This window comes from Seriola lalandi, unplaced genomic scaffold, assembly GCF_002814215.2.
Source record: "Seriola lalandi dorsalis isolate HSWRI2012SDOR001 ecotype SW California unplaced genomic scaffold, Sedor1 jcf7180002054474, whole genome shotgun sequence".
NCBI lineage: Eukaryota > Metazoa > Chordata > Actinopteri > Carangiformes > Carangidae > Seriola > Seriola lalandi.
In genome coordinates, this window is record NW_019525027.1 from 521,131 (window position 1) to 593,219 (window position 72,089).

The window sequence follows — 72,089 nt, forward strand, 5'->3', positions numbered from 1 at the left end:
TAACACAGACTAGAAACAGCGGGTGAGCTACATCAACATTGTTTGGTAACCAAAGAGGAGGTGAAAAAAATACTGTGTTTGTTGGTCTCAGTACCTGCCCAGCTAAGTTCCCTTGGTGACTAAAAAGTCCAGTCAAACCCAATAATTCCTCACACTGCAAGCAACACTGAGCCTCAGTGATTTCCTCAGGGTTAGAAGCAAACGCTGACTGCTGGGAAGAGTAGCCAGCTCAACAACATCTGGGCTGGCTGGAGAGCCATGTTCATTCCCCCACAGCTATGAATTTGAAAATGTCAGCAAAGTCAATTTAAATAGTCCCCCTCACATTGACACTACTCCATTGTCTAACCAACATCCTGTAATGATTGAGTGTTTTGGCAATTTCTTTGGAAAGATGGTTTTTATACAGTAATTATACAGTTGTAATAGATCCAGGGCACATGTCCTGTAACCAGATTACCAAGGGCATAATGTCTCTTTCACTTTTCAAAATCCTATTGTTGCCCCCATCTCTACAGTTTCAATTCAATTTACTCACTAAAAGACAACTGTTTCATCTGTCTGTCCACCTGACAAGATGGGAGAAGCTTTGAGTTGCTCAAAATGTCAAAATGCTCATCTAAGTTCACTTATTAACGTGCACATGACATTTAAGATTTACAGGCAGTGGCAAGTCATTGACTGACTTTTTTCCCCAGACTTTACGGAGAAATTATCGTTTCTCTATTATTATTTATGTATCATATAATTATAAGTGATTAATGTTTTGTAGTGCATTGTGAAGCAGCAATTTATTCAACCTTTTTTGGTATACTAACATTATTATGGAAAGCATGGTAACTAATTTAATCATAATTTACTCTTTGCTAGATTATGATATACTTTTTTTGTTGAAGAACCTCTGATTTTATAGCCATCCATTCATTGTTTTGTTTTTTTTAAGACACATATAAACCTATAAATATTGAGGGAATAATACAATATGCAACAGGCAATGTTTTTCCATCTCTAAGTCCATTGTGGCTATGAATTTACACTGAACCAAATAAGTAAGGCTCTCATACAAAAATACCTATAACTAATATACATGGTAAAACAGCTCTGCTGTTTGTCACACATGCACAGTTTCTTATTTACATCTCCAGTGCTCCATACATTTTTCTGAAGTAAGAGCAACAGTTGTTACATCAGTCATACATTGTTGTTTCGTGAGGGCTACCAGCCCGTTGCTGAGGTTTGTCAATTTCTGACACAAGCCCTCACTAACCAACGAGGAAGTAATGTCTGTAGCCATAGAGACAGACTGTCGCGGCTTGTAAACGAGATGTGTGATGTGAGCTCACTGCACCTTCTGAGGGTGCACTATTTGACAGGAGATTGATCTATTGTACTACTTAAGTATAGGCTATGAATGATCACACTGTCAACAAAATAAAAAGGCAATATGTAAAAAAAAAAAAAGAAAAGAAAAAAGAAAATTCCAAATCACTGTTCCTTCAACTCAATTGAAGTTGGGTGCTGCTTAAAAAAAAGCTCAGTATAACCACCTGGCTGGATGTTTTGACTTATTGTCTAGCAAAGAAAAAAGTTCAGATTAATCTTTACATACTAATTCACCATGGCATTGTAATGTAACAAAGAGTTGCTTTATAATCACAGTATACAGTTTATACTCAGACAGTCCTTCTGCATTGCATTGTCTATAACATGTAGGACACTTTCCATAAAGGACCCAAAATGTGAATGATGCCTGTAAGTGCTTTTTAAAAAATGTTTTATTTTATCCTTAAACACATCACATGGTTAATGGGTCTTATGTGTGCTGGCCAGCTGAAGAGATTGGAGCCTGTGTCCAGTGGGTGTTGCTTTACTGTTGTTTGTTTTAGCAATCCACTCTCAGTACAAGCATGTGGAAAAAACTGGTCATGCTACTGTTTCATTCAAAACATGTTCAAAGCATTGCAATCTCTTTTAAAAGTTGAAATACTGTATTTTAAACTTAGACGGGTGATTTAAGCGGTGGGGAAGATAGCCATCCTCGGCTTGAGGTTTATGTACAGGCAAGTTATTAATGAGCAGTCAAGCTGACGAAGCTATGGAGCTAATATAAGAGATGCTGTTTACAGTACAGTTTTGTACTGAGCTAGTTCATTAGATGGACAGAAGGTACCAGTGGTTTTATTTTCTTAGAGAACCCGAAAGAAACTGTAGCTTTTTGTTAAAGCCCTTTCTTGGTTCAGCCATTATCTTGGATCTGAAAGTTGTTACTGTTATAATTGAAGTGCTAGTTGCACTGATAACAGACCGTCCCACTGCCATCGGCAGGAGGATGGGCTTTGTCTCCAATTGATCTTCACAGTATGGAGACCTCTGACGTGACATTAGCACCCCGTGAATGCCCCTGATCGATCACTCCCCGATGATAACAATACATTTTCTTCAGCACTGTATCGTCCAGTAGATGTGGTGGGGTGAAGATTTAGTCTACATTAAAAGCTCAGTCATTTTCTTGACAATCTGCATGCTGCAGGGTAGTAGATAATTCAAAGCCAGAAAACTGTATGCTATTGATCCGAGGGAAGTCTATAAGTGTCCTTACCAATACTTGAGAGCTGTGCTGCATCCAGGATGTTCTTATTAACCAGCTTGCCTTACTTAAAACCTGCTTGATACACTTGACTAAGAGAATGGTTTCAAAGTTTATGATGGTGTTTAAATTATTTCTGTCATGTTTTAAGCATACAGTATGTGGTAGCCAAACCTGTACTATATTTATCAGCCCCTTCCATGCTCTGCGCATCCATTGAGAGGCCCTGATTACCCTGATGCATTATTCATAGTCAGTGGGTCTTGGTTGACTGTGTGAAGAAACAGGGTATAATTTAAAGGGCGGGGAACAGAGGTTTGGCCTGTCTTGGAGTGCAGCCTAAGGAGCATGTTGAAATGAAACCACCCTTTTTGTAATCTACCTGGCATTTATCAGCAGGATTGCTCTAATGGGGATGTCATTGGAGGAGGAGAGGATCCATCTCACTGGGCGTCAGAGGAGGCGCCATGATGGAGATGGAGAGCTGTGTAAAGATTAGCCATATCTCCAAATGAGACCTCTGGTCATATTAGAAAAGGGAAATTGTGTTCCTTAATCTGTTTCCTATTTATCATATTACACTAATGGCTGTATCCAGGCCATAGAGGCTGATGGCTTGTTGGCCTCACTTAGTAACTGATGCAGGATCAGTCATCATGAGAGTGTCCAGTGACTCACTGTAGGATCACAGCTGGTAGGTTGCAGGGTGATGATGATGACAAATTGATTTGTGTTGGTGGTACAAATGCAACACACCAGACTGAGTGGTTGTAAAGCAGAGTGTGAGAATTTCTGCTTGCTGGAGCCTTCTAATTGCATTGCATTAACCTCTGAAGCAGGATCCCTTCACTGGTTTTTATCAAAGCAGGTTGTTAAGACTTGATTCTGAAGGCATTTTGGAGTTTGGTTTTGCCTTTCGCTGCCATTTTGCATCAAGAAAATCTTATTTTGGTCAAAGGGGAGGATGGTGGAGATGGGAGGAATAAATTGCGACAACCCCAGATGACTGTGATAGCCCAGGAAACCTGTCAAGCAACAGAAATACGTAAATTGATGCAAACTACACTGGATCATCATCAAATGTATAGACAAAATGTTGGCAGTATTCAACTTCTGTGGCTGGAGTTCTTATGGATACAAATAAATAAAATGGATAAAAAGTCCACAGTGAAATTATATGTTAGTAGCTAAAAAAACACATCAGCCAAATTCACATAGAGTAATTGAGGCAAAACTTGCCACTTGATACAGCAAGACACATAGACACATGCAAACACATGCACTCATAAATACACACCGAATCACACTCGCAGACATACAGTATAAGCCTACGCAAACATAAGTGGACACATCCCTCAGGCAAAAGGTGATCATTGCAATGTTTGTGTTTCAATGTGTGTGCAGTGTTTCGCAGCACAGAGAGTGCCTTAAAACATCCACTGCTATGTGGGATTTAGATAATCTTTCTATGCTTTAGCACTGTATTATTAGTATATCACCTGGTACATTGACAGGCTTCTAGGGGTGTAAAAACACAGTAAGTTCATTATTCGGGCTGACAGTTTGATACACTCACCAAGCCTTTAACAATGTTTGTCTGAAAATAAACAGACAGTAGATAATTAATTATTCCTCTTTATGCAGACTGTTATCTCACTCACTATTCATAGTTTTTATGAATATACAGTATGTTTTTCCAAGATTTCAGGGCATAATGCAAATAACAGACTCCTAATGAAAAAAAAGATCCTTATCTACATAAAACTCAACTGAATCAAAATGCCTATATAAGAATTTTTTCGTGAAGAACTTGTACAACTATTCCACCTCTAATTATTTCTTCGGTTCGTAAAATGTAACTGGCACCATTCACTTTATTTACTTCGGAAACTTGTAATTAAGGAATTGGGGCCAACTAAAGTGTTTTTGTGATACGATACGATACGATACGATACGATACGAAAAAAAGAATACCACTTTTTGCCAGCTTACACTGAAATTCTTTTTTTTTTTTTCATTTTTCTTCCTAAGGCAGAAGTTGATGGAACTGCAAAATGAATTTGTCTTCTCTGTCTTCCTTTCCTCTGGTGAAGCACATAAAAATCAGAATATTCTATGGTTTGTTTTAAAGTAATCAAGACTGGTGTGTCGTTGATGCAGTCAAGGGCAATCTTGTATAAATGACAGACGACTCAGTCCCCGGCAAGGGCCAGGTGACAAGACTCTCTACACTGTTGTCTTGTGTTTGGATGGAGAGCGGGGATGACGCAGACTGACAGAGAGAATTAATAAATATCACTCAAAGCAGGAGTCTGGATGCAGTAGAAGACAGGCTCTTACTGAGAGGTGCTTCAGTACAGGTGGATGCTTTCTGCACATATAAATACACACTCACAATCCACACACTGTCTTTTGCTTTGTGCACCCACTTTTATTCTCCTTAACATGACCAGTTTATGAGTAGGGATCGTTATGGCAAAAGACAAATACTTTGATTTTGTGATGAAACAAAGATGAGACCAACCAGCACGTTTATGTATTTGGTTGTGTTGTGTGTATTTGCAGCACATGTGTTGTGAAATGGTGAAGGTGTTTTCTGAATTTGTTCGTGCTTTGTCAGTTTGCATATGTTTTATTAAGTTGCAGTGCATTGAGCTCTCATGGCCACCATACTTTGGTGCTAAAGAACCACTCACAGGACACTTATGTTGTGATGGAGAATGCATCATGTAACTCATTGTTAAAACAGAGAAAAGCCTAATTTAATTCCTTGTCATGCCACATCACATGCTTTCTCCATGTGTGGTTTTAGGAATTGGTATATGATATCTCTGAGACTCAGTGATGCACACCACTGCTGTCCTGCTTCTGACCCCCAGTCCTCATCTGTCGCAGCAGCCCACCTATCCATTCTCGTCTCTGTTGCCCCTGGCATTTTTGGAGCATAGCCAGCAGGCTCTGTGATGACTGTCCTTTATTGTGGTCATAAGAAAATCATGGTACATCAGGAAAGGATGAGACACTCTGCTCCAAAGGCTCACACCCTGGGGTCTAGTTCAGGATAACAGTGGGCAATTCCATTTACATACACTTATTGGACATTGTAAAATAGACTGCTGTGCTTTCTGAAGAATATCAAGTTCAGATGGTTCAGAATACTAGGGGTTTACAGGAGGAATAAGCATTACAGTTATTTTTTCTACATCATGATGCAAACTTGCAGCAGCACACATGCAGGTTCCCCAAACAGTCAAATTGTTTAATTAAGTGCTGAACATTTGACCCATCATTGTGTCTCACTTAAGGGTGTAGAAATGCAGTCTGGTCTTTTTTGCTCACTTCCACCCTAGTGTTAATGTGTTGGTGTAATTCTCAGATAAACACTGTAATCAAGTTCAAGAACCGAAGCACTACATGAGCATTTTAACAATGACCAATACCCGTATAAAAGCAATAGCTGAGGAATAAAAATGCCTAGATGAGAGTGTCCTTATGAAGATAAATAACAAATGTAGGTTCTTTCTTGGTCTTGGTCTTGGTCTGCCAGTCTGAACGCTCATGATGATGCACTCTTATGAAGCCTTAGAAAACATTTGCCCCTTTTCTTAATCTGTGACGGTCTCTCCTGCCTCATTTCAGCCCAACTTTTATTTTATCTCTACAACTGTTCCATGTCTGATTCCGTCTTGCTTGTTCTACATTGGTTAATTTGGTTGTTTTACTGCCTTTGCTGTGAGTTGTTTGAATTTTGCTCCAGTATCTGAAAAAGGTTGAGCAGTTAAAGGTCATTAATTTATATCCCACTCCTTATATAGCCAAGCCTGTATAGGTCAATAAAATTAATATTTCTTTTTCTAATTTTTTCCTCAACTTTACTTTTTGAGGGTCTCTCTAGTGTATTTGGGCTGCTTAATCTTTTTGTGTGCGAAACACTTGGCAAACAGTAAAACAGATGTGCAGTGCACAGCACTATGAGATAGAGACAGATTATGAAGTTATGTTACAGTCCAGAGCCTGACGATTGCTTCTCAGGTCGACCAACCTGACCAGAGAAGCAGCTCCTTAACCACCCATCACTGCTAGGCAAGACTTATGGGCTACAAAGACCTGAAGCGTAGAAAATAGCAGCTCAACAAAGTGGCTTGGCAGACTGATGGAAACTCATTGCTCATTTCACAAAAACCAACAGCTGTTTGCTAAATCATCTGTTAAGGAAACCATAGTGCCAAAATTCTGTTTAAATGCCACATGTTAATGCCTCTCATATTTAATCGCTCACTGAACAGATGCTGGTTTCTTTTAATTAAGCAACCTCTGCGTTTTGTTACTTCACAAACCTTTAACTAGAAACACTGAACATCCCATTTTCCACGTTGCTGAGCTGGTTCTAATGATCAGTTGATAATGGTCTATAACCATATAGCTAAGTCCTGAGGTGGTGAAGCCTGCAGTCAACAGGTTTAATTCCAGTTGTGCTGCCAAGCTTTTCTATTTGACTTAATGATAAATTTAATAAACCATACATTGTTATGCTGCTGCTATGATACATAAGGGAAATAAGTTTGAATGAGTTTGATGCATTACATTTTCAGAAGTGCAGGATACAAAATGAATCCAAAGTACCTAATTAGTTGCCAATAAATACTGATGATTGTCTGCTGAAAGATCATAGCCAGAAGCAGTGTGAGTTCCTCTGAGCAAAATATTTTCTTTGTAAAGCAACTTGAGGTAATAGCATCTCTCTCACATTTTGAGTTCTGGCAAGGCAGCAGTGCCAGCCCCTGTGGTCCGTGACATTGTTTGCAAGGTTTAATTAAGTCACAGCCACTCTTGATGGAGTTAGTTTAAGTCATGAGCCCCTGTTGACTTTGGAATGGCTGAGTGAAGCACATTTGTGCTGTTGCTTTGATTGTTTTTAGTCATTAAAGGATCAAGACCCAGGAGAAGTTAAGGAAAGGGTACAGCCAATTCCACTGCTTCCAGAAAAAACAACCACAAGTTTTAATGAATCCGTTCCATCACTAGAAACTGGATCCTAACCCATATTTCGAAATTTAAAGGTTCAACTACAGTAATCATTAGGGTCAGTAGATATGTTTAAATGCACATATATCCTGTCAATAATCAGGATGTTTACATGGAATATTATGTAATTGAATTTTACCATTACCCACAAAGATGATTATAGCATTATTTAAGTTTTTACTGACTGTGTCCCTGGTGTTCATGCCTGTCTTTGATGCCTCAGCTGAGAGGACATAATAGCATTTTAGCCTCGAGATCAACTTTTTTGTCACAAAATTGATTATTGTGCAAAGCGCTGATAATTTTTTCTGTGAAAACATTAAATCTTGAAGATATCCCCCTGCAAGTCAAGGGTTACATAAACAACAAAGACAACCAGTGGTGTCACTAGGTTAGTTTGCAGTCATCTTGCTTTCCCATAGCGAGCACATAACACAGCTACCCTTGAAAAGTTAGCAAAACAACAAAAGGAAAAATGGTGTAAAGTTTATCCATTATATATAACAAAAAAAATGTTTTAACCATCATTATCAATCACACAGCCAAATTGACATTGACATTATCTCTCACAGCCATCAGTAGTACATGCTAGCAGATTAGCTTGCTATAGCAGTAGTGCTAGCTTAACTACGCTCATCAGCCAAGTCTCCCGTGGCAAATTTGTTAGCAAAAAGTTGAGGATTTAAACATAGAGCAGACACAAAGCAATGTTAGCCTTCATTTGAAGTCTTGTTTGTGATCACCTGCTGACTGTGACTCCAATATTCACCCTCTTTTAGCTCTGTTTTAGTCTCCACCAACTCCTGACCAACTCCTCCTCTTTAGTGTTTGCCAGCCACTTGCTCTTTTTGTTTGTCTGCTGTTCATTGCTGTGTAGGTGGTGTACAGTCATGTATTGGAAGAGTATAAGCCTCTGGGCCTCTAGCAGGGTAGCTAGACCACTTGTGCCGCTTGTGCCGAGGGTCAGATCCTCCTGCACAGCACCTCAGCTTCACAAGAAAGCTACTACTTACCCATGCAAATCTGCCCAGATAATGGCATTAATGGCTGTACCTACAGGCACAACAGTTTCTGAACTACCATGATAACCCTGAAGACTCTAGTGTACACCATCATAGGAGTGAGGATATCTTTATTAGAAGCTTTAAAATGAACATGCTTATACAGAGGTTGGAAGGATTACATGCTACTTAATAAACAACCCTGACACAAGAAGAAGCCATCACTTTATATCCTTGAGGTAGGAGTATATAAATGTTGTGATATTGGCAGTTACTGAAAATTGTGTGACACACTCACACACAAATGTATTTAGTGAATGAAGTGATCTGGCATCCAACAGTCTGTGTGATTTCAAATAAGAAAGTACAGTTGTGAGAATGAACATCATTGTGACTCTCTCATGCGCTCTCAGTCTCTGGCTGTCTATATGCCCCAGTAAAGCTAAGGCCATTTTGGCTTCATTTGCAGCTCAAGCCTCTTAATCCCTGGAGTCTCTAGTGTAGAAAGGGACATGAGGAGCATATGGAGGGCTTCTGATCCTTATTAGTGCATGGCACAGACAGCTGGAAAAATTCAGGTAATTTTAGAAAGCTGGACTTCTTTTAAGCCTTTCTGGTTTTATCATTATTTCTCCTCACATCATGGCCCATCAGCAGAAGTGTGAAACTTCCTTTCCTTTTTTTGTAAAAAACTTCCTTCAGTGCACAATTTGTTGAGATTTTAACAAGAGGGTTAAAGGGGATATCAAATATATATTTGCCTCACATTTTCAGCAATATTTAAATTAAACCTTGACAATTTAACTCTCATTTGTTCAGAGAATTCTTCTGTGTATGTGTTCTCCTCTTCAGAAATGCCCTACTTTACGCTCACTGCTCAGTCATGTGTTAGAGCTGCCCACTAAGACCACAGTCTTCAACTGCAGGTCTCTAAATAGCTCCACTTAAGCTGTTGGGGTTAGGAAGAGGGGATTATTCATTCACTTCCAAAGCCAAGATTTTAGTGCTGGTGCAGATTTTTGACCGAGCAACCTTGCAGTCATACATTTGCTTCCATCTTTTTTTCAGTTTGGTGCACAATTTGACTTCCTCAGGCACACAATGATGTAGCTGTAAAAAATCTGAAACAAGAGACCATCCAGCTTAGTGAGGCATTCTCCCAAATCACAAATTACTCCATCGTCTGGAATAAATCCTTCCACTCTGTCTGAGTGAATGGGATGCAGCAGCCCGAATACCACATATCTCTCTATGTACTGGCAACATCACATATTTAGCTATTAACATTTGTCCAAAACTGTCAGACTGGCTCAACCTTAACATCACCTCACTGCTCAAAACAATGAACCATGATTTGCCATGCTAGATGAATGCACCTCTCCCAGTCAGAAAGAATATCTACAATAAGACCACACCACCAACAATAAACTGTAAATGTGTTTACAACTAAAGTCCCAACTAAAAACCACCTCTTACCTGATTCAAATCCCTTGATGTAAATGTCGCAGAATTATCCTGGAAACGCAAAACACCCAGAATTAAACTATCCACACTTCAAACATGCCAAATGTTTTTAAGTCTTGAAACCCCAGATATATTTCCAATACATACTTAAGTGGATGCATCCAAATGAGCCAGACGTCTTCTGGATAGACATAAAGCAAACAGACCAGTGATTAAAAACCACCTGTTTCACTTCCTTAAAAATAGCAACAACACTGAGAGTTTTGTTTAAATATCATTAAGCATCTTAAACTTATCTTCCACAGTTTCATTCTTTTATTCGGCAGTGATATGACTGCACTCAAAATAAAACAAACAGTTGATCTGGTTGGCCTATAGGTTTCAGTGTGCTGATAAAATATTGTTTGCACGTGTCATTTGGGTACATCTGAATACAAAAGTGTATAGATGTTCAGAAAGGTCATGGAATGGGGGAGAAATGATAATCACCCAAATATAGCGATAATTTAGCACAGCTTCAGACAGTTTTCCCTCAAATAGTGTTGTACTGAGTTGTAGACACACAAATGCAAAAAAAAGAGAGTTTGAGATAGAAGTTAAATCCTTGCATTCTCCCCTCCAAACACTTGGCCAATGGTTGTCCATAGTGGGCGTGGACGCTGGATTGTCTGGGAAAATTACAGTATAGTACTGTTGTCCTGGTTGGTGGGATCATCCAACAAGTACCTATGTTGGGTCTGAGCGATGCCTCACAAGTGGGACACCATATGTGGGAGGCTGTCTATCAATTATTTGGCTATCATAAATTAAGAAAATATTGATATTATTAATATTAAAAATATTGATACTAAATAATAACTTTAAAATGAATTAAAGTCCTAAAGGTATTCAGTACATATAGTATATAACTAATATACAAAGGAGGATGAATTGTAATGACTTGTCTTGTTTTCTGAACTGAATGATGGGAAACTGATGTTGCCTTTAGCACCACCATGAGGTTCATATTACTGGCGTTAAGTGAAATATCTCTACAACTGTGGGATGGATTGCCATGAAATTTGCTTCACACATTTCTGCCTCCCTCATTTCAGCACTAACGCAATGCATGATGGTATATATTACTTGGTTAGTGACCATCGGTTGTACACTACGTTTCATGATGCATTGAGTAAACTAGTGGTTTGTTCTATGAGTCCACTTTATAGGGTATAATAATTTTCACTATACATTCAGACAGTATTACAAAATGGCATATCACTATATGTCACTATATAGTGCACTATATAGGGAGTAGTAATTTCCTCTGACACATAGTAATTTACTGCTAGCAACATTAGCATTATAGCTAAGGTGGTGCTGTATAGTAAAATACCACTCAGAGTTCTGCAGTGGTAAATACTGTTCTTTCCAACACAGAGAACGCAGCTCCAGACCCTTGTTTAATGTGGATACGCCTTTAGTCTTGTTTCTATCCTGTCCTTAACATCTCCATATATATCTCCACATACTGACACACCCACTTTACATACACATGTCTGCGTAATCTCAGGGTATTATCATCTTACACGTATTGTCAACATATTGATACTGAAACCACATCATGTCTCCTGTGCTTTAGGTTGTCAGGATAGACCACATTGTCTTCTCTGTCATACAAGTCATTTAATGTGTCACTTGTGTGTATATACATAATTCACTGTATAGTGAGTGTAGCAATTCTGACACATAGTTGAATTTACAGGTCAGCAGTACTAAATAGCAATGTCCTGGGTATCATGAGTGCTGATAGAGACTCTTTAGTCTAATGCAGGGCTGAAAATGTCAGAGATTGTCTTAACAAAGTGGATTCATTACACAGTTAGAAAAAGGAAGGGAGAGCAAGGGCAAAACCCCTAATCCTGCAGCCTCATTCAGATCGCTCTTACCCTAAAACCCCTCTGCCACAGTCTCTAATCCACAGCTTTATTTTTGTTTATCTGTATTTTTTAAAAATTATCATGAACAAGATCTTGTCTCATGCATTCATAATTTCTACGCCCTCAGAACTTCCTAACGGGGGCAATGTATTTTTTTTTTTTTTTTTTTTTCCTGTGGTGTGATCATTTGCATAACTAATCTGGTATTTACATTCATCAATTGCTTCATTAATTAGGTCAGTGATCAAAGCAGGATTTCTCTATCACTCGGGAGGAGAGGAAAAAATACATTTTGGTGGCTCTCTGCTACAGCTCTGCGCAGTAACAAAAAGAAATAAAAGCAGGGAGTTTGGGTTGAGATCTAACGCATAATTTCTTATGTAGAGCCTGCTGAGAGATACTGCACTCTTATGTAACTCAGCAACATCATTATGAAGACTGTCAGAGAAGGCATAGAGCCTCCATCTTTGGCAGAACAGTCAGATCACCCACGCCATCTACTGGTGGATGTATGGATGGACTTTAACCAGCACTAATGGCCACCCAGGGGAGAGGGCCAGGGGCAGAGAAAAACTAAAAGTCCTTTCAGGGACTGGATCTGAGGCTCTTGAACACTGATGACATGTATGATCCACCATCCATCGGTACCATTAGTCATGTGAGACAAATCCAGGCTCTGGGACCCATAATGCTGTTCTCCTGCTCTCCTGCTCCTTTGTCAGTGGTGATGTGTAATTTGTCTACCTTCCGCATTCATCTGACCTTCTTCTTGACAAGGCATCGTCTAAAAGACAGGTTTGTGTGTGCTGGGCATTTGTGGTATCTTGCTGACACACACAATGTAACCATCGCGCAGTGCTGAAATCCCTGCTCCACTTCTCCAATCTCTCATCTGCCGGCAGCACTACATCATCATCTGGAAACACCAAGCACAAGACAGGAAAGGTACACAAATAGAAACTGCTGACTGAACTGTTTTATTTATGTGCAAAAAGGCAAAAATTATGAAATATGTACAAAATTGAAAAAAAGGCATGATCAATTTGATAAGCATGACTGGATTGAAAAATGAGTGTTGCCTTGCTTTAATTGCACATATTGAAGTTTTTGTGCCTCAGTGAGCAAAGTATCCTATTATTTCATGAGTTCACTCACTCTGTACAACCTGCTTAACATAAACCCTCTGCAAAGACTACAGGATACGGCATATATAAAAACATTCAGTGAATAACTTAAATGGCTACAGTAACCATGTATTAATTCATACACCTTGTGCCACACAGTCCACATATATTAAAGGTAAGTCATGGACAGATTATGAGACAATGGGCCTCTGCGCACAAACACATAAAAGGCCCCACACCCCTTCTACAAAACAGCAAGACCCACAGATTCAGAGTCTCTGTGGTCGTTTTGTGTCTCTTTGTGGTCATTCTGCATCCCTGTGTAGTCATATCTTCTTTGGTGTATCTTTGCGGTTGTTTGGCATCTGTTTGTACTAGTTTGATTGACTTCCCAAAAAGAAATGTTAACTGTCACTTCATACAGTGGCTTTGGGCCTCTACCAGTATGTTCATTCAGTAATCCATCCATGAGGTAAATACAGGTCATCAGGCGCCACTGCAGTGTTTACCTTTATCAACAAAAGGAGTAGATTGGCAGCAACCAAATAGTTATCATTTTAGTTTCCTCATTGTTTATCATCAAGGGTATTAGAGGCTTTACTGCAATGCCCTGAAATGCATAAATCATTCCGTAAATGTTTCTGGTTTGTTTTCGTTTTTTTGCAGAGCTTTGTGTACAACTATTACGTAATTCCAGTCTTGCTTATCAGACACAACAAAACTCCCAAAGGAAACCGTTTCAGATTAAAGAGAGCAGGGCATTCTCCCCTTTATGTTCTCATGCCCCTTACTGCTCACCTCACCCTTATATGGAGCCTACATACTAAAGTTATTCAGCAGACTACATATTAATCCATGTTGATGCCACAGAATCACACAGGGCTGCCACTGCTCTTCAAATACCCAGGAGCCCTCAGCTACTCCCAGAGGTCATAGCCTTAGTGACGCAGTGCGTTTCTGACCACAGACATGAATGCTGAAGATACACATGCAATAAGTAAAAACAACAGAGGCAATACAAGTAAAATGCAATCAGAATCTGTCTCTTTTGAAAAAAAAAAAAAAATTCATCTGTTGGCAGGAAATTTCTCTCAGATTTGGCTTACCTTCCTTCTCCTTCTGTATGACATCAATAGAGGCTTTGCAGAAGAGAAGGCCACATCACCAATCGAGTGCTTTTTTTAAAACTTTGCAGTGAGATGAGGGTTATAGTCACATGTATTTGAAGACAGAAACTGTGCAAGTTGGAACAAAAAAGACTGCCCTCTTTGTGAATAATTGGCAACATGTAAAATACTGTACTGTATATATATAAATACTGTAGTTAGTTCACAAAATTACTCACGAGAGGAAAAAAAAAATTTTGGAAAAAAAAATAGAATCACATGTTCTGTTCTCAGTATTGCAGCATCAGCCATGACTAATCCGAGATGAAATGAGCTGGAGGGAGGGCACGAGGGCTATACTAGCTTCAAATGGAGAGAGAAGATAGTGTTCATACACATACACACTGACACACAAATACTCACCAGCGTTTACACAGAAATCCCTCCATGAGGCTCAGAGTGTGGAAGATTAAATTCCATTAAATTACCTGCTGTTGCAGTAAAAAAAAAAAAAAAAAGTGTGCTGATTGCACTTCCAGATTTATCTATGCATATTTTGATTAAATAAATTGCAGAATAGGTACAAAGCTAGTACTTTTGATAGGACAGAAATGATGTCCTCGCTAAACCTGAGTAGTGATTGTGGAGACTGGAGAAAAAAAAATCAAACTTAAAAGCAAGAAACAGCAAATCATAGAACAGGCAACACTGTCCGTCGCCACAGATTTAGTGATGGCTCTGTCCCAACAACAGGTTACAGCCACCAATTCTCTTGTGAGCAGCTGAAGTGTAATTGCCTGCTGTTGCTCTTATCAAACTCCTGCCACTTTCATGTCGAGCGTTTGCTGCCCTACTCTAGTCCCTGGGAACCTCTTCAGAGTAAACAGAAATTACATGAACAATGCAGTCTTTTTCTTACCCTGGGAGAGGGTTTGTGAAGCACCACCATATCCTGCAGTTCAGCGCAAATGCAGTTGTCTTTGTGTTGACCGCTGACAACCTCCAGAGATGCAAAGGGAGGAGTAGGTCTCTCACTTAAAGACATCTCAACAGGAGAGAGCATCAGTAATTATTTTTCCATTCTCATTATGCAGTGTTGTTTAACCAGTGCAGTTGACAGACTGAGAGACACTGAGACTGAGGAAGGGACTGTGTTTGCTACTGATGGTGTTACGCAAGTCTTCAATATTCAGTGATATCAACGCTAATTAACAATGATCGGTTAAACCAAGTGAAGTTTCAATACATTTTTCTCTTTTGGAAATGTGGCTTTGTGCTTATTACTACCAATTTTGTTTTGTGTCCCTCTGACAAGAGCTTCTATCTCCAGATAAAGAGAGTCGGCCTTATTCTCTCTCTCCCCAGTGAATTGGTTCTGGTGTCTGGTGCCAATTTATTAAGACACTTACACAGTGACTGCACCATTCTTAATAGCAGCAAATTCTCATTGGGGCATTGTAAGGTAAAGGCTTTCAAATTTAGTGTCTGGTATCTCAAGGAGTTTCCTAGATTAGACTGTTTTTTGTGCAGAATATTATGTATGTATGTGTGTGTGCAAATGAGTGTGTATGCAGGGATTGATACATTTGTGTGTCATGTATGTATATAGAAACCATCAAAGGAACTTTTAATTATTTTATTTTTATTTTTGGTTTGGTGATGTGTGGAACCTTGAGTACTTTTATTGTGTTTGTCTGTTGTCCGTTAAGTGTGTGTCAAGATGGATGCCTCGTCTACTGAAAAACAAAACTACCTACAGGTACAAATAAAGTAACTTGAACTTGCGATGAATGAGAGGGACAGAGAGAGAGGAAAGGTTAGGCAGAAGAGCAGAGGGTTTGGGGGGCGTGCAGAGGACCAAGAGAGTAAATAAGAGCGCGGATGACAGCGATGCACCTCACTGTAATAAGTAAACACATCACAACCCCATGTGATTTATTGCAGGGCCAGGATGACATTTTCAGCTGTGGGACAAGGAGCCAGAGCCCTGTTTTTTTTTGGTTTTTTTTTTTTACTTTTTTATTTATTTATATATTTTACGCAGAGGACAAATCCTGCATCCTTATTCTTGCATTTCCCCAGTGAAGAAAGGGCAGTCTGCTTATCTCACAAGAAGAGGAGAATCCAGCCGCTTGGGCTGAAAGGGGTGAGAGATACGGTATTGGAAAATAGGGGTGGGAGGTTGCAGTTTGATAAAGACCCATGAAGTGCACCATGGCAGGAATAATAAGTTGCTCCTGTCATTGATTCCTTTGTATGTATATTTATTATTTGGTTAAGGATTCCCGCCTCCTGCAAAGGGCACGCTGAAGATGCACAAAGAATCCTGATCTTGTACCAAACACTGGCAATCGGTCTTGCTTACTGGAAATTTTCAAACTGAGGTTTCAGTATCTGCGAAACTGAGATGATGGATCATCAAATCCACTGTTAAACCATATCTAGTTGTTCATGTGTGATTTATGTTTTGAAAAATCTCTAAAATGCAAATAAACACCAATTAATTTACACTGATGTGAATTATAGGAGCTCTTAGTGTCTTAGCGACAGAGTTGCTGTTATAAAAAAGAAGAAATGTATTGAAACTGCTTTTTGATTCAGACCTGGACTCAAAATAGTTAACAAGAGAAGAAATGTCTGGCAAAGCAGATCCCAAGTCAGCACTTCAGGTCTATTATACTTGCCAAGGGAAGCTCATACACAATAAAACTTAAAGGTGTTGAGAAGTGCTAAAGTAGTCAACCATCTCCATGCTGAGGTGTTTACATACAGTAGTATACTGTAAACTACATTTAGTAGCGATCACATAAAAACAGAGGCTTCAGTGACACTAAAAAGCCTCAGCGTGCGCTGTCACCCTCACCTCCAGAGGAGCCGCATCAGGCAGCGTTTTATCACCTCATCATAGCTATGTGCTTATCTTTCACCAACAAAAGCACAACGTGAGCTCATTGTCCTCATACATACAGTGCAATTTATAATGTACAGCAGCAGATAAGACTTCTGCATTCTCAGGGTTTTAAAGTGAGAATAATGCCAGTTATTCCATCATTTATTTGAGATTATCTTCGCGATAACAAATAGATAATTTGCTATCCATGACTACAGCTGACACAAACGGGATAAATAAACGCGTGAAAGGATTATGAGGACCTACGTGTTGACAGGTGTGACAATTCTGGGTACCAATAACAGCTGCTAGACCCCATTCTGCTCCTCAAAAATGCTTGAAATCAACATAATACAGACAACTTTGCCTTGTCAAACATTTGTAGAAGATGTGAAGGGAGTATTAGTGACTTGGTACTGTATGGCTATACCCATAAAGAGACCCACAAGGGGGCAGTAATTTGTTGATGTCCATGTCAGTTAAAATGTGGCTGTAAGGGAAAGTTAATGCTGAGGTGCAGTCCAATGTACCAGTAATGGTTGGAAACACAAAACCACATAAGAGCATTAAACACTCTGAACATTAGGCCAGGTATGTTATTGACTTCTAATGTCTTCATCAATAAGCTTTTATCTAAATTCCCACATTTCATAAAGGAGGTTTTTCTGGCCACCTATTGAAAATACAATGGGTGGCCAAAACCACATATACAATAGATACATTAAGAAAGTCAATTTTATACTTAAATGCCATTCACCACCTGTCTGACACTATTTCCTCCCACAAGCATTTTAAGCAATCACTGAACATGACTTGTACGTGATTCCGTTTCAATTTCAAATACAGAAAGTGAATAGATGGGATCCTCCTCGGGATCCAACACAGCAGAAGGCAGAAAGAAAAAAAACACAGAGCATGACTTCACGTCTACATCTCTATCAGGTCATGTGCATAGGTCTGTCTGGCAGCCAACATTTACACACCAACAATGTAATCATCAGGAAATGCCTGGGAAGTGTTTTAACCTGCCCATCTTAATCCAAAATGCCTGAACACTAAATCAGGCAGCCCAGAGCAAATATTCCAGTCGTTTTTTGGCTTGTCCTCTGCAGTGAGTTTGCACAGCACTCTCACTTTCTTTCTTCTCTCTGAAGCACTTTGGCATTGACCCTGCATAGCAGCATACATTACAGAAACACTCTGCCATTCCACCGGGCCAAGCCAGCATGTGTTTGTGAAATATTTATTACATACATTCTACAATGAGAAACACACCCCTGCTTCAACTTTAGTACTCTTGAGCAAGGCACCAAACCCCTTCAGCGAAGCTCCTTAGAGGCCAGCAGTTGGAAGGCTGTGTTTGGACTGAGCAGTTTTTAGGTATGACTGCATGTGACTATGAAGCAGGGCGTTATTGCAAAAGAGCACATGTTCTCAGCACAACCCTCCCAGGATAAATAAAGGTTTAAAAAAACACACTTAAGCATTGGCCTCTGACTGCAGTATATGTAACAGAGATATTCTGTCATCCCGTTGGGACTATTCAGCATCTACAGCATCTATTAGTTTGAGATTGATTCCACATGTTCTTATTTTGGGTCTTAAATCAATGTGAAATTTGATTTTTATATCGTGGTAATTTCACTGCATGCAGTAGATAATCTCAGTTGTGGCTTGTATTTGTGGTGAAGTTTATTTCTCTGCTGTAATCATTCAGAATAATAAACACTAGAAGCTTTCAACCCCTCCAGGGGAGAGGCAGGGTAATAATTTGGGTGCCGCCCAAAGAGTGAGAGAGTGTGACGTAGCTTAAATTCCCACACTCACCACTCTAACCCCTCCTGACTTTAAACAAGGAGAGGTTTTAAAGGTGGAATTTCAGGAAGAAGCTCCACATTCAACACCTGACCAAAATGATTTAGGTGCTTCAAATTTCTGAGCAAATTTCTTTCCTTGTGTAACCTGGTTTTATGTGATACTTCGGGTTTTATCCTCCAGAAAAAAAAGAGAGCAATAGTCTTAGTGCTGACCATTGGTGTGAAATTTCTGAGTCTGTAAAATGTAATCAGTACTGAAGGCCTTGGATCAAAATGAATAATGATATCTGGCCAGCGAGGCTAGTTCTCCTTTTAGAAACGCCGCCTCTTGGAGGAGATAAGGGGAAAGAAAATAGTTGTTTCGCTATTCTCTTATCAGTGAGAACTGCATAATGTAATCTGACTCAATGGCATATCAGATCAATCACTTTGTCTTGATGGGGGGGAGGGGTGGGGGGGGACTTTATTGAGAGAGAAAAAAAACAGAAAGGAGTAATGTGTGAAATTTTTACATCAAGATTAACATTTCCCTTCTCCCTACTGGCATTTCATATAACACAACATAGTGATTCAATTTATGAGAGTTAGCATCGCATTAATTAACAACATTAGTTTGTGGGGTAACATTAGCGGCTCTGTTCTGATGTTAGTGGATTCAGGGAGCTTTATACTCTAGCAACACAAGCTAATGTTACCTAAGATGGCACTACGTTTGGCAAACACGTCTGTTAGCCCTCATTCTTGTGCCGTTAAAAGTGAAACCAAACAAGTCAGCTGGAAACATTAAAAAGCCGGCTGGAGACAGATAATTTTTACGATCACAGGCTAGAAACGAGAAGCTTGACGTTGTTTACCTCTGTCTGAAATCAGGCACCATTGTTTAACAAAATACAAAGAATTTCCAGAGGCTAACCTGCTATCAGCACAGGTGGAGCATCACACTAATGGCATAATAACATTACTCTGTCCTCTAAGAGATCGCTCACTCCACACCTCCAAGAATCCAGTGAACGCCAGCTTTTATTTCTGTACATTATTCTGAATGTGGGTGTGTTTGAGCGTGCCTGCCTTTGTGTCTATACAGAGGAAAGCCTTGGATGACTCTTTCTCCTTGAACAATATCAAGTGGAGATGTCTGTGAAGATTCTCAGTCAGATCAAGCGGAGGTGTGAGATGATTTCAGATACAGCCTGTTGTCTGTCTCTGTGCTCTGTATCCTGGCTCAGCCGGCATCTGATTACCAGGACCTTGTTGTGTTGTCTTGAGAATGTAACAAAGAGGGGAGGAGAGATTTGAGAGAAAGCGAGAGAACAGAGGAAGGGTAGTTCTCTGGGGTGTGGAGACAACAGCACACAACACATCTGTTGAGATGACTCTCTGGGGACCAGCTGTGGATTTCTGGAGCTAATTGAATAGGCTGCTCCAACAAATTTACAGACGCCTCTTTCTTTGGGAAACTCATGATAATGGAATTCTTCCTGTTGCATCATTTGCCCCCACCCACACCACCTTACCAGTCTTTCTTTTCCCTCTTTTCCTTTTAGCTCAGTATCTCCCAGCAGTCGTCGTGGTGCATAGCGTGTGCTAGAGGTGCCCACAGACAAGCAGTAGACGCTTACTATGCCAGTCACTTCCTCCCATCTCCATGTCCCTGAGAGACCTAATTGATATTCCAAAGCAGAGTCGGAGCTGCATCTCAGGCTCACCTTAGTCATTAGTGAGCCCCACAGGGCTGTTTGCATTATAATCTCTGATTTAGATTGTGTGTTGCCTCCGTGTCCTTCCCTCGAGGTTGAGCAGTGTGTGCAAAAGGCCGCCCATCGTACGGGATCCGAGCTCAAATTAGCCCGCGCCTCTGAAGTTTGCATCTGAGATAAGGGTCACAGGTCGTGACCTCACACTTAAACAGACATATCAGATGAGCAGATTAATACCCCCCTCCCAGGTTCTGTCACAATGTGTGAGGAGTGAACACCACCATCTAAAGGTCCATCTGGACATTTGTAGAGTAACGAGGGAAGTGAAAGTGCTCATAACTCATCAAATCTGGCTTATTTATGGAAGGAGCATGAGAGGAATAATAAAGTGTTGGGATCCTCAAGTGCATACTTTCTACAGTATTATCTTTGTATGGATGCCTGAGCCAGGTATATGTGCATGTTAATGTGCATCTGCGCTGTGCTTAATTGCATGTTTTTTTTTCCAATGAGCCTGTTACACTCTGGTGGATTTTTCATTAATGTACATACACATCAGCACCAAACAAGCACAGATTTGCCCCACAGCTCCCGGTTCCCTTGGCTATAACCTAAACCAGCATTTAACATTAGTCACATCACTTTCTCTTGCTAATGCCACCACACTGTGGGGAGGGCAGCCATTGACAAGGTAATGTACAGTACCTGTTAGGCAATTATCTCTCTGTGTCCTCCCTCCTCCATCCTTACCACCTGATTTACACTTCATTAGGTCAATGGCATCCAGGGACTGAATAATCTCATCCCCTTAGTACAAAGTATTTTGAAGGTTCTGTGAACTCAGTGCCTTAATTACAGATGGAGTCAGACAATATGTCTTTCTTCAATTGTCCTTGTGAGGAAAATATCAGAGACGTATGACCTTTTTACATCATGTTTTTAGCCAACAAAAGGTGTAAATGTGTAGTTTACCCCATTTATAGTTGCTCCTCCTCCTTTTGCTGATGCAGTTTCTTACAAGAAGAATTGAAACGACATGAGCAGCACTATTAGGTCCAGAACGATCCCACTGGGAACAATCAAGACAATCTTGGCACTTACATCTTCATGGGGAGGGAGTTAAAAACCCAATTTAATTGACTTAAGCATGAGAACACCATATAAAACACCTGAGGTTTTCATCCTGGCACTTGCAATATTATATTATATTATATATAGTATGTAGTATGAGGCAGGTGGTATTGTCTAACAAAATCTGATATCTTCTTAGCTGCAGGCTTATTAGTTTTTACTGCATTTTGTGATGCTGCACTTTAATCATTACACATATTCACAGCATGCGTTTAGAACCTCGTAAAGGAGCCTGGATGTCTCTTAATCACGTTTTACAAATATGCTCCAAATGCTATATGTAAGTGTTATCCAGAAAAACACGTATACTTTGTTACAATATACTTGGAGTCAAACGATTAGTCCATCAATACAAGTTTTTTTTTTTTTTTTTATTAGAATCACATGCTTCATTTTGATGTTGTGTTAAGAAGGGGGGGGGGGTAAATTTCCCATATGATTTAAGGCATTTTTGTTGTTTCTGTGTCCTGGTATCTGATTCTGAGCCAGGAACAGAGTGCAGGTGCCTGATAACACTCCTTGAATGAAAATGAAATTAATGGAAAGCAGGTGGGTACTTCAAAGGTTGACTGCTCCAACAGTATGACCAAATGTGCTTGCAATCACAAACCTCAGCTGTTGTATCTCTGCCACGGAGGAGTGAAAGTTAGGATTGTGAATGGAAGTAATTACTTAATATTAGCGAGAGTGTAGAGTAAAGCAGATAAAGGAGAAAGAGATAAGAGATTGTGGTGCAACTTTATGGCTGGTACAATCACAAAGTGTATACTGGCCTCACATGATGATATAATTATATGAATCTTCAGTTTGGCATTTTTTTTTTTTTGCATACACTGTGTCCATGTCTTGTGTTTTACAATGAATGTGAACTGTTAAACTGACCCATTTTCACATTCACATTACAGATCAATGCTCCTAAACAACAAATACACAGCATCTTTAATGTTCAGATGTAATGATAATTAAAAAAAAGATACTATGACCCAAAAATCATTTGCAAAATAGCTGGAAATGTTCCACAGAAAATGCAGCCGCAGCAATCTTTTAATGTTTTTCCAGCAGATTACAGATGGGAAGGGAAACTGTAGGACAACAAAATGCTGAATGTGTTAGATTCTTAACCAACTTCAGGAAGTGGTTTATCGTCATGTCTGGCATTGAATATACAGATTTAGCCATCACAGAAAGCTCAGTTTTTAACAACATGTTTGATGGGCTGCAGCTGCACTGTTCCATTTTAAATCCTTTAATTCAAACGCAGGGTATATCAGGTACATGCAGGGCAGGAGATGTTCAAAAATGGCAGCCAATATAACTTTTCTTGTTTTTTCTGTATGTTCTTCATCTACCTTTTATTTGTATACTAGAAAATTTCATTTTTGGAACAAGGAGGGATCAAATAAGTATATTTCAAAACGCAACTGTTGCAGCATCTGACAGCTGCAAAGTTGAAAGATTTTTTTTCTTTTGTAAGAAAGAGAGATTTTTTTCATAATTATGACATCTCTTCTCTTCATGTGATCTCATGTTGTCAGCTGTCAAAATTAGCATGAAATCTGCAGTGTGCAAAACCAGTTTCCATGGAGAACAGGCGTCTCTTTTGACAGAACAAAAGTGGTTTCTAACATGATTAAAAAACATTTTCAAGCGGAAACCTTTGTCAGTTTGATCATAAGTCTGTGATTAGTCCAAGTTTTCAGGTAAAGGCGAAGCAACACTATGTAGCAGACTTGACTTTTCCTCGATAGGACGCAGGAAGGCCACAATATTAGTTTGTACATTAGTTATGTTTCATAATCAGCAACAATTTATTCAATAACATTCTGGACTATAAACACAGATAAGTTAGCTGTAGCATCACATATGAGAGCTTGTATCTACTGTCTACATTGACTCAGAAGTTGAATGTAGTTTCAAGTATATAAGCATCCCTGGCTCTGATTCTGTGCACTAAAGGTTGCTCTCAGCAGGATGCCTGCTCCTTGGGCTTTCCTCCTGCGCTGCATAGTCACTCAGATCAATGCGTTCTTTCACCGTACTTCACAGGATACACGGTGTTTCTAGCAGACAGGAGACGCACACAGCAGTCACACAAAAACAACCAACCTTGCCTCACAACTTAGTCTAATCTCTGTGGAATGTTTCAGTGACAGGATTTCAAGGCATTCTGAGGCTCTGTTGGTCTGCATCTTTAAAGCAGCAATTTCTGTCTCAGAGGAAAAATCCCCTGGGATCAATCTGTAATGAAGAAAAAAAAAAAAATCTCAAGCCTAACATAACCATAGAAAAGTCTAAGGGCATGTAAGACAAATGCAAGGAGTGAGAGATGAAAACAAGTCTGATCCAAAAAAAAAAAAAAAGTAAAAGAATCCTGGCTTTAAAAAGCACCAAAGTGGGATAGTGTAACCTCAGAAGAATTTGACACTGTCCTTCCAGGAGGAATTTCTCCATATTGTGTCACTTTAAAGTAAAATTCCCACATGAGGTATCGCAAATAGATCTACACAAAGTGTAAGAGGGTACTGAACATAAATCAATAAAATAAAAAAGATTCGATAAACCAGCTTGTCACTTGGCAGTAGAATAGATGCCAGTGTTAGGGTGCTGTTAATGCTGAATATACAGTACAAGGTCTTGTTGAGCTCTCAGAAAGTCTTATCTTGATCTAATAATATTGGACAGCAAAGGTTTTATCTCATATTTTGTATGAGCAGGAAGCATTTCATAAACATGCTGACTTTGTATGAATTTTCCACAAATTATGGCACTGTTTCTGTGATGTAACTCTCTAACAGGCTGTTCACTGGTGAAAATACAAACACTCATGTTAAAGTAGGAGCACAATACAATGTGAAGTTGTTAAAATGCTTCAGTCATGAATGTGTCATTGAGTCATTGTAGAGCAGTATGATGAAACTGCTCATGTCTGTATGCCAGATGTGACGTATACATATGTAGTGATATCATATCCATTGATGCATTCCACTGCACTTTCATGGTCAACCATTGTCCCCGAAATGATCCCGATGAAGCTTCACTTTGCAGTTCAGTTGGCTGCTCGTGGGGGAAGATACATATTGAAATCAGGTTGTTTTTTTGTGAGACAAAGGGAATATTGACTGCTGCAGCCCAGTAGGACTGTTGTCCTTTCTTTGGTCTGTGGTACATTGTGGTTGCTGCCTCTGCGAGCCATTCCAAGGAAAATAGCTTCGCAAACTGCTGACTTTGATAACAGGGTGAAACCTAATTCTGCCTGCATGCACTCTATCAAAGCGAACAGTAACCAAGCTGTTTCAAATCCCGCCTGAATTGTGTTTACTAATGACTTGTCTCTCTGAACATTTGTGTAATAGGGGGTCTCGGAGTGCAACAGTGCTTTGATAGTATTCACAGACAGCAACACACACGGTGTTGTCTTGCTGGAGAGCACGGCTTGTATGCATGTCTTTTGTGCATTCAGTGTTACTACAAGCAGCAAGGGGAATGAGGGGTGGAGAGAGGTGGTGATGTATGTTTGTGTGTGTGTGTGTTTTTGGTGGGAGGAGGGCTTTGAACGCTTGCCTAATTGACCTCAGTTTGATATTTTTAAGGGTGGGGTGTACAGAACACATTTCCCAACATATCCACCGCATAAATGTAGAATTGTGTTGAAGGGGTGAGATTAATTCATGCATATAAGGTCATATTGAATATTTCCAGGCAGTATATTCCGATTATTTGCTCATTGTTTGTGCAAACAGATGACTTACTGTACCTCAACAGTTCTTTATACTATATTTTACGGAAGGATATGGCACAAAGTGGCTCTCTGTGACAGCATGCCCCTGTTACCAATTAGGTAATTTCCCATCTGCACATGGTTACTGTAAATTTTAAAGGTTTAAAGGCAAAGTAACAACATTACAAGCCTTTGAAACACCTGTGGAAAAATCAGGATCACACTGTCCGGTTCTTTGCTTGTACAACATGAGAAAAGAATTAAAGCCATTGAAAGTGAGAAGTGTTATACAGTATGTCTGAATGCCTTTGCAGATGGTAATGTTGACTCTGGAGCCCTAGCTGCTGCAGGCCAGGAAACATCACTAGCACTAGGGCCATGTGGGACCTCTGTGTAAAAAAAAAAAAAAAAGAAAAAAAAAAAAAAGTTTGAGATTTTTTTCACAGCCCATTGTAAGCAATCAGGCAAATAGAAGCTTGCAGTCGTGCAGTGCACAGGCACTTTTTTCCAGAAGGCAGAGAGCAATGCTCAGTCTACTGACAGGCGGGCCAGCACACCAACAAGAAGTCAGGACATATTCTCATAGCACCAACACACGGTAACGCCACCAGTGGGTCTTCTGAAGCCCACTTTCACTCTCCTGCGTGTTATTGCCCCTGTATGCATGTTCAACCTTGTCTACTGCTGCCAGTGAAGACCTGCAGATGCACTCAACCACAGGCTTACTTCTCAACCCTGCATCTGTCTCAACACTCACACCAGCGCTGTACCCGCGGGAAGAGGATACACATGTTTTATTGACAGAGCTACAGGTGGTTTGAGTTTCAGCCTCTTGTGGACTTGGAGAGTTTTTTGTTTTTTTTTCCTGTGTGGTGAGCTGTGGCATCTTTGGAGCCGGTATGTTGCATATTGTTGTGGCATGTATGGTATTCGTCCTGTTGGGCTCGGGGCAGGCTCAGGTTGCCACACAGACTCAGGGGCAGGGGAGTCGCAGCCAGGGGCAGGACAGCGCTGCCACTCCATGGAGGCAGGTGATTCAGTGGGAGAACAATGGTCGGGTGTTTAGCCTGATGAACAGTGGAGCTGAATATGTCCCTGCTGGGACAGGAACCCAGGACAGAGGTCCCAGGGTGGTTGTGGCAGATTCTCGCCCACGCTCCTCAGGTAGACCTCAGGGAGGCAATGTCCGCCGACAGGCTCCATCAAGAGGATCCTCTGAGACAGTCCGCGGGCAGGCAAGGCATCCCTTTGGCTTTGGGCAAGTGCCTGACAATTGGAGACAAAGCACAGGCAGCACAGGTGGAGGCCAGTTCCAGGGATCCACTCGCTTCAGGCAATCTGCAGGGTCTTCATCTTCATCGTCATCATCATCTTTCTCTGCATCCTCTTATAATGTACCGTCATACCCACAGTACCCTCTTCCTCAGCAGTCTCCCTTCCAACCAGTACCTTACGACCCTAGTTACGTAGAGGGACCAGCCAGGAGCTATGAGCCTCCCTTTCAGCCTGCTGTCGGTGGGGCATATGGCGGTGGAGGATACGGTGCTGGCCGGGCTTATACTGGAGGGGGGTATGTAGGTGGTGGTCTGGCCCCAGTGCTCCCAGGCTCGCCCTCTGATTTTACTGACGACAGCTACCGCTACTACCAATCTTACAGCTACGGGTCCAATCCTGCGGTTCCTGCACGTGCTGCCCAACCACCATTTGCAGATGGTCTGGACCACAGATACACCCACAGTCTCTACAACGAGGACACTGCCCCTGCACTCCCTGCCATCCCTGCCCCCGATGCCAACCAGGCCACAACCATGATAGTGGACAGGACAGGATCAGCTGGTCAACAACCAATCAGGAGCCCACAGTATGAGCAGTTTCCCCCATTTGGAAGACCCCAGCCTCCTTTCATGCAGCCCATTGCTCCAGGCAGAAATTCTCCCAACTCTGCCCTGGAGAACCCCAGTATGAACGTTGGGAGTGTGTACCGACCAGAGCAGAGAGGTACAGTAAAGTGTCTGTTTGGGTGTTTGTGAACTAAAACAATGTGTCCTTTATTTCCCATTTTGTCCAGGAAGTTTGGCCACATCTTGATAATATTAGGAGAGGCTGTGAGACATGAGAAGAGTGACAATAGCTGCAGATTAAACAAAAATATTTCACATTTCCAGGGGAAAAATGGAGCGCTTTCACTTGTAGGCATTCATCCAAGGTATTTCTGTCTTTGAGGCAGAAAATGAAAAGCTCACCATGTGATCTCTGTTATTGCTGGACATATGAGTTTGAAATATGCAAAACCCAGGGGTGTAGAGAGCTCACCAACCCCCCCCCCAATTACACAATCGTGTTTCTCCAATATTCCTCTTTCATGTTTGTCAGAGGTCTGAAGTCATCAGAATGAAACAGCTGCTTAAAATTCAGCCGCTTTTCCAGTTTACAAACAAAGCAAGGCGGACACAAGGTTCATCTTTTCCCACTTGTATGATTATTGAAACCAGGTGTTGAGCAAGTCCTGCCAATGTACAGAGAGCACACACAAGAACCACTGTGTTTTTTATTTTGTGGGGGGAGTTCTGTGCTACAAGAGAGGAGACTGGTTCGTGAGTCGTGTGGAGTTTGGTAATGGTGGTGGTGACCTCATAGGGGTTGGGGGGCTGGTGACATGGGGGTGGGGGTGGTGGGCAGTGGCTGCCTCCACGGCTTGAGGACAGGAGAGGGGAAACAAGGGAGGAGGGGGGGATACAGTTCTTCACCACTCCTTGAGGGGGAAGGAGAGCGTGGAAAGTCCCAGTAACACATGGGGTCCATTGCTTCAGCTACAGGAAATCAAAGAAATATTCAGGCAGAGTGGTCGAGGGGGGGTGAGGAGTGTCAGAACATGTATATGCACAGAACCCTGACTGAGAAAAAACAGGTTTCTTTGGATCTATTAGCAATTTGTCACATTTATTTTAATAACACTGTCATTGCTAAGGAGGAAGAAGTTTCTGTTATTGTCTATGGTGGGAAAAAATGACTTAGCTAAATGCAAACAACATGTGAACTTTCTCTGTGTTTTGACCGCCGGAGGCTGCGTCTGGTCTGAGCTGAGAGGAGATGAGGGCCTCCAACGAAATGCTCAGACACTTGATGATGCAGATTTACCCTCTGTTTTACCCAGTAATCTACCTTACTGTGCAGCGGTCTCTCAAGAGTGCTACCATTCATTAGACACTCTAGAGCTGGGAGCCATTTCTAACAGCACAAAAAGCCAACATATGTGCAGAGGCCTTAGTGCTCTCAGTAATCATTGTGATAAAGATTCAGCCATTGGGAGCAGCTGACATTTTTATTGCATCGCTTCATCGCAGGGCATTAGGCTGTTTTGTATTTGTTTTGTATTGTAATAACTATTGTGATCTACAAGTTTAAAACTAACATGAAAGGGAAGTTGTATACCACTTTCTTTAAATACAATGTTGTGAGGTATCAGAGAAGAAGAATTGAAGAATCAAAAAAACATCAGTTTCAATCTCCAGGTTGCTCATGAAATAATTCAGATAAAGTCTCTCAGTCTATCTCATCATGTGTAGCCAACTAAGGTCAGTTCATAAAGGTGCAACTAAGGTTGACGAGCTGGCGAGCATTACCATGAGTAACCAACCAGATAACTGCAGTGATTAAGTTTAATTCCATGAATCAAGTTCCAGTGCACAGTCACTGCCCATTCAAGTTGTCAAATGTTTCCACAGACAACCTGTTAACAGAATCTCACTGTGTGAATAGGGCTTAACACACACAGCAGAGTGTGGCAGGAGGAGAGCTAAAACTCAACACAGTGTATGTACTGTGTGTTTGAAGTGTTAAGCAAATAGATTTCACTACATGTGTAAAATTGGAGCAGTCTATCAAGTTTGCAAGTGTCTCCTCTCTCACACTGGCTCTGACATCATTTGACATCAATGGGGCCAATGACCACAAGTCATGTGCAGTTGACACGAGGTGCAAACAGACAACTGTAACCTCTGCCTGGATTACTTTCAGAGGCAAAGTTGTGTGGAGTGAATGAAGTGTTACATTTATCTACCGCACCGGAGTCGCACTGGTTGGGCTGGATGGTGGGTGAACTAAGCGCACACCAGAACCCAGGGTTTGCATCCTGCCTCCCCTCTGTGGTTTGTTTCAGGCAATAACAGCACTTTGATTAAGGTTGAAAAAAGATCATGGTTTTTAGTTAAATGTTGATTACCACTTTTTCCCTGTTAAACATACATGTGACATAATCACTACAACATGGTGTTGTATTGTAAGATTGGACATGCTGGTAAAAAACAAATGTAGCAATATTTTTGTTCTACGTGTTAAATGACAACATTTCCTTATTAGTTTATGAAAAAACTGAGTCCGGTTGGCACAGCGTTTCTTTCAAAACCTATTTCCTGTTGCAAATTAGTTGAGCACAAAACACCAGTTCTAATTAGACTGAAGTGGAAGGTGTGCCCCTGAATCTCAGCCACAATCTACTTTCTCGATTTTTTTTCCTGAGAAATACTTATTTTCTACCACTAGGCAAACTAACAAAGAACAGTGAGTCTTATTTGCAAACAAATTCAAGGGGACTTTACTCTGTGTTAGCTGTACTCTAACCAAGTCGCTGCTGAGAGTAATCTGACTTGAATAGTGCAGCCTTGGTGATGGTATTCTCTCTTTGAGTGTGTTCTAGTTTTGAAAGCTGCAGTGTTGCAGTGGTTTTGTGAATAATGAATTGTCTTTAATGAAGTGTCATGGCAAAGATTGGTTTAAAACGTCTGCATATTGTCCCAACTATGCCCTTTGCAGCACGTTGTCATTTCATCTCACTCTTCCTTACTCTCATATTCCCTGACAAAGCCACCAGCAGTGATTGGTTAGAATAATTAAACTGTAATTGGTAGATTAATTCATCAAGGCAGCACCACAGTTATTTCACTCATTAGTTTTACCATGATATCTTCAAATTGGAAAGGAAGTTTTGGTACCTCATCATTGCTGAAATGAATCTTTAATGTGTCAACTGACAACCAAAAGCAGAGTGGCTGATAATCATGAAAATAGATAAGATGCAAGAGAAAGTAGAGAGTATATACTGCCTGACAAAGGAAGCTTTGACAGTAGAATCTTCCATATTGATGCTGTTGTGATTTTTCATTTTTCATTGTAAAATGACCTCAATGAATTCCAAGTATTTCAATCTGTCAGTTGTCTGCAGCTAAACGGCCTATAGCTTAAAGCAGGAGTATCTAGAGAGGGAGCCCTTGTGTCTTTTATTATGCCATATTAGATGGTATAAAAAGCCTGGCAAGAACCAGTTTCTTCTCTCCGTGCCCCACTTAGAATGTAATGTGTGGCTTTGTCACATGCTGTCGAGAGCTGATCAGCTTTGGCTTCTCAATACATTTTATCCCTCTGAAAGAGACCCAATTTCACATTTCAAAAGATTAGGGGGCAGAGAACAAAGCCTTCCTAGGGTGAGGAGAAAAAAAACAGAGTTGCTGTTGGAAAACCTCTGCGTTTCACACTGGTCTTACAGTGTTTACGTGGTCTGCCCCACGACGCTTCCCCCTGTCCTATATGTCTGCCTCAGAGAGAGCTGTCAGATGGGATGTTTACACAGTGCCCGCAAACGCAGTGCCCTTATTTAAACTTGCAGCTGGGGAGGGGATACTCAGCTGGTTGTTAAACATGGGCAACTATGAAAGAGGAAGCTTCCTATCTGGTTTCCATAAACAAACCATGACTAAAGCCCCTCATGCTAGACTAAAATCAAAAGATAACATTATTTAATCATCTTCTATTCCTTTGTTAAAACATGCTACAACAGAAATTAAAGATTGTACATCATTTTTGATTTCATTAATGCTTACAGGCTTAGAGGTCAGAAGGTTTGACTTTGAGTTGTTTGAACAATCTCACATTAAAGCGTGTCTGGCCTTTGTGAGCTCAGTAGAGAGGGGTGATAAGCTATGCCAGAGACCCTTGCTGGTATGGCCTTCATTGGGAACTACACAGAAAGACATTTACTCTGACAAGTCAGGCCTGCTTTTCTTTTTTTTACTCATTCCTCTGGTTTTCTGACAGATTTGGACAGTGGCCCACTTTAAAATCAGGAGTGGTGTGAGATCACTGTTGTTTTACCCTGGTATGCATGTTTTCCCTCACTCTGTCTCTGTCTGGCTCTCTCGTTGTATCTCTGTGCACCTATGCCTTTCTACATCTCTTCATCTCTGTCACTTGTTTTCAGAAACTAATGTAAGAAAAACACAGGCTGCATTGCAGCAAGATCTCCTGTGATAATGTTACTGAGATATTCCCATGTTTAGCCTTATCCCCAACAGATATGAGTAGTCATGCTATGTTTGCTATGTTAAATGTTAAGATGAAGTGGCACATGCATATTAAGATTAGTGTCATGAAAGATCACATCACACATCATAGCCAAGAAAGCAAACAAGTATTGGGACATTTTTCCCTAGTAATAAGATACATTTGGTTGAAAATGAAATGTATTCAACACTGAAAATGGATGCACTGTAGATGTAGTTACATTTGGAAAAATCCAAAATGTAACCCTTGTTTTCTCTCTCCCCAAACTCACCCCTGTCTGAGAGGCATGTGAGCAAAAGCGTCTCATTAGAAAACCATGATAATAATCTGGAATGCACAGTAATTAGTGGCCAATGGATTTATCTAGAGTGACCCAATCATGAACTGTGGGCCCTGTTACTGCTTTACTGCCCGTCATATCCTCCATCAGCACCACCATATTTACCAGGTAATAAAAAATTGATGACAAATATGCAAAAGAGCTCACTGGCGGTTTGGCTGGAATTAAGAGATCAAAAGGCGACCTGTCATTAAATGATCAATCATTGACATCTGGATTACTTTAGTTATGAATGAGATCATAATAACAGTGCTCTAAATTCATTTTGTGACCTTTAACCACACTTACAAACATTATTCTAATAATGTGTATAAGTAATTACACTTATGAGCAGCTTTGTGTGATTTGTGAAGAAACTATTGTTCTGTTTAGTAGCAAAGTTCTGACAATGGACAATGACAATATAGACTGAGCAGTCTGTCTATCATTTCAGGTTTGCCTGACCTGGTTCCTGATCCCAATTATGTCCAGGCTTCCACCTACATCCAGAGAGCCCACATGTATTCTCTCCGATGCGCTGCAGAGGAAAAATGTCTGTCAAGGTAAACCCAATTCTGGATGTCCTTTACTGGCTTACATTTATTTATTTATACATGTCTTTACTTTTTCAGTGAGTTCATTCTGCTGTCGCAGTATCAAAAATGTTCTTGGCCCTATCAGTTCTGTTTTTCATGTTAATGACAATGTTCTCATTTCAATGGTTTCTGCTACATCTTAAGGGCAGCATCATGACTCAGTGGTTAGTATTTGTCCATAGATATTAAAGTTATGTTAAATTGGAAACAATCAATTGTGTTTCCTGTCTTAGTGTAGCCTCTTGATAGACTAGTTGTGCGTCCAGCCTATACCCTGTGCCGGATCAAGAAAATGTAAATTCTTTTATAATTACAATTTTTTATAAGCTGCTTCACCTTTGGGTAAAATTAACCAGTGAGTGAACCATCCACAATTCTAATGTAACCTTCAGAATTATACCCATTCTGTGCAATAATATCCAAAAGAAATAATGAAAAAAGTTGACCAACAGCACAACACAAGTGTACTAAATCCCGGTCACCTTCAGGGATGCAGGCTGCCGCGAGTTTCATTTCTCTGTGTTGGCAGATAGCATCCCCTGAGCCGCGGACCTGGGCCCTTTGACTGTCAGTGCACTAAGGACACTATTGAAATGATGGAAGTGCGCTGTCCCCATGGCTGCTCTATTTGCCCTCTTCCCATCACAAGCACAGCCATCCCTCAAAGCCCTTTCATATCCTGTCTGAGTTTGCAGCAATCACCGACAGATGGGCTGTTGTAATTTGCCATACACTCCAGTGTCAACAACAGCCACAAGACGAATGGCTTAGATCTTCAGTGGTACTGTGAACTCGAGGTTGTGCCTCCTTTTTCACGCACAAAAAAAGTGTATTGTACAACACGGTGTTCCCTCTCCCCATGTTGAAACTGTGTGTTTGGAGAGATGGTTGTAATCTGTAGAATGAATTATTTAGTAGCTGTTCTCCTGCCTCCAAGCCTTTACAGTCTTGCTCTTTTTTTTTTCCTTTCCTTGACTTAGTTATGAGAAACAGATATGCCGACATACTTTTTGAAGCCACTTGTGCAGTTTCCCTCACCGCTTTTTGTCTTGTTGTATGTGTCCACCATTCAGCTCTGCCTATAGCCCTGAGGCCACCGACTATGATGTACGGGTCCTGCTGCGTTTCCCACAGAGGGTGAAGAACAAGGGCACCGCCGACTTCATGCCTAACAGGCCACGTCATACCTGGGAGTGGCATAGCTGTCATCAGTAAGTGCTTAATACAAAACAGATTTTACCCAATCACCTACTCACGCCTTAGTCACTACAGCATCAGCCGCTGTGGTAGCCAGAGAGTTAGTTAGTAAACATCTGATTTCATTATAACAGAATGTATTTACAATGTATGTAGCTTGTACGAAACCTAACTACTACAACTACTGACTGACATGACAGTGGGTGTTCACTTTGAAAGGCTGATGATACGTGGTGAACACCTCTAGTTAAAACCTTAAAGACTTTGTATAATACAGGCACAGCAGCACTCACCCTCTCATCACTGGGAGTTGGATGTAACCCAAACTAATAACCCCAGCTGGCCTCACTACATCTCGGTGGACACCAGAAGAAGAAAGAGTTTAATGAGTAAATGACTGGATGAAGCCCTGGTTTATAAAAATTAGGGTGCAGTTGCCGTTTCTCTGGTAATGTGCCACCCCATGGACATTAAAAACTTGGTACTAATATTCTAATGACCCCTTCCAATGAATATCAAGTTTCTAACCTTGTTAACATGTCCATATGATGTTTTTTATATAATACAAGTCATATCACGACCAAAATAAGCAGTCAGCGCCATGACTGCGTATTTCCACCTTGGAACTGCAGTGAACCAATGATTCAGACAGCCGGGGTTTCATACGTCATATAACTAAGGAACCAATCTTGTCAACTTGCTGGGCCGGGGTGGGCTTACTAAACCGGACGCCTTGTCAGTACAGAGAGTTAGAATTTGCCTTAGCACAATTGCCTTAATGCTGCTTCAGCCACTGCCGGTTACAAGCTAAAACATAACAAAAAAAGATGCTAACTACACTAACTGTTCTGATATTCTCCTCATCTGAGTCTGGGTCCGACTGAGGCTCAAACATGTAGCTGATTCTCTCCAGTATTTCCTCTCACGCTAACCATGCTTGATATCCACCTGTCGCCATTACAGAGAGCAAGAGTTTGCAGTAACAGAGCCACTAACACAGCCACCGCCAGATACAAGCTAACAAACAAATAATTACACTTCCTGCTCTGATACTACTGCTACTGTCTTCACACCCCAGCAAACTCCAGAGTCTGGGTCAGACTGACGCTCAAATATGTGTGGCAGAGACTCACGCTGTTTCTTCCGTTAACCATCTTGATACGCTCTGCTTTTTCAAAGTAACTTAAGCAGCGGTGGTGGGGCACAATGTCTGATCCAGATTTCTCAAAGAGAAAGTAAGAGTAGATGTGCTTCCAGTCCCAGTTTTGCTATTTTTTTTTTCACTTTTTATGTAGGAAAACCATGTTAAACAAAATATTAATCATGGCAGAGTATTTTTACATAGTTTAAAACATATCTGTAGAGGAACTTTAAATGTCTGGGTTCATGGTGGGTTTTCAGGGTAGTGAGAGTTCTCTGTTCTCTGAAGTACAACACTGTGTGGTTGTTGGTTCATACCAGCACACCCTTGCTGCACAGCAACAGCCCAAAGTGTTGGAAGGCACATTCAGAGTCCATATCCAGAAAGTTGACGTGGTGCATGTCAAAGTCATTTGACTGAAGGTGAATGCAGATTGGGTGTCATACAGTCATAAGCCCCATATTGTGCCCTATATGGTTACAGTGCAGGAAAGGACAAAGCCTGCCCTGGTTGGCTGAGAAAGTACACACACACAGTATATTACGTTATTCTCGTCTAAAGAGGAGAGAGGGTGGGGGTGTGGGGTGGGGTGGGAGGAGGGGTCAAACCTATAGAGTTCATTTGAGAGCCAACCCAGCGTGAAATAGAGCAGGACAAAACACTCTAAATTCACATCACAGAAAAAATTATGGTATTTAGCTCTGTGGGTTTGATCAATTCAGAAAGCAGTTTTCTCATTGTGTCTTCCTCAGTGGACAGATTTTAGTTGGTTTAGCGAGGCAGCCGTGGCTTAGACTGAACATCTCTGGGGTACTGCTGATGAGGTGATTCTGAGGCTATCGTCATTGTTTTATGACATTATATTCCATGTAGACTGGCTCTTATCTCAATTTCAGCAAGTCCGCCCACTGACGCTAGTGCCAGGCTCTGCTTTACTATCCTCATCTTAGAGGAATGTTGACTGGCCGTTAGGAGATTGGCAGTGTTGTTGCTGTCTGACATCAGTCTGCATTTACACAGTGGTTCCCAGGGGGCAGTAAGCCAAGGCAATCACTCCACTGGCTGTGTGATCAGAATGACAAATCAATCCATTTTTCCTGTCAATCTGTGACACCAGATCACACAGCTGCTAAAGTATGATGGCATGGATGTGGGTTACTGGGACGCAGTGTTTGGTTACAAAGAAATCTCTTTAGGGGAAGAAAATCTCTAGCCCAGATTCTTACAATAAACTTTCCTGCCCTACATTTTTGTCAAATAAGCTGTGTAGTTGACAGTTTTGCTTTTCATTACATTCACTCCTATCGTTCTCGCTTGAGTATTAGAAGAAAGAAAGGGAACAGCATCCTCTTGAGTATCATAGGCTGTGAAAATGTTGGAATTTGTGTATTTTTCTTACCCAAATGAGTACACAGAATTCCACGTAGAACTTATTTTTTCATGCCAATCAGCGTGAGAGGCATGGGAAGTTATTAAAAGTGTTTGATTTGTTTGGTTTAACTTTTATTTTTGATATTACAAAAGTTAATAAAATAATTCTTCAGCTTATGCTTTATTTATCTCAGTCAGCTTCAGTAAGCTATGTGACCTTTGTGGTCAAAGATCATGGCTGCTATTTGTGCAGGTGCTTTGACATATGTCTTCAATTCCTGACTGCACTTCACAGAAGGCAAATGTCAGGCCACTGCTGGATAGTTCTCAAAGAACCTACTATAGTCATCTGTGTTTTACAACACAAACTGTGATCTGAGAAACCTTCAAAGTCTTGTTTGTTGCAGCACAAGTGGAAAATGACTCATGACTACGAAGACAACCTGGAATGTTTTGTATATTACGATCACAAGCTATTCTTGTTAAATCCTTTATGTATCCTTCCAACACTACATTCTCTATAGTTGACATAGTCAGTGAGGGGATCCAGGAATCCAAGGAGGCTGGGGACCTTTCCAAGCACCTCGTAGTCCAGCTCCTCCCACTCTCAATCTTTTTCTCTGCTTCCCTGTACTCTGTCTTTCTATTTCACACACACATACACACATATACTGTAGATAATCATCTCAAGATTGCCCCTGAAATGAATGCCAGGTTTGGGACACAAACAAAGACTGTGCTTCAAAATTCCAGGCCCTCCAGTTCCTGCTCTGATTCATACACATGTGAATGTATCTACTCACATACATGTATGCGTCGCACAAATTTAATGCATAACCATGTGCCCCACATAAAATAAGCCTATGAAAAAGACACACACGCACACACACACACACACACACACACACACACACATACATTTGCATGTCAACAGAGACAGGAGAGTAATTTATGCTCATAGTTACGCTAAAGGTAGTCCCCAGATAACAGCAGACAGGTTTCTACCTGAGAGTAACTACTAATTGGTTGCCTCTCCTATGGAAAGAATGAGTCCTTGAATGGTCACTTGCTCCATCAGTGGAAAGTACCCACTTTTCCTTCCAAGTCATCCTTCAATCTTTAATGACTGTTCCAGTAAAAGCTGTTGCTATGTCGAAACATGGGCCATGAAGTAAGGCGAAAGGGCAATATTTATATAGTCTGAGTTTGTCTGACTGTAAGAGATCCAGTGGTTACCTCACCTGCTACAACAACTAAAGTCAACACCACTTAAGTATACTGTGTGGAGTAATTTAAGAGTCAGTGAATAATGGAAATAAATACTTTCAATAAATGCGAGAAGGCGTATTTAAATCCTGTGCTGTATCATTTCAGTTGGGTGTCATCTTAAAGAACATTGTCACGTTGTTGCAGGCTGTTATTGTATCTTAAAGAGTTCTTGGCAGTTTAAAGAGGTGTTGCTTTCTATTCTCTAGTTTCTAGATCATTCATACCTTGTCTGCTTTCAAGCTTCATCAGAACTTTAGGAAAAATGACTCTGCTAATTCTTATGTGTTTTTTTTTTTTTCAATTAATTAATTCATCTATTTTTTTTTTATCACAAGCAACTTTGGTAACATGAGAGGAAACCCTATATTGAAAATGACAGCTATATTTTTTCCGACAAGGGAAGGTAGAGCTTCTATATGATATGTGAAAATAGGTAACTACCTAATCTAACAAGTACAGATTTCCAGTACTTTCTAATTAGAAGCTGGAAACTTTCTTACTCTTGGTTGTTTTCATTAAAAAAAATCTTTATCTGTGTCTCAAATGAGGAAATTTAGCAGCTGGCGGCATGCCTTAATCATAACACTATGATGCTGTATGTTAATGACTCCCAGATATTTAGATACAGTTAATTGTTGCATTGTTAATATACAGTTATATGTGCTGTAAACACTAATGTTGAGCATTTTGTCAGTGGGTAGAACAAAACATCATAAACAACTTATGATACATACAATGCTATGCAACGGTACAATGGAATACAATAGCAAAACAGAAACAAAGTGGCCACAGAGTTAGTTAAACACCTCTCTGAGCCTCATAAAGGAGGGATTTATTGTTAAGCTGGTGCATTAGATTGTCATAGATTTGGCTATGTGAACATTTTCAAATACGTATGCAGAGAAAATCCTACGTACTGTAGCCTAGAAATTTTGCTGTCTGAGATATAAAGACCAGATTCTCATTCGTAACATATTGCATATGTTGGTGCCTGTGACAAATGATGTCATGGCCAGAGACCTGACAGCCATGCTTCATATTCAGCACAGCTCCACGTCCTCCACAACAGACACTTGATTCCATGAGGTTTGTGCCTGTATTCACTCCACTTAAAGCGTATCACTTACCTTAAGGATTTCTGACCACACAGCTCAATTTACTGCTATGTTCATATGACATAGTATATCTGGTATACAGTATACTCCACAACATCCACTGCAGTAATGATTTAATGCTGGCAGACAGGGCTGTTCAGACGTGTGCACACAGAAACAAAAATCACTGTAAAAAACAGCTTTGAATTTGCATTTGTAGTATTTTTATTAGATGCATCTTTTTATGAAATAAATGGAAAAATTAGAACAATTAAGCTGCTACATAGCAACATCCAATCATGTAGATGAGGGGAAACAAAAAAAGGCAAATGGGACTGTAGGGCATTTTTATAATAATTTTATGTGTGTTTCAATAATTCAGTTACTGCTGCTGTGCATAAATCCATCAAAATAATGAGCAAAAGTAGAGCTTTCCCCATCAACATGGAATTATGTTGTCACAGCGCTCAGTGCAAATATACACTTGTTAGCATGTACCACAATTATGTTCAGAGCAGGCTTGTAAAAAAAAAAAGAAAGTGAACAGCATCTCAGGTCACTTTGGCATCTGAGAGAGGTCCAAGCCATGACGCACTTAATATTGCAGATGATGTCAAATGGAGCAGCTCATTGACAGACTCACTCACTCTGAGTCACTTGGTTCATATTCTGGTTCAGTTGAGATGATCAGTGGCCATGTGCATCCAGGCTTTCCTAAGCTGCTAAAGCTGTGCAAACACACACAAACACACTGAAACCAGCGCACGCACAAATGCGCTCTTACAATGATACACACACAAACTTACACATGCTCGCGCAAATATGTGCAGGCAGCTTTAAAATATCCACAAGCACACACGAACTCACACACACAAAAAAAAAAAACGTAAATGCCGACACACCAACAAACACACAAACACCTCTGATCTTGCCGACTGATACAAGCTAATTAACAACAATCATACATCATTAGGGTGTTAATGCCGTGCCTCAGCAATACTTTATTGCTTCCATTAATTAGTATCCATTGTCCTTTCATATTTAATGATGTGTTCAGTCAAGGTGCAACATCACTTACAGAAATGTTAACAGATGAGGTCAACAGGTTGAATTTAGAGTTTCTACACTTAATTTTGATAAACGGAATTTAAACAAAATGGCTTGATAAACTTCTGCTTAAATATTATTGCCTAGGCACATGTGACATAACAGATTGATTCTAGAACAATCTTGAACTCTTTCATTGTTTAATTTCTGACTGCATGCATGTTGATCTGATAGGCACTACCACAGTATGGACGAGTTCAGCCATTATGATTTGCTGGAGGTCAGCAGTGGCCGTAAAGTGGCGGAGGGTCACAAGGCTAGCTTCTGTCTGGAGGACACCACCTGTGACTTTGGCCATTTGAAGCGCTACGCCTGCACTGCTCACACTCAGGTAAAACAGCAAGCAGAAATATGAGTGGAGATTGTGACAATAGATAGAGAATAGATTTTGTGGTCACCCACAATACTTTTGGTCCACTTTCCACCACATGCTATATTAATCACCAGGTCAATATCCACTCTCCACAGTAGGTTGTTGCTGCAGCAGGATGTTATTCATTGACCTGTTATATTTGTTGCAACATATTATATATACATTTTGACCACAACTTAAAATTCCCACTGTTTTTGACTCAGATCAGTATTCCTCAGTGTCTCACCCCCCCACCCCCTGTTTCTCCAGGGTCTGAGCCCAGGCTGCTATGATACATACAATGCTGATATTGACTGCCAATGGATCGATATCACGGACATCCAACCTGGAAACTACATACTGAAGGTAAGAGTCAAGTGAGGACCTGGTGTGCATTGACATGGCAGGTTTGTGGACAGCACAGGGTCACATCTATACCAAAACAAATTAATCCGGGTTATAAAGTTATAAAGTTTTTAGTTTACTAGTTATCCAGAGTTTTTTAAGTTGCAGCACTTCATGGCTCAGTGGCATTGGTTTCCCATCCATCACATTGTCTGTTTTTCATGCATATTTTATCTGGCCAATATGGCTGCGAGAGGTACAGTTCACACACAAAAAAAATCTATATATGATGGTTTTCAGTGTTATTTATCCCAAGTACATTTTTTGATGCAAGTTTGTTGAGATTGTGTGATTATGATGAACTGTAATTTGCCTTCTGTCCATTGTCTCCAGCTCCAGGTTAATCCCAAATTCTTGGTGCTGGAATCAGACTTCACCAACAATGTGGTCAGGTGTAACATTCACTATACAGGACGCTTTGTTAGAACAACTAACTGCAAAATAGCACAGTAAGTAACACAGAACATAAAGTTTTTTATCAAATAGCTGATAATTAATTTTACTGTTCATTGTATTTGTTATGTTTTTTGTACAATTAATCTCTGGGTAATTTTCAGATATCTGTTGTAGAATGAGCATTGGAAAGCAAACTGTGAGTCAGGGTTTGTGTCATTTTCACACCTATGAGTTACTGTTAACCACATGACAAGGTGGCGGCTAAACGCAGTTTTATGAAGAGTCTTAGTGTTTTGAATTACTTTGTAGACTTAATGGGTTCTTGGCTGAAATGTTTGATGATTTAATGAATAATGTTCTACAGTTAAAATGAATTGCCTCTGAAACTTTCATATTTTCCCTCAAAGGGAGATGTAGGGGTCTTTCAACAGTGCTATTAGGAAGTGTATCATTGCACTCAGAATCACTATTATATCCTCTTTAAATGACTTGGGTCAAGTACTCCAGTTGGTCTCTCTTAGCTTCATTGCTACAATGAAACATTCACTTAAAAATATGTTTGCCAAAGCATTTCCAGAGTTCCAGGAAGCTGGGTATAATGGTCAGATACTGACGGCAATAAAATAATTGCATACTGAGCAGATGCTAACAGCACACCATTATTTAAGTCTGATATTTTAACCGCTTCTTATAAAAAAACCCACTTACATTATGTTATGTCCATACTAATAGGGTTTGTTTGATTTTAAACAAAATAGCACATGAAAGTCCAGCTTGTTTATAACAAGTAGCTTAGTTAGATTTGTTTTTGATGAACTGCGTTTGTGTACACTTGTTGATAACAAAACAGAGATGTTATTGACATTATCCTCTGTGTCTGTTAAAATTACAGCAAAAGTATGAAAACCTGATTTGATTAAAAGTCTAAACACAACAAAAATAATTGCTAGGAATGTCAAGCTTTCAAATTCTCCATATAACAAAGCCTGCACACAGGGCTGTAGTGAATCACTGGTGTTGTTTTTTTAATCCTTTCTGAAATATCACAAGGAATCTGAAATCAAGGACCCATTGTTTAAAGATTACTATATATCAGTAAATTAGTTATGTATCACTATAACCTCCATATGTGCCTGTACAAGAAGGTAAAGCTTGGTGTAGCAACAATAACTAAGGGGGGTGGGACTTAGTAAACAGTCATTTACGGTCATTATAACAAGAAGCACTTACGATCTTTATATATCAAATTGCTACCTCAAACTCACAATAACAAAAAAAACACATTAATATACCAATAAAAACACCTGGATTGCGAATCATGAAATGAACCCTAAAGCAACAGTAGGAAGCAGCAAAGGAGAGTTGGGCATACATTTATTTTTGTGATAATGGTCTAGTCATTCATTTCAGCCAAGCCTCTTAGTGGTAATCGACAATTTTGCATATTTTTTTTGAGATGTTGTACAGTTTTGCCATTACAGTGTGAACATCGAACATCTATAAAATGGTCTAAAGGTACTGAAAATGTGAACAGAAAAAAAACATAAATGTCATTTTAAGCTAGATCTGTGTGCTGTTTTATAATTCATGTTTGTTTATTCATTACTGTATGCATCTCTTATTGCATAAAAATCCTTCAGTGAGTCTGCAACATTACAGTTCCTCGAACAAATGTGTTTTTGTTATCTGTTTATTTTGCAGGTCTTGATCAGGCACTGGATGGCTGCCATACTAGAGTGAAATGTGAATGGAATCCATTTGTTGTTGGTTCATTGTTGATGTTGTTTGTCTCTACTATTCTGTTTTGGTATCCTGGACCCATGGCAAACAAGGGCTCCACTGGCACTGATAAGAATGTGGGGTTTTAAAGTAGACACACAAACAACGTTGCATAATGCATATTGCACGTTGATATCCCAATAATGAACCAACAGTTCAGATCCCTGCAATCTATGTTATAATATTGTCCAACCAACTATAATTCTCATACTGCAATGCTATCAGTCTGGTTTGGTTACATGCTAGGACACATCATTGACTTTCCAAAAAGTTGTTTACTGTATCTGAACACAAATATCTATGCAGACCCCCCACAGAGTGGCTTTGTTTGAATTATAAATAAAGCATTAAATGGTGCCGGTGCATAAATGAGTGGCTCCACACAAGTCAGGGTTCAGCAGAAATCCAACAAATAAAATTAGGGGACAAAGTCTTCCCAAGTGCATTTATCCATGCAGTGTGGGGACAGACAGAGATGCCCAGTGACTCAGAAGAACCCTAATGTGTTAGTTTTTTTTTTTTTTTTCCTCTCCACTGCCTCAATGGGTCAGGCTGGGATACTGTGATTCTCTGGGCACATCCTGTTTAATGTTGTGTTAACACCAAGAGGAAGAAAGCAGGTCCTATTTTCATTTGTCAGCTCCGTCAAATTGTAAGTCATCATAAAGACAGACTGTCAGCACTGGGTGCTGTACTTCTCCAAATCCTTGGATATAGGCATTGTGTCCCCATTCGTCATTTCTTATATCAGTAAAACAGGAACAGGAAGCTCAACTGGCAGAAAAGGGTGCTTTCCAGAAAACAAGACTCACAGTATGTAAACTGTATGCTTACACTGTCTTGAGGTCTTTTCTTCAACTACCAACACTGGTCAGATGGCACATGAGTCATCTATACCTTTTGAAGAATGTATATACAAATATTCCACTGATGCATGACTTTAATGATGGAGAATATTTTGTTGTTACTGTGCTTTGTTTATCCACTTTGACCTGTTACTGTAATTTGTGAAATCTAATGAATTTATATATTTTCTTGATAATCTGAATATTCAAATAGAATGTGTTGTTGGAAAAAACACTACTGCTACAGACTTAGTATGATAATGCAGAGTGCCAGAAAGCCGTCTCTACCTACCTCTCCACCTGAGTGAGCTGTTGTTTCCTGTTAAGTGTTTGGTTTCCATTGGAAACCCCTGCAATTACTGACTGTGGCCTCCTGCCATTCTGTTGCAGCACATAGCTGAAACCCTGATTTATCAAAGAACACATGATTTGGGATGACTATCACTAATTAATTAATATTCCAAAAGATTTAAATTTATAATCCTTAAGATTTCACTCCTGGTTGATACAGCTGTGGTTCACTACTACAGATCCCATAATTCTGGGGGTAGCACTCACTCCTTTAACTTTTGAAGAAATACAACATGAGAGCAAGTGGTGTATCTCGTTACAGTGCAGCCAAACCAACTAATGTTTGAGTCAGTCAATAATTGGCCCTCTTCCATCATTTCATGAGCAACCATAATCTTATGCTGCACATAGTGCAAGTAGTGTTTTACACAACAGCAGGGCACAGTAACAGTTGTACAGTCTGTCGAGTGCAACACTTCACTGTGGCTGGTCCTTTTTCATCTATTATGAAAAACGCCAACCATAAATAGTAGCAAAAATGGGATTTGATGAAAATCTTAAAGATAATTACTTTGATATCCATGAGTGTGATTAGTGAAGCAACCTTTTTTTCAGTAGCAATCTTTTACCAGTAACAGTGTGTGATCAGTATGTATTGATCAAACATTGATAGAGTGCCAAAATTAGTTGTTTTTTTACCATTAAATTTGGTTAAGTTTGTTTTCATTCTGCAATTTTAAATGCTTTTTGAAACAGGCGTTCTATTCTAAATGTAGAATAGGCCTATTCTTTGGTATCCAATTTACAGTAATACCCATAGGTCTTTTATATTGTACTGTAAATAGTCAGTTCTTTAATTTGATCCAAAACAACAAGTCTTTTACTCTGGTAGCTCATGATAATACTGTACACTCACTGAGAAAGTTGCATCAACATGTGATTCTGACACTCAGTGGAACGACAGCACAAGAGTAGGTGACAGTTATACAGCATCTTTGACATGTGGTGATGAAATTTGTATTTCTCTTACAGTTGAACACCTGTCAAAATGTCATATACAATAAATACATTTACACATCTGCTGTGTTCTCAGAATGGAATATGAACGCTATGCAGCACTCTTTCAGCAGTGGTTCACCGTGCTGCATACAAGACCATATCTTCAGGTTTACACAGAATACGAATTAGTAGATCGAAAGGAAATGCCATATGACAGGTGTGACAAATTACTGATATCATCCCCCTCGTAAAAGATTAGGTGTGATATGTTTAATGCATTGCTGGCACTGTATGTGATTTTGTTAAGGATGATTCAGGCAGGGATGCAAATCTGACCTTTGCAAATACAGGAAAACAGACACTGCATATAAGCTGCCTACAAACACCAAACAGTGAATGCAACAACTGTGTGGTGGCACCAGTGCTGTGCATACATGAATCAGTCACACTGGTTTTCATGCTGTTGTTGACTTTCCACAATCTGCCATGTTGACGTGTGTGTAGACACCCTAAAATATAATCTGACTGGGTCATATTTCCATCACTGTCACACATCACCACCACACAGCTTAAGATCCATTCATTCATACAAGTTTACTCTCTTTGACATCTGACTTCTTCAGGCAGCAACCAGTCACATTATGCATGAGGAGACATTACATGGAACACAGCACTGTGTTGCAACAATGAGAGAGGAGTCTATAATGTTATTATAACTAAATGTAGAACTGCACAAAACATAATGTTTTTGGTTTTATACATAAGGAGTCAATCACATTACTATGTTTGCTTTGTTTTCATCAATCATCCATTGCAGTAGCACATTTTATCAGTTAAATAGTATCAGTGACTTAGAAAAGAGTATTGGCAATGATGTGCCAAAATGTTGTGTGGAGATGGAAATGCCGACTAACGAATAGTACTTGTGCAGTGATTACAAGCTTCATCACACTTTGATGACTTAAAGTCAAGATAATGTGCAGTTGCTTTTAACAGCAAAGCATCCAAGTGTGAACAAAAATTGCAAGCTGTACAGAATTAGTCTACTTATATGAACTTATATGAACAAGATGGAAGGAATTAAATGAGAGTAGAGGAGGAGTACACACAAACACACACACACACACACACACACACACACACACACACACACACAAAACCCAACAGCATGCAAAGCAATATTAAACTGCAACTAACTACTGTATATGGCCTTATGGTGAAAAGATAACATTTAAATTCCATTTGACAGCATTGTATACTAGCCTATACCTAACAAACTGGTAACTCAGTGTAGCTAGTTTCAGTTGTGAAATATGGCATTTGGAAAACACATAGACATTCTTGGTAGAAGTATTTCCTGTCCCCCGGAGGAATGAGAATCCATTATCTGGTTGTTTTCATACGCAGTTCTCACTCTCATATTTGGTCCGTCCTAACAAAACCCTGACCCCCGTGATGGGACTTCCTCTTGGTATGGGCTGTTTGTTCAGGCTGTTCACACGAAATCACCCCATTCCAGCATTATGTTGTTTTGTGAAAGTGATGCAGTACGTGCTGGCATGTACTCGACTTTGACCGTATGTGTTTATGTTAATGTGTTTGTGTGTGTGTCTGTGTATATTTTTGTTTGTGTATGTGTGTGAGAGAGACAGAGAGAGAGAGAGAGAGGGAGAGAGAGAGAGAGAGAAAGAGGGAGAAAGAGGGGGAGAGACAGATGGATAACTCCTAATGAGGGAGAGGGAAGCCAAATGATGTATTGAATTGTTTTGCGTAGAGGTATTACTTTTCCAAAAAGACTTTGCCTGTCCTGTTGAAAAGTTTCACTGTTACAGATCAATTTTTCATAAGCATGCCTCTTGTTTTTGCTTCTGCATATTTTCATGCAGCTGCTGGTGAAGTAGCATAAATGAAGTCTTATATTCCTCAGTGGGATTTAAGTAGTAATGCACAATGTCCACCAGGAGCCTCTTTTAAACTGCTGGCTTCATGTTCTTGTTGTTGGTAATGAAACAGACATATTGCAGCACATTTCTGCATTGGCTGTCAAAGCAAATGTAAATGATTTAGGAGCATTCTTTGCAACAAATGAATATGCAATTGTATTTATCAGAAATGTGCTGGAGGGTGTTTCCCAAGTGAATCCAAACAGTGTGAGATTCTGAGTGGAGCACATAAAAATACCCTGAGGGGTGTACAGAACAAAACCCGGCAGACACATACTGTATCGCTGAGATATGTAATATACATAATGCACAATGCCAGAGATATCCGACGCAAGCATGGCAGTAAGAAAGTAGAACAGGAGGAAACTGGATGAACAAATTGGCACAACTAGCAGGAGGATGTGTTGGTATAAATGGTCAGAACAGCTTGTTAGATTATGAGGTGATTGTAAGAGTCAGATGATACTGATTAGCTGACAGGATGTTCAGCATCATTGCTCTTCCTGATCCAAGAGTTAAACCAGGAAGACACTCTATGTATCGTTAAGCATTCTGCACTTGGGGGCTCCATCCCGGGGGGATTCAAGCAGCGTAGGAAAAGCGAAAGACTCTTGACTGCACACAGATCAGGTTGCAACATGATAAGAGCAAATCCATTACATATGTAAATATTCCGCTTTGGGCAGCAAAATGTTGTGTCCGATCATCGACGACGAGAAGATCTGTAGGGAAAGCCATAAAAACCCCCAAGACAAATATTTCCCCTTACAACAAGCTGCATTTACTTTACCAGCAAATCTATGTAAAGTAACAAGCATTTTTGCAGCTGCAAGCTTGCAACTATAATTGAGGAAACAGATCAAGTGAAGTGAAGCACGACTGATTAGGTCTTCCAGCATTCTCGGAGGAGAGACGTCATCGAATACACAAGACCCCCGCAGGAATTGAAGCCATGGGTGTATTGTTGCTGAAGAAAAACACGAGGAAACACCTTCTCCGTGGTTTGAAGTTGCCAGTCATGACCAGATGAGGGCTGCATACCTTGAATGTCCTTTGGCTGAAATTTCTAGCTTTACCAGTGAAGCAGGATGATAGTGGGCCATCACAGTTGTACTGTCTGTACATGATGCTGGAAGAGGTTGAACCCTGGTGATCTGTGATGGATACAGACAGGTTGTAGAGGTTGTTATGCCAGTGATAACAACTTTGACCATCTACTGAGACTGATTTGTCCATCTCCAAAATCCATCACCATCTTTGGATAAGCCATGATCACAAGGTTGGGCTTATAAGCAAGCAGTGAAAATGATGATAAATAAAAAATAATTAATTAAATTAAAAATTATTTAAGTGAATAAAACTAACCTCATATACACACACCAAGCACTTTATAAGATACACTACTACTGTGTAGGGCTTCCCTCTGCTCTCATAACAGCCTCAATTCTTTGTGGCATGGATTCCACAAGATGTTGGAAACATTCCTTTGAGATTCTGCTCCATGTTGACATGATTGCATCACATCATTTCTGCAGATTTGTCAGGTTCACATTCATGTTGCCAATCTCCTGTTCTACCACATCCCAAAGGTCTTCCACTGGATTCAGATCTGGTGACTTGGGAGGCCACTGAAGTTCACTGAACTCATTGTCATGTTCATGAAATGTGTTGACTTTTGCTTTGTGACATGGCAGCAGCTTGGAATTGCTGGAAGATTTGGCCTAGTAACTACAAAGCAATCCCTAGGCTTTTGTTGGTATATATACTGTATGTCAAATTCTTGTGATAATTATATAGTAGTAGTAGTTAGATAGTTTGGGAAAATGATTATTTTTATTGAATTTTAGCAAGTACATAATAAAATCTGTGTTATCTAAGTCTCACAAAAGCAAGTCAGGGGTCGCGTCATACGGCTGCTATTCCCAATGATGTGGTGGACAACAAAGATTAGCAGAGCAACAGCAAGGTTGGTTTTCTTGGCACCATTCTGAGTAAACTTTTGATCCCAGAGGATCAGCAGTCTCAGAAATACTCAAACCAGCCCATCTGGCACCAACAATCATGCCACAGTCAAAGTCACTGAGATCACATTTTTTCTGATCACACCAGTCTGGTGTTTGATGTGAACATTAAATGTTCTGTAAATGAGATTTCAAAAAGCAATATAGCAGCAAACAACTATTTTCTATTACTACTATTATGTAAAGATAAATGGCGTCTTGAGCTGATCACTAAGTCACACCCCCTTTATAAGTGTTTTAATCTTAGTTTCTCTTTCTTTGTTTTGGTAGCTGGTCAGGTAACATGCATGTTAGTGCACACGTACATGCACTAACATGCACCTTTTGGCCCTCCCCACTTCAGAAACACACAGGGAGTCACGTCCAAAATTTCCACAACTGAAGAAATAACGCTTTCATAAAAAAAAAAAAAAAAGGCCTCTGACAAAGAGAGAGATGATACTGGGCACAGGCAGATGTGCCACGGGGACTACTGGCTCAAATCCCAGTCAGCCGGTGGGCCATCAAAGCATCCGTTAAGTTTTAAAAGTTTTTATCTGTGTCACATCAGTGTCTTTATCTGCTCAGTCAGTGTCAGTCCTGCGGTCCCAGCAGATAATTCCAAGGCTGAATTTTAGTCCGGGTCCGACCGTGGAACCAGTAGGCTACTGGTCTGGCTTTACCAAGATGGAAAGACCCACAAGTTGCTAATGGGCTCCAGCGTGACGCAGAACTGGCTTTTCTTCCCCTCAATGTGTAAGTAACTTGATACATAATGTTATGAGTCTGTTTTCATTAGTGAGCGGCTGCAGTAGACAGCTGACTTGCTGTCACCTATATTATAATAAATATGTTCGCAAGTATTGCTATGCTAGCTTGCTAACTGTCAGCATTCCTATCACGGCGATGCTAGCGTGGGCTAATGGTTATGGATGGATTGTTCTTTGTAGGCTTTCGTGTACACGTTAACTTTATTCAGTTGCGCTTCTTGCTGTGTGTTTAGTGGCTGCTTTCACTGGTCTTTGTAACACTTTGTTGTCTGAGAAAGTTAAGGGAGGTGACGGGGGTTACGGCCGGAAGTGTAGCCGACGAAGCATGTGTTTTGGTCTGAGATGCTGGTGGTCTAGTGGCAGTGGCTATCGTGTGGTTGGCTGCATGAATAACCCGCTGTGCAGGTGTTCCTAATAAAGTGCTCGGTGAGTGTAATTTCTCCCTTACTTACCTCGAAAAATATTATTACGAACTGACATTCCTCCTCCTATTTCCTTTTCGCCTTTTCTATTTTTCCTCCCCCGTGCACCATATAGTTGAGTTGATCTGACATTAATTTCACTCATGCAGTGCATAATCATAAGTTTGTGGTGACACTGATGACAAGTGACAACATTTAGCTTTACTACCCTCACCATCCCTGTCTCTTTTTAGCTACAGCCAGTGTGTATATTAGTTCATGTTGAGGTCACATCATGAGTGTGTAAATTAAAATTATTGTTTGTGTAAATCCGACTTTTTGTCTGGGGTACTATTGCTTCTACAATCTGTATGTAGCATGTGCCAGAGTTTAATTAAGCTTTTACTGAATGTATGCTTCTTTTTTTATTAGTTTGGACTTTCTCTCAAGATAGTTTAAAAAAACAATGTTTTAATGGTAATTGGTAAGATTTATAGATGTAATCATAAAAACATAAGTCTTTCTAGAGCAGAGTGCTCAACTTACTAACACGCTCTTGGTCCAGCAAAGTTACAAAGTTCTCAGATACATTAGTTAGACTTCTCCTCATATTAATAAATTGCACTGTTGACAGACTAAAACAGCTCCACCCTAATTGACCAGCTGTCTTACAGTGAGACAGGGCTAAAAGACATGACTTGAGACCTCCACTCTTCACTCCAGCAGGTTTATGTGAGGATAATTGAATTTAGTGGAAAGAGAAAATAGGGACTAGTCTGGGAGCCGACATTGCCAAAAAGCCCACCTCCAGACTTAAGGTCTAATTTCTGCAGAGCCTACTGTGTAGAGATTCTGTGGCACAATATCAAGGCCACAGGTAATTCATTTTCTGGCTCTAGCTCTGCTTTGCAACCTAATTAAATGAATAAAGATGTGAAGAAATCTTCATTTCCGTAGGGATAAACACATTGCTGCATGGGAAAGGTAAGAGGAAAGGCTGGCTTTGTAAAGGAAGAATAGAGGCAGATGAGAAACCACTGGCTGGGAGATAGTGAATGGCTGAAGACATTTGAATAAGTAGGGAAAACAGTGTTCTGATTTACATGCAGCTGCAGTTGCTGGCTCATTTGTTTTGATAATAGCTCACCCTTCACACACTTTACGCAGAGCTGACGCCACCATATATATCTGAGTTAACAAACATTTCACTTCTTGTGTTAACACTCCACATCGAAAGCGATGGGCGTTATACGGGGCAAAAAAGCAGCTCGTGTCATAGACACAAGACACACTTGAGTGCACTGCCTGACAGTTTAAATACCACCTGCCCCATCACTGAAACATCTGGCTAGTCTTTGGTGCCTGCTGCAGAAAAAGCACGCTTTCCTACAACTTACTTGCCTCACTTTACCCACTCATCAATTTCAAGGAGTATGCAAATGGATCCCTGGGAGTCCACACCGTTACAACAACAGGGCAATAAATTCTCATTAAGGCTTTCCTTCCTTGAAAGGTAGAAATTGAAGTTGGGATATTCGTGTTTATAGTCCCAGGCAATTGGAACAAATGAGGAGATCTTGTAGAAGGAAGATAGGCTTACAGCCTTAATCGGGTCCTCGCAAAACCCCCGCTCCACCACCCACCCTTCCACTGGCTCCGTAGGGAGTGTCAATGATGAAGTCAGCCACGGGAGTGACGGCCCTGCGCCACTGTGCTCAGCCTCTCTTCCCTCTGACAGGCCCATATTTCACCAGACTCATTCTCCAACCTCCACTGTCACCGTTTCCTGTGCTGTCAGGGGGACGACTCCCATCATCAGATCTGTGATTTCACAGGCTGGTGGCAGCAGCACTCCCTCGCTGTAGCTGACTAACATGGCCCCACTCCAGACAGCTGGGTGACCCCTCCTTAGAAGCTGGCTGGATGCTCTGATTCCTCTCATAATGCACATGTAAAGATCTAGGGTGGAAATTTTTGCTGCATGATGCCAATAGCTTTTGGGAGCTGCTGATTTCTGTGTTTGTTTGAGTCTGTGTCAACACAAATATCAAAGTCCAACTGGGACTGGACCCTTGTTGTAATTCCAATGTTGAACAATGTCAGAATTAAGTCACTTTACTGTTAAAGGAATAGTTTGATATTTTGGGAAATACACTTAATCGATACCACTCTCACAAAGAATGCGTCCGGTAAATATGAAGCTACAGCCAGCGGCTAGTTAGCTTAGCTTAGCTTAGCCTAAAGAGGGGGAAACGGCTTGTGTGTTATGTTAACATAGGGTGTAACTATTTTGTAGTTCAAAGTAAAACTGTATTCATGGTTATAAACTTGTAAAATCCACAAGTGACACTGCAACAAGATCATCATTTGGCATGTACCATTACCACGTTTAAGCTTTTCAGCTTCCCTTGCTGTTTACTTTCTCATGAGAGATAAAAGTGTGATGCCTATTTCAAGTCACAGCAAACTTTTGATGATCTCATTGAAATGCTCTGATTTAGCTTCTGTTGCTGTTATGTTACTAATGGCATCTTATGGTGTTATCAGTCATTGCACAAAGGCAGGGGTGTGTTGGGGGTCACTAGCTGTAAAGGCCATTGTTAATAGTAACCACTTTAGAAGGATGCAAATGGGTAATTTTGCAAACGAACATAATTATGAACATTATTATTTTTTCTTCCTTTTTACTTTTTATTCCGTTTTAAGCCAACTTCATCATTAACTGCCCAATTTGCAAAACCTCAGCCTGCGGATGCACATTCACAGAGGAAGTGTTAACTGATTCACTTCCACACATTGATTTAAGTCTGTTTCTTTAGGTCATTTGGCAAACTCGGTCTAAACATTTGTTTTGGATTCCTTGTCATGTGCTCGCTATTAGTCTTAGTCACCTATGTCTACAGTGAATGGCAGATGGCTAATGAGTCGGGATGAATTCAGGTATATTGGAACATTAGGTGAACTGGGACAGCATAAGAAAACAGCATTGTACTTCTGCCCTGAAAAGTGTAAGTCAAAGCATTTAGTGCTGAGACGTTGCTGTGGGCGTACATGACCAAAGTCACATGACAATTTCTGTGACCTCACGTTGATCAGCACCACACAGGAGAAGTTTACCCCAAAAACGTAGCTGTATTTTCAACCCTGAATTAATTACCATGTTAAGGAGAGAGGCACTTCCTTCCTAACCTTGGTTCTTATGTCAACCCTTATACATTTTACCCACAGGAGGTCTGAGTGGGACTGTGACTTCAGAGAACAGTTTTATAGGAGACATGTTGGGTGTTGGGACCCCAGCTCCATGTGCACACGCGTAACTGTGTGTGATACACAAGCATAAAGGCATGCCTCTGTGAGTGCATGACTCCACATCTGTACACCTTTGTCCAGATGGCAATGTCTGTGTGTGGTTTAACAGCATTAAAGGGCACTCTAGCGCCATCTCTCCTGAGAAATAAAACAAAAAGACCCTCTGTGCTGTGTCAACTTTAGGTCATACCGTGCCCTTTATGTGGACCTCCCCTCCTCCTTCCTCCAAACCTCTCACTCTCCAGATGTGGCAACTATTTTCTGTGAAAAACCCATTGTAGGCTTCCAGAATGGCACCAAACGACAGAAAGACAAACTTTGCAACTAGCTGGTGAACATGGTGGAACATTTAGCAGGAATATACCAAAACAAACACCCCTGTTTACCTGAAGGCACAAGTCATTGCTGTCACAGCTTGGCAATTGCAAGCCACCACAGTATTCCCAACACTTGCTCAAGAGTACATCGGCTAGTATGGGAATCCCACACTGAGACAACCCATAGCCCACTAAGTCAGATCTGCATTCTTTGTTAAAGCCTGAATTAAATGACTAGAGGCACGTAGTTAGATGTATTTCCTCCCATTTTCTGGGAGTGGTCAGAATATAATTGTAAAAGACGAAAGCATTTGTACAGTCTTGATTTGTTATGAATCAATGAATATATTCTGTAGCTGTCAACCACTCCTGTTTACCTGAAGGCGCAAGTCTTTGCTGTCACAGCTTGTCACAAGAGATTTCCATGTGTATGGCAATTACAGTGTTTGTTGGTGGCTGTTGGTGGGTCCTCTGGGTATCTATATCGCCGGATAATTTTATCCCCCTCTCCACAGAGTAATTCTATCACCCTCAAAACGCAGGCAGAGGCAGACAGCAGTAAGGAGGACATCCACAGATAAATCCATTTCAAGTGTACTTTGAATCTAATTTATGATGGTCACCTGCTCACAGGATGTCAACACAGAAATTGTGTTCGCTGCATGTAAGTTAAAAAGATAGATACAATTTTTGGTCAGGCAAGTATGAATCACCCTAACTATCTCAGATTTCTTGTGCTCTTCCACAGACTTCATAAACAGAGAAATGGAAAGAAAAACAAAGGTCATATAGTGCCCCTGGTGGAAGGTCAGTGTGACTGGTAGGCAGCTACAGAGGGCCAATACTGCCACCTGAAGGAAAAGAGTGCACCTCCTATTCTTTATCTCCCATGTTAACAGTGTTTAAATGTAGCTGTAGAACCATTTGCAGTGTGTAATGTATTGGAAACAATTTAAAATCACATTTTAATGATTGAGTACAATGTCTTGATTAAATGGGGCAAATATAACAAAACACTCAGACACTCAGACAAGAAACAAATATGCTCAATGCAAGCAACCTCTTTGAGTAACTGCTCGATGATAATATAACAAACTATTTGCAATCTGTGGATATTAAACTTAGTAGCCCGTCTTACGATCTTATTCAAACAAGGGTGGTTAATGCATTAAGGTCCTGCATCTTAGCCAATGTATGAAAGAGAAAACAGTCAAGTAAAATGTAAAGTACCACACAATGTACTGCACAATGCATGCATTGGAAACACAATTTGTTAGAAGACGCACAGACTTAAGTGAAAGGAAATGTCGTGTGTATGTGCTCATCATGACACCCCATACTACGCCTTCTGCAGGTTCATTATTATGTCTTTTAAAAAGAGATCATTTCTCACTAAATATGGGATCAGACGTTAAATGAGAATGGTGCTTACCAAAAGGTCAGAGTGAGCAATGCTGTGCCATTCACTACCATCTGTCCTTGAGGTGCCATTGAGCAAGGCTTTTAAACCCCAGATTCACCAGTAGAGCTACTTAGTGCGCTGTGCGCCTCTCCAAATGACCATGTATGCAACTGTGTCAGTGTGATGCAGACAACTGCTAAAATAGAACACGCGTCCCAAAATAGCACAATACTTACATATATTTGTGGCTGTGAGTGGGTATTAAGTGAGTACCTTGATTTCCACAGCCCTCATTTGCTATGATGGGGAGACATGAAGAAAGAGAGGCAGACAAATAGAGAGGAATAGAAGGATCTACCATAAATGCAGACTGTGATCTGTGAAGGATGAATGAAGGTAATGTGTACATGTTGGAGGTTTTTATTTCATACTAAAGCCATCAGCGCCTCTCTGTGGTCAAACAGCCGTACAGCAGCAGAAAGGTTGACTTTTAAACACTGCATTCGACAACACCGTTTGTAAAAGACCGTGCTGAACTGACAATCAGCACAAAACTAAATAAAGTAAAATGGCTACAGCACACGACTAATGTATTTCACTTATTTTTACTTATTCATTTTTTCCTGAATTTATGTAGAACTAATTCAAAACGAGTTCATTCTGTGATGTAAATCTGGTATTTTCAGTGTAGGTAGACATGCTAACAGGAAGTACATCAAAGAGGCAGCTTTGAGTGAGATTGAATTTTCTGTTTCTATTTAAATCCAATTTAAGACTTGCGATAACGGCGTTTTTTTTTCCACAGCAACATTCTTTCATTTCACAGTGCAAGCATTGATAAACTGCATAGAAACATGATGAAATTGTGCCGAGGTCACAGAGAGTAACATAATTTAAAATAAAGTTACAAAATTACAATGAATCTTTGGTTTACCCTTGAGTTTGAAATGAAAGAAATACTAAAATGTTACATCCTAAGTAATTTTTCATTCAAACATTTATAAATAAATACATTAATTCACACTATTCACTACTATTACACACTATTTGAGGCTTCAATACAATAAAGATTATAGTACATCTTTGTATTTTTGAAGAAAAAAAATAATATTTTTCCTCTTTTGTAAAAAGTGCTAGGACTGTAGGTCAACACAAAGTACACAGCTCTCATAATGGAGCCACTAAAGTAATACACATTCAAAACTAGTTACATTTCAATTTCTCAAACATGAAAATACATGAGAAATAATATAAAACATGACAATAATTAGCATGCCCTTCAACACGGGAAGGTGAAAACCAACATCTCACTGGGAGATATTTGTTTGCCAAATGATGAAATTGTTTGAAATCACTGACAATTCTGCTTAGTGAGTGACGTGACCAAAATGTAAAAACTGAACCTGTTAAAATATGCCAGTGTTCTTTTTTCTGAAACAGTACTGTGGGTGAGATCCTCCTAACTCTACCTAACCCTGTCGCTCAAACTTTGGCATAACTGTCACGTCACTTCTTTGACACCTCTTGTCGTCAAGAGGCTACATCTGGTTGTCATTGTATTGTGGGCTGGAGTACTGATTCTGCATGGCTCCGGCAGCTGCCCCCATGGCGGCCTCCTGGGCTGCTGCTTGGACATGAGGGTTCTTCCAGGCTCCTGTGGTCCATTCCTCCTGAGCTTTGGTCATGCTGGCCCCACTGCCACGGTAGAAATTATGGATCTGCAGCAAGGTTGGAGCACTAGTTATTATCAACAAAGGTTAAGTGGTTTTAATTGCTTTAGTTGATAGTGTCACATAGATTTTAGAGTTATGCTACTATGTGTCCAAATCAATACGTTTTTCTATTAAGACCTATTTGAACAGTGTTATAGTTAGTTTGAATCTTGAAACTCTGGTACAGAAACATCTGCAACATCTGACAGAAGACAGCATAGAAACTACAGAAAATAATATTAAATTGATTCAAATAATAGAATTACTTTTAATGTAAAACTATAATAAAATATCCCAAAACTCTTTACTCTACAACACCCCTACATTTCCCTTTTGTAGAAGTGCCCCGGTGAAATTCTTACCCTGGTGAGGGCAATGAAGGACAGTGAGGCCACAGCAGTGAACATGAGAGTAGGGACCAGCATGATCAGTGCGATCAAGATATTATAGCTGAAGAAAGAGATAGTAGCAAGCCAACCACTGAAAAAGACACAAATGGCCATTAACCAGATTTCATCCAAAAATGTATTAATTTTAGACTATGAACACAACGTGATCCGTTATCATCTGTTATTGGATTGTCTGGTATTTCTCATGATACTATTGCTGAACATCTGGACGTTAAATGCCAATAACTTTGTGGACTTTAAGTGCTGTGATATAAAGTTTAAAATTTTTATAGCTCATACATGAGGATATCCAATTGCACATGGTGACATTTATAAACTTTATGGAGGCTGTCATAATAGTAATTTCTGATCATCAGCCTGAGTCAGGTGACATTTTGAGGGGCTTTTTAACAGCCTCTCAAAATCTAATAACAGGACGATCATAAATGTTATATGAGGGCAATTTCTGATGGTCCATCACTGTCATGTTAATGAAAGCAGCGAACAAGGTCTTTTAAAAAAATAGTCTACCTGACTGGACTTACTGCTTGAGCTCAAAATGTTTCATTCAAAAGCATATTTTGTAGTTTTATTAAAACAGCTTCTGATTTTTAAATTAATCACTTTATCAATGACTGGGTTATTTGAGTTACACTTGACTGGTATGAGTTACTTATCAAGTGATGCCACATACTTTGATTCATGACTGATTCACTATTACTGTTACCACAGTGAGATCTAGCATCAGTAGACAAAGAGTTACCCTTGACTAAACTGTCACTAAATCTTTTTTTATGTGAGTAGATTTCTCCAAATCCTCCAATGATTTTCTTGAAAGAACTTGACATAAAAAGAAAATTATTCATTCATTGTAATTATTCATTAAAATTAAATCTGAATCTCTTTCTCTCTATATTCTATTCTATTCTGAGTAAAATGCAACTTATTGATTAGGGCTATTTGAGAGAAATATTTGCGTTTTCTTACCATACTCCCCATCCTGGGATGCCGATGCTTTGGATGATGCTGATGCCAACTTGGGCCATGAACACAAAAAAGAACAGCATGAAGTTGAAAGAGCTGTCATTCCTGAGAAAAGAAAAAAAAGCAAAAAAAAAATTCATACTTGCAAACCCAAATTTACCACATTTACATGTAATGTTGTAATTTCATGTTATATTTTGTGTTATCTTGTTCATCTTATCTCAATTTGGTTTCATGTGCTGTCAAATGCACAATGCTGCCAGAGAGCAGAGTGTGCTAGCATCCTCCCCTGGAGCTGTGCTGTGACAAAAGTGTGGCGGAGCATGGCAGCAGCAGCTCTCTTCCTCTACAAATGTGTGCCACTTCTCCTAACCTGTCTGTAGGTAATGTTTCCTCTCTCCTCCAAGCAGGTAAGCACTGCATTTTGCACCAGGGAATCATTGACTGTACTATGCAACACATTGACTTCACCTTGGCTGTGCAAAGTAGTCAGGGAACAAGAAATATGCTTAAGCCTCAGAGATAAAAGAACAATTTAAGAAGACGTTTCTTTCGGCAGTACAGTCAGTGGTCACATGTTAGTGCCGTATCGTGTGTCACCTCATGAGACAAGATCTCCATGTCAGCAGAGGATTTGGAATTTGCACTGCCCTTCGACGAAAGGGTCGAGAGGATGTTCTGGGTGCTCTATTGCCTCCAAATAGAAATGGTTGGAAGTATCTCTGCTGGAGGCAAAAAGAGCTCAAAGCCCCAATTTACACTTAGTGTATAGTGGACCATCACCCAGTCTGAGTGCACATTATACGTACTACGTAGTAGCTCTGGACTACACAATAGTGTAGTGTGTAGAAATGAGTCAGAAACATCTTGCAAACTCCCCATTACTGTGAGGAAGATGCCATGTAGTCTTTCTATGGTTGAGGGATGTCTGGTTAATGTCATATTTTCCCCTCAAAATACAGTATAAGATGCACATGTGTAGTGTATATCCTTTATTTCTGTTAAGAAAAATAGTTTGGCCTCTACAAGAGGTGTGAGGAAAAAAAGGTACTGTTACTATATGCAACCCTGAGCCAGAAATATTCTCTCTGCCACTCAGTATTATTTAATAACATAGTATACATTATATTGTATATGATGCAGTTATTGCCTCTGTTGAGCGTATATAATACATAAAAATAGCCTTTAACAACTTATACCTCAATATAACACATTAACATCAATATTATATTAATTATTATATTGTTGCTGTGTTAATTTATACTTTAAACAACTACAACAACTGCCAGCAAAACACAACTTTATAATGAGCATGTCAGTACTTTATATTTGACTTACTTGAAGGCCTTGTAGATGGGCCTGAACCAACAGACGTAAGAGCAGGGAGTGAACATGATTAGCCAGATGATAGCCAGTCCAAAGTTGGTCACTCCACCTCCACCAAACATCCAAGCAAAGCAGCCAATGAGATTCACTGCAAGTGTGGCACTATTCACTGTAAGACCCACAACAGAGATATTTTAGGCATTGATGCATCAATTTAGTACACATACACACACATGCAGATGCAGAGAAGTATTTAGAAACAAAAAGTGGATATGAAGACAGCAAGCATTAACACAAAATGAAATATGTAATCATAATACTTGACACAAGATGGCCTGTGTTCCTTGAATAGCCTTTTTGTGTGTGTGTGTGTCCTTTTCTACTGATACTCAGAAATGTTATGATCTACAGTCCTCCCCACTTTAGTTGCATTTGATTCTAATTGGAGCTCTGAGCTTTGGTTCCATATTTCTTCTCTAAACTAGCAAAGGAGGCCAGTCAATTTCAAATCTTGGGCTGAAGAGAAAATTGCCTCACAAGAAAATTATGAAGCGAAACACAGCTGCAACATGACAGCGATTAAGTAAACAGTTTAGTTTCCCAAATGCAAAGCAGAAGAAGAAAAAAACATGATGTTGGCTTCAAACGGTTTTAACACATGGAATGAGGAAGAAATGCTCAAGATAAAAGTAACAACAAAAATGTGTAAAAAGCAATGTGCATGCAATGCCTGCACATGGTAACATATGGAAAATGGCAAATCCAAATACAAGACGGACAGATACAGAGAAAAAAAGAATAATAACACATCAAGAAGCAGATTGCGACTTTTGAATACCTGCTTATGTTTATCGATTACAAAATAGAGGACGCCTGCAGAAAGAAAAGAAAACATCTTTGGTTTTGTTCACTGTGCCCTGCAAACAAATCACATGTTGTTTACTGCACGTATATTGGAGTTCTTCATTTGACCAAGTTCAACTGCAACCTTGTGTCAGCATCCCAGCTTCACCTTTTGTTTTCATTATTTTCATGTTATTATTTTATTGTTATTCAGCTTGTTCTATTCTTACCTGCTAAATTAATGTCAGAGCACATTCATCACTGTTGCAGCAGCTTTGGGCTTTTTCTTACCGCTCTCCGTGCCCTCGGCTCCCTTACACACCTTCACGGACGGGCAGGGAGCTTCCAGAGCAGAGCAATATCACAAATATCATTGTACTGCTTGTTTATGGTGTAATAAACTTTGATGAAAGTGCTTCTGGCAAAAATTGTTTAACACAATTTCAAAGTTAACTGCTCTGCTCAAACCAAGGCCATCTGGTCAGCACTATGACTCATTAGCAAATAAACCAGTCAGGGTATCACAGTCGCAGCCAATAAAAATAAAAATCTTTTTGGACCAAAAGGATCCTTGTAAACCATTGCCCTTCTGTTACATTGTTCTTATCATGAGCTAACCACAGAGAAGACAGTTTATGGGACCTCCAGGAGAATTCAGATGATTTCAATCTCCTTTAAGGGCCTGTTGTTTTGTTGCAGATTTGGGTAGCCTCTGCAGAAAAAGTAAAAGCTGAAACTTAAACTCCAAAGTTTAGATAGCAGCTTTGATCTAAGGACAATGTAACATAATAAGTTGAATAACCGAAAGCCACTCACACATCCACAGGTGGTACATTTTCTTGCACATGCTGCGGTGCTGCTCAGGGATCTCATCAAAGTCCTGATAGAAACATGGCTTGAGTGGAATGAATCCAGGCAGTGGAGGGAAGTTGGGCTCTACAACATATAATTCCATATCATTTAGTTATGGCAGGTTGTATATGATGTTTTTTTTTAACTCCAGTACATGTGTATGTAATTACTGACCTGCCATGTGGATGCAGTGTCAAGTTTGCCGCTAAGATTCACTCCTTCTTCAGTCTCTTGAGTCTGTCAAATAAGGAGAAACTGCAGGTTAAGGTGACTTATTTTATAGCTCCTGTATATGTGGTTATTTGCAGTTTATTTTTATATATGTTTGTGACCACATCTCAATATACCATTGCAAAATTACATACTGTACTTTGTTAGAAAATAGAAAATAGACGTTTAACAGAGAGTGCTATAAGCTGAACTGAGACATCCTGCCGGGGGATTTAATGTGTGAGCCCTACAGGCACGTCTCAATGGTGGCGATAAGATCTTAACCCCAAGTGAAAACACACACCCACCCCCCATACACACCCCGGTTGACCGGGAACACTCGGCGGTTGCAATCACATCCAAGCTGCATTTGTCGGATGAAATGAGGCAGCAATTTTCGGTACATGTGCGCAGACAGTTTGACAGAGAGCTGGCCACCATAGCCAGGAATTACGGATTCCGAGGGAAACCTAATCTGCTTACCTCCTCCAGAGAGCAGCCGCTTCTGTCCTCACACTGCACAGTTTCCGGTGAAGGCTTTAGATACGCGTTGAATAGACTGCGGCTGCCAATAGGACGATATCTAAACGCAAACTATTAGACTATTATTATTTTTTCTTATGAACGGGTTGAATAGAGCAACAGATCCTGACTGTCCTGACACTCGACCAATCACCGTGCTTCACTCTGCTGTCACTTTGATTCAGACCAATAGGCGGATTACTCTAATCCTTGGCGTTGTATTGTTGACCCAATCACCGTTCAGCTCTCTGTCCATGGTGCTGAAACCGACTCACTGACTGAGGTAAACCTAACATCATGTGTCTGTCGCTTAAGATAAACACACTGAAAACATTTACCGTTCATTTCTGTGTTGTTTCATAGATTGATATTTTCATAGCTTCATAATAAGTGGACTTGCATACATGGAAGGCTATATGAAAATAGTAGGTGATATAAATCAGAGTTTTTTTTTTTCTGTTTTCAGATTTCTCATGAGAAAGAGACAACAGCCGCAAATAAATCAAAAATTAAATTGAGGACTTACAGTGTTTGGGGGTAATTAAATACATTTACTCAAGTACTGCACTAAAGTACAATTTTAAGGTACTTGCATTTTACTTGAGTGTTTCCATTTTATGCTACTTTATACTTCCACTCAAAGACATTTCATAGGGAGGTATAGTATTCCTTACTCTACAACAGTTACTCCACAGCTTTAAGTATGACTTACTTTGATGCACTATTATATATGGTGACAACTACCCCAAATGTGCTTACTTACACATTAATGCATCAATAATAATGATCAAATAATATGATACTAACAGTGACTATTGTGCATAATGAGCACTTTTACTATATTTAAAGTACATTTTGTTGCCTATGCTTCTGTAATTTCACCTTCACTGCATTAAACATCTGAATGTAGAACCTTTGTTCCAGTGGGGTTCTTTGTAGCTTCTACTCTTAAGTAAAGAGCCTGAATACCTTTTCCACCACTGGGACTGAAACCCTGATTACCTGAGAGGAGAGCCTAGGAGTGATATTCTTTATCTTGTGAAAATTCAGCTGTAACACACCCTACCTGATACTATCAGTCAGGTCACTGCTCATACCAACAGTCCAAAATTGAATATGAGACTTGAGTTTGTTACTGACCTAAATACTAAGTGGACTCCGGCTCGCCAGCGGGGGCTGCTGTTTCACTGCTGTGAGGGACTCTGGAGGGAAAGTGTAACCAAGCAGACAATCTGTTTTTGTCACGCCTTCACTTGGCTTTCACTTTCATCATTTTGTTAGTAAACTAGTGATTCATCAGTAACAGAGAATCAAATGATAATAATAAGAAAAGAAGAATTATAAAACGTTGTTTGTATAGCACATGATCTACTTTTGCATGCAAAAATTAATATTGAAGCCAAAATACAAATGGAAAATAAAATCCTCAGTGTGTTATGCTGATATTCCTTAATGAGGCATTGTTTTGTGTCATTATGGAGGCAGTAAGGATGCAACCATCATAGCTCGGTATGCATACAAATGTGAAAATGTTATTAATTACCAGTTGCATATGAATCAATCCATCACACATTCTGCAATGGTCAACCTTAATTTATAATGTGACAGAAGGATTAGTGCAGGCTTAGTGTTATGACATTTATATTGTTACAATGACATTTATCAAGTCAAGCCACATGAGCTCACTGACAGACAATTAGTTGAAAATTCTCTTTCTGACATTGAATCACTAAATTATTAGTGTCATTTTTCAATAACATATTTTCAAATTACATCACATCTTTAATATTTGATACCTAGATTGTAATGTGTTCAACTGCACTGAGGTCTTCCCTCTGCTGACTGGTTTATCACACTTATTTGATTTGTTACTATAAGACTATAATAACTACATCTCTGTACTTATTTTACTTCCCTGAAAACAAAGAACTTTTCCTCTGGTGACCATTTACATTATCATTGCAAATTACCTCCAACAGAACAGACACAATATATTGTGATCAGCCCAAATGATGGCCAGACAATCTGAGACCATTTCATTTCAATTTAATTTTTCTCTGGGCTTTTCTCCAACAACCCACACTGAGATTCCTGCAACTTTCTGTTTTCAATTAAACGATTAGGTTAGTCTATGGGGTATATTAGAAATATCTTGTAATATTGCAATCTGTGAAAATTAGTTTAACACACCACCAGTATTTTTGGAGTCATTTCTCTTTTAATTAGATAATGTTTTCAATTACTAATCTGAAGCAATTGAGTCCTTTTGTGATTTCTGAGGTCTTTTGTTCAATAATAAGTAAGAGCTCATAAAATAATTCAAGTTGTAATAACAGACCTGAACCATATAATTAAGTGTAAGTAGGAGTAGGAGCAGAACGACGCAATTTGGGCTGTAATTGGCTCTCAACAACCTTGTTTTCTGTCATAAATACTTTCTACTAAATCTGAACAAAAGTCAGTTAAGCAACCTGCTCAAGGGCATCAGGTTGGTATAGAAACTCTGAGATATAGTGTTGATATGTCAGTAAAACTGAAGAGTAATATAGTATCATAGTGTTGCTATTACCAATAAGACACTTTTTCTAGGTTTTTAACATCCTCACAATGATTTATTAAATTCTGATTTCAGATTTTGGTAAACTGACCTTCACCTTCATTATTACATTTTCTTTGAAAGAACTGTCATGACTGGTGGAAAGAGAAGACATATGACTAAGAATTGGCAAAAAATTGTTATTTTAAGTGTGTGTATTCTAAGAACTTTGATTTTACTGTCAAGATTTTGGCAAATTTTGTGTAATCATTAACACTTCGTTTGAAATGACTAATGACACTAAATAAATGAACAGTTACAGTCTGAACCAGCAGAGGGAGACCCGCCAGACACCAGCACGAAGTGCATTGCAGTGTGGTCCAGGCAAGAAAGAATCAAAGCTGTACCGTACAACTCTATAAATTAACAGGTAATAAAAAGAATACATCTTTGATCAACTGTCAAATTAACATCCGTCAAATCAAGGTCACTGGGGACAGAGAGCTGGTAAAGCTTTCCCCTCTCACTCCCCCTTATCTTACACTGTCACTCCCACCACTCTCTCATTTTTCTTCTCCTCTCTCAATTAATATTTATCAGAAGTAGTTTCAGTCTAGACAAGCTTCTGACAGGTTGTTCAAAGGCCATCATACCTTACATATAAATCCACAGAAGAGCGGGTTTTACATGGTCTCTGTTTCTTGTTTCTTTGTCTGTCTTTCTCACTCTTGTCTCTACAAACAACAGGGCCACCATTAACTGGACCATTGAGATGAGCTCCTTTCTTTGACACCTTGCAGTCTTCAGCTGAGAGTCTGATTCAAAATCTACTCTTCAAGCTAATTAGAACAAGGGCTGCTTCTTTCAGGGCGTAATAGTCCTACTCTGTATTAACAGAGCCCACCTACTCCCTCCCACTCACCAACAGTACTTCACTCTGCATAGATTAGAATGGGAAAGTCAGATTTCCCGCCCCGAAAGCTTTGCCAACACATTAATGCAACACTTTTCAGTCTTTTCTGGGCCCTCTTTGCTGCGTGCTTTGTCATTATCCTGGATGGGGTGTAGACAGAAAGCAGGATATTAAGTATTGAGAAAGACGGTGAGAGAAAAAGAAGGAGGAGGGCGAAGAGAAGAGAGGAAATGAAGGGTGAGAGAACATCTTAGCATCAGCATTTATTGAACATCAGAAGAGAGATACAGCATCTTATTTATTGAAGTGTATAGTTTTGTTTGGGTCTGTCAAAATTCCCTCTCTGCCTCAATTAATCCACAAATAATCTGTAAAAGAGATTTATGAAATTGCACATTTAAACTAAGTAAAAAGTTGATGATTTATTCATGAGCTACGGTACATTCATCATCTTGATATGTCTTATCATTTAAATGTGTAACATTTTGTTTTCACTTTGCGCTAAAATTTTTATAAAAACTTGTCAGTAAAACGTGGAGGTCCTGCAACACCACACACCCAAATACTTGCGCGCCCACACACACACACACACACACACACACACACGCGTTAGTCCACTCGTTCATATTGAATACATTTATTTGTCCTCATCACTGGGTGAGTAAATGCACTTTAAATGAGGTAAAAATAAGTGTCTGTTGTTCGACACTCAATATCCCTGCTTGATGCTCTCAATTGCGGCCCAGTGCCAGTGCGCCCCAGTGTCATTGTCCTCCGAAAGAAAAACCATTTGCCCAGTCACCCTCTAAGCCCATGTGCCACCTTTGTCTTAGTTTCTATGGAGACGCTTTCCTCCAGGCCAAGTATGTGGAGGGCACCCCTCCAGCGGAAGGAGGTGGAATAACATTGTGGCAAGGCAATCATACACCAACCTCATTTACATATCTAAACATGAACCATGGACCGTAGCACGCAGTGTTTGTTCACTAAACATTTCACAGTAGTTGATTAAACCCATCTGGAAAATGGAGGACACATGATTATAGGTGATGATTAGTATTTTTTAAAGACACAAAGGTTGGTTCTGAAATTGTGTGAAAAAAGGAAAGATAAAGAAATCAGGTGAAAGGGAAGTTACAGGGGAGAATACACAAAATATCTATCTTTGTACACTGGGTTCATTCAGCATTCTGATCACCGTTGCTCCCTTTGTACAGTTGACATGAATGATGCATGATGTGGTGGCTCCTCCGCACCTCCAGCTGGGGGCACTGTTCTATCTGTCTGTCAGTGAGTCTGTGGTATTTCCTTACCTATTCAGGAGACGCTCTGCTGTCAGATGGAGCTAGGTGTCTCTGACCTTGAGGAAGATGAAAGACATGCACCACAGAAGCTACTGTACACAGCACTGAAATGCACAAACCTCACAGACTCACCGCCGAATACATGTGGCCTAGAGACAAGGACACAAACAAAGGGCAGGAGCAAGCTGATAACTGACTTTTTTCTTATTTCTATTTCTAACCACATTAGCATTTCTGGAGTATACTTTCTTAAAATTGGTACTTTTGTAGTTTATACATGTGATTTATTTTTGGTTTGATTTAAAATCACATGCTATATGTTTATGACTTTTTACATCTGACATACAGTGGAATAAATAAGCTCACACAACAATATCACAGAAACAGGATAGTTTTCTCACTCCTACAAATACTTGTAAAATAGAAAGGCTACTAATTAACAGGCCAAATTGCAATGTAATCAAAGAAACAGAACAGCAGCTAAGCATCATTAACATATTTTACTGGGGCAGTAATTGTGGCAGTGACTGACTGCCACGCAGTCACACTGGCTGCTTTATAATCCAGCACTTATTCTCAAACAGCAGGACCCATTGCTGTGACGACGACAGTAATGAAAATTATTCTTTTAAATCATTATAATGCTCTTTTCAAACTCGTCATAAGAACACATAAGCATATATACATTTCTTTGTTCACTTACTTAACACAAAAACTGGTAAATGTACACATATATATTAATTTGTCTCATGCAGCCACAGAGACACACACATAAATATATATATATATGAATGACAAAGGAAAAGCCAACATAAAGTGTTCCCACAAGCCGCTTAAACAGGTTACTTCTCATTGATTCTGCAAGTCTCTCAACTTTACTGTAGGGCCATTCTGTTTTGATGATGTGGTGGAGAGCGCTGTCAAACATGTCGCTTCAAAATCTTGCGTAGGTGTTGAGATCTGAGGACTGTGGAGGCCATAGCAAATGATTCACATCATTTTCATTCTCTTCAAACCATTCAGTGGCACCTCGTCCCCTATGAATGGAAGCATTATCATCCTGGAAGAGACCACTCATCAGGTTAAAGATGTTTCATCCCAGGATAAAGGTGATCCCTCAGAACAACTTTGTATTGATTTGCAGTGACCCTTCCCTCTGAGGGGACAAGAGGATCCAAACTGTGCCATGTCAGCAAAATGCCCCCCACAGCATAACAGAGCCACCAGATCCCCTTACTGTAAGGGTCGAGCACTCAGGCTTGTACCGTTCTCTTTCTGCACACCACACATGCACTTGTCCAGTTGTGGAGAATATGGTGATGGACAACTCATCTGACCATATCACTTTTTTTCCACATCTCTATAGACCAGTGCCTATGGTTTCATCACCACTCAACTTTCAAATGTGCATTCATCTTTGTGACGAGGGGTTTATGCACTGTAATTATACTATACTATAATATAATACTATAATCTCTATGTAACTGTTGACGGACACATCCTGCACTCACATTCTGAGTCTCCTGAGGAAGAGTTGCTCTTCTATTTTTCCTTACATATCGCACTAATGCACGAGCCTCATGGTCATCAAATATCTCTGACCTTATTTACTGACATCTTTCCCATAGATCTAAATGTAGATGTCACTTTTACTATTGAAAGCGCCTGCTATCTCTGTCCGAACAACGAACCTTATTTTAAAGTCATTTAGATCTTTTCCTCTTGCCATCTTGATACAAAATCAGATCCAGTTGGGCCTGCTCAGCATTTTAGTGTGTTTCTACTCATTTTTTCAGTGTCCTTTAATTTGTATTATATATATATGTGTGTGTGTGTGTATATATATATATATATATATATATATATATATATATATATATATATATATATATATATATATATATATGTACGTGTGGGTGTGTGTGTGTGTCCTTGTACCAGAGTGGCTAATTAACCCTAATAATTAAATCATCAATATACATTTCTCTACAATTCACCATTACTGAGAGAAAAATACACTGCTTTGATCTCACATTCACTACAGACAAGATACTTAAGTAAGTGATTAAGTTTATGATGGTTCACTAATAATCTCTTATAGCAATGATTGTAATTTATCATGCAGCATACAGCTTGTGTTCTTTATGAATGGTCATGAATAATAAGTATGTCATCATCATTACGCAGGACATATAACGTGCTATTAGCTCATGGAAAGATACCAGAAATGCTTGTTATTACAGTTAAACTATTAATTTGATAGTTTCTTTTGTGTTTGGTTCAGCTCGAAGTCCCTAATACTCTAATTTAATCTCCTTTAGTGCTGTATAATTGATTAAAAAAAAAAATTATATAAACTCTGAGCTCATATATATTATGCAAAACAAAGCTAGATAATGAATCTTTGTGTGAAATATGCAAGTGAGTTTTTAAGCTCAGTACTAAATGAATTTTAAAGTTGACTTTTGCAGTAATATTGACATCAGAAAAGTCAAACTAAATGAGCGTGACAGTATATTGATGAAGGCGGACTGTATTTTTTTTCCAGCTAATCAAAAATATTCTCGTCCTGTGCAGTAATTTTAAGAAAAGTGTGTCTTTATATAAACATGAACACAGCACCTAATAAGATAGACATTTGGAGTGCTGCAGAGTTGCTCAGCTCTTCACCAACCAATTGCAATATTGTCTGTAGTAGAAAAATCTAATTTGATTTCAGTGAAAAACAGCAACACTAACCTACCTCTTACTGCCAAGAGAAACTACTGAAACCTCTTGCTGTTTGACTCAAGCCAAACAACTTTACTATCCTAATTGGTCTCAGTGGGCAGAGCATCAAATGTGTAAATAATTTTCTCAGCAATCGGCCTGCTCTATCTTTGGCGAGCGTGGCTTTCTTTCTTTGACTGTGAAAAGAAAGCTGTTGGAAAGCCGTTTTGTACTGAAATTCCTGAAGCACACTGTTTTTATGTTGTACAAAACTGCTTTAAATATGATAATGAGCGACCAATGTTCAATCATTGAACCACCAGTCTCATAATACATATCAACCAGAGCACATGGACAGCCTTGTATGTCGGGGGTAACAGTTTGCAGATGGGGTTTCAACTGTTGCTGCAGTGTGCTCAGTTGGATTGTGGATTGAGGGAATCAGGTTACTCATAATTAAGAACATAACTGGGAGCAGGTTGTACCCTCCGCTGGATTGGCTTTTGAGGTTATGACGGGACACCGATTGTTTAATTTCTGTCTGTCTGGACTGTTGGCACTGTAACATATCGTGTCCTGCATTGCACACTTGTACTGTGATGGATAGCGGCACACAGCCAAACCTCCGGCAAATAGTGAAGTGTCAACATTTTATGATGAAATTGAACTAAAGCTATTTCTTTTAGATGGTTTGTGCACTGATATCATAGCGCTTTTCAGTGATTTGCGAGCAGCTGGTAGTTTGTGTTCATTATTTTACGGCAGCTGGGGAGGAAAAAGGAGAGGCAGGGAAATTACAGCTTGACCACAATCACAGAGGACACAGCAAAGCTATTAGTTTTCCAATGCAATCACATAATCCAGTGGCCCAGACATTTGCTTTAATCAGACACCTGGGAAATGCATCCATCCCATTTCATTTCATCAGCTCAAATCAATCTTATATCAGTATTAAATGAATACGCTGGGATGAGAAATCTGGCTGGACAAGCTATTATTATCAAAGGGAAGTCCTTCATCACTGCCCTTTATGATTGCCTGTCTTTCTTCTCTATGTTGTAGGCATAATACAAAGCATTCAGCTCTTGCATGCTGTAGATCCATTTAAAAAATAAAAATAAAATAAATAAACAGAAGGAGGCTGTATTCAAAAGCACAGCTGTTACACTTAGTTTCAAATGGTGCAAGATGACTCCCTAATGATGTGGAATAGGCGTTCTTTTTTTTCCAACAAGCAATTTATGAGTGGCTGTCACATCATCAAAAGGTGGATATGGCACATTGGAACTTCAAAGAACAGTCCATTACAGTGTAACAAGTAGTAGCTCTGATGGATATGTGAGCTGCTGTATCTGACTGGTAAAAGCCTTCACTTTGTGTTTTTCTCTCCTGCTCTATCTGTGCACGCTGGTGGATGTGGGGATGCTGCTGATATTGGTGATGCTGAGAGTACTGCACGAGACGAGTCTTTGTCTAATCTGGGAAGGCTGGGCTCCAGCTGGCTCCTGCTATGTGGTTGCATGCAAAAGTCAGCGGGTCCCTTAGCACTCAGTGCAGGAGGCAGGCTGGTTGATTGATTGGGATGCACACCACCGACGCCCCCCCCCCCCCCCCCCCCCACACACACACACACAAACACACCTCCTCCTCCTCCTGCTTGTTCTTGCTCAGAAAGCACATGTGCCTCTCCTGCTCTCCATTTTTTTTTTTTACCCAGACCTACTTTATCACACAGAAGCATTAATGCAGCCAAGCATACATGTCCATGCATGTGCATAAACAAAGGTCCTCACTCACAGATATTGCAGGAAATCCTAAAACACACTAGGACATTTTTTATAAGTTGTAAACATTAATGACTGTAGGTTTTGCCTGATTGGAAAATAATATTTTGACTGGAACATGTGTTTCTGAATATGTGAACCTCGTAAACATCAGCAGTATCTCCAACACTGAGTTCATTCAGGGCAACACATTAACAGTCATTACAGATAACCGCTCAGCCAGACCATTCTCCACACTTCGTTTTGCTCCAACAGAGAATGAAGCATTACCCTAACGAATTCATCGTCCCAGACAGACAGACAGACAGACAGAGAGGGCGCCTGGGGTAAAATATATTTTAACAAATTTGATATTAAGTGTTTCTACAGCGTATCCGCTTTAAATTGATCCTCCAAGTGTTAGTGGAAAGCATGGAGCTGAACAAAAAGGAAGAGGAAGGGGTGTGTTAGAATCACCGACAGCTTTTCAGGACTCCAGCGACGACCTGCCAGCCAGTGTCTGGTGAACGTGCGTGTGCGTGTGCGCGTATGTGAGCGCGCGCGTGCGTCCATACTTGCGTGTGTGTGTGTGCGTGTGTGTGTGTGTGTGGACCAGCAGCCAACACACACTTAAAATTCGTTCGCAACATGGCGTTGGAGCGCCGAGAGACACGACGGCTCTCCCCCGTCTAATGCAACCCTATTGTTAGGAAAGCCGGGGGACTGTTAACCAAAGAGACCTAAACATTCACAGAGACTCTTTCACGCACCGGCGGAGACAATAGCGGATTCCAACATATGCATGTCGCTATAACGGTATAGCTGGTTGTATAGACGCACGCTGCTACCCCACTGGTGGAAATCAAAGGCTGTACATGGCGGTGGAGAGTACAATTTGGCTGTTCTGT

General features: G+C 40.0%; 3 protein-coding genes across 6 annotated transcripts in view; 2 read left to right on the forward strand and 1 right to left on the reverse strand.

The window, feature by feature from the left end:
* Positions 1-25,939: 25,939 nt before the first annotated feature.
* On the forward strand, positions 25,940-45,057 carry loxl1 (lysyl oxidase-like 1). 2 transcript variants are annotated; one of them, XM_023411983.2, is made up of 7 exons: positions 25,940-27,477; positions 32,589-32,697; positions 33,804-33,941; positions 40,084-40,240; positions 40,532-40,627; positions 41,000-41,115; positions 42,764-45,057. In XM_023411983.2, exons 1-7 carry the CDS (start codon positions 26,379-26,381, stop codon positions 42,768-42,770), a joined length of 1,722 nt encoding a protein of 573 aa, XP_023267751.1. In that variant the 5' UTR covers positions 25,940-26,378; the 3' UTR covers positions 42,771-45,057. The 2 variants fall into 2 exon arrangements, with proteins under 2 accessions (XP_023267751.1, XP_087031655.1); XM_087175529.1 differs by lacking the exon at positions 42,764-45,057 and having other exon boundaries at positions 41,000-41,119.
* A 10,465-nt stretch (positions 45,058-55,522) lies between these two features.
* Positions 55,523-62,106, reverse strand: scamp5b (secretory carrier membrane protein 5b). The gene is made up of 7 exons (XM_023411920.2): positions 61,918-62,106; positions 61,399-61,461; positions 61,189-61,308; positions 59,542-59,698; positions 58,207-58,308; positions 57,193-57,310; positions 55,523-56,836 (listed from the first exon to the last, which is right to left on the reverse strand). Exons 2-7 carry the CDS (start codon positions 61,403-61,405, stop codon positions 56,657-56,659), a joined length of 684 nt encoding a protein of 227 aa, XP_023267688.1. The 5' UTR covers positions 61,406-61,461; positions 61,918-62,106; the 3' UTR covers positions 55,523-56,656.
* Positions 62,107-71,795: 9,689 nt separating this feature from the next.
* Positions 71,796-72,089, forward strand: part of igdcc4 (immunoglobulin superfamily, DCC subclass, member 4) — a 53,795-nt gene continuing 53,501 nt past the window's right edge. For all 3 annotated transcript variants that reach the window (XR_015437606.1, XM_023411950.2, XM_023411951.2), the window contains exon 1: positions 71,796-72,089. This exon is cut by the window's right edge and continues 34 nt beyond it. Coding sequence is in view for 2 of the 3 variants with exons in the window: in XM_023411950.2 (XP_023267718.1) it covers positions 72,057-72,089 (33 nt within the window). In the remaining variant the exon portion in view is untranslated.

Bases quoted from the DNA above. Each gene is read 5' to 3' on its own strand.
- loxl1 (XM_023411983.2), top strand. From the start codon at position 26,379: ATGTTGCATATTGTTGTGGCATGTATGGTATTCGTCCTGTTGGGCTCG. The intron at 32,698-33,803 runs GTAAACCCAATT...TCCACCATTCAG, and splicing joins GAGGAAAAATGTCTGTCAAG to CTCTGCCTATAGCCCTGAGG. The intron at 40,628-40,999 runs GTAAGAGTCAAG...CATTGTCTCCAG, and splicing joins CTGGAAACTACATACTGAAG to CTCCAGGTTAATCCCAAATT.
- scamp5b (XM_023411920.2), bottom strand. The intron at 59,699-61,188 runs GTGAGTGGCTTT...TGGGTCTTACAG, and splicing joins AATGTACCACCTGTGGATGT to TGAATAGTGCCACACTTGCA. The intron at 57,311-58,206 runs GTAAGAAAACGC...TGTCTTTTTCAG, and splicing joins ATCCCAGGATGGGGAGTATG to TGGTTGGCTTGCTACTATCT.